The sequence below is a fragment of the Mytilus edulis genome, chromosome 9 (assembly GCF_963676685.1).
Source record: "Mytilus edulis chromosome 9, xbMytEdul2.2, whole genome shotgun sequence".
Taxonomy (NCBI): domain Eukaryota; kingdom Metazoa; phylum Mollusca; class Bivalvia; order Mytilida; family Mytilidae; genus Mytilus; species Mytilus edulis.
In genome coordinates, this window is record NC_092352.1 from 66,454,073 (window position 1) to 66,523,596 (window position 69,524).

The following is a 69,524-nucleotide window of genomic DNA, read 5'->3' on the forward strand; positions in this document are numbered from 1 at the left end:
TATAATCAGTAAACTGTCTCTATTTTAATGAGTTGTTTCCCTTAAAAAGAGATATTTTAACATCCTCTTTTGTGTTTTGAGCATAAATTAAATAACTGAAAAGATATAGAGAAACTACAAATTATAAATGATCATCAAAACAAGATCAACAAAACACAGATTTAGGTCATGAATTCTATTCTCATCTACAATGTCAGAGAGTGTCTTTTGTTGAATATGCACATTAACAAATATGACCGACACAGGGTCTGAAGAGTCTCAAGTTTTTGTTTTTGTCTTTGCCCTTGACAATTATATACTAACTGATAGAACCTTTAAGTGACATAATTGATTAGCAAAAAATGATCTATAGATACGTCACCAATGCTAATTATAGATGTCTTTATTATTTAATAACGATTGTTTTATTAACAGTATTGCCTATAATTTTGAAAAAAAACTTTGAAAAGTTTAAACCATCAACAAACTCTATCTGCAAGTCAGTCAAACTGCGAACCATACGCATTGGTCGATCTTTTACCTATGTGTTTATTAAGGGGAACTTTGGTTAACAAAGACAATTGTACACAATAAAAGAGAGTATTAAATCCTAAAATGTACACTAGACTTCAAAATTAGACAGGGTCAATAAGATCCACATGTATTCAGGTGATCGATACAGGCTCTTTCTAGGCTCTTCTCGTGTAAGACAACCTGGAATAAAGCAAATTCAAGGTGATCTACCCTATATCTTTTTATTCTATATACTTCTATTTTGCACTGGTATATATGCTTTTTTGCGTTTGTGTTTAATAAAGCAGAAATTGTAGCAGGCTTTTGTAGACTAATTGTTCATATCTTTACATTTTAAGTCGTATATCTGTTATACGAATTTGAAAGAAGGCCTTCTTGTTTGTCTTTTGATATAGCAGAAACCTATTTATATTTTTGTTTCGATTTTTTTTTAGTCAGTTGCTTTCTCTGTATAAATTTATTCCATGTTATTCTGTTTGTATATTAGAACAGTATTATTTAAAAAAAAACTGTACATACCGATTGATTATAAATTAATGGAACGTTTGATTATTGTTTTATTAGTGAAGAATCAAATATCTAGAATCGCTATGTTAAGTAGTGATTAGATCCACTTAAAGAAGGTAAAAAGTTGGTTCATCTGAAGCTTTCAAACTAAATTTTAGACCCCCTTAACACAGAATTGTCAATATTTTGAGTTGGTAGAAGTTTCTATTATTTTGATATTATTTGTCCAAATAGTAGTATAAATAAAGGCAACAGTAGTATACCGCTGTTCAAAACTCATAAATCCATGGACAAAAAACAAAATCGGGATAACAAACTAAAACCGAGGGAAACGCATTAAATATAAGAGGAGAACAACGACATAACACTAAAATGTAACACATATAGACAAAATCCCACGAGAATGACAAATATAACATATATATATAACATCAAAACCAAATACATGAATTTTGGATAGACAAGTACCGTGACACGTCTTATCGCAATGTGAATTTACACTCAAAAATAAGAGAAAACAAACTACACTGTAAAAATCTGTTGATAGAGCAGGCGCGATAAGTTTAATTTGAATTTATTGTCTAAAAGAAATGCCCTACAAAATAACTGTGTTCTTGTGCCAGTAAAGTATAAGGACACTTTACATCTTTTTAAAATTTTAGGTCCTCAAAGCTCTTCACTGATGAGTATTTTGTAGACAAAATACATGTCTGGCGCAAAAACAAAATACCAATCCTGGTATCTATGATGAGTTTATCATCAACTTTATACTTGTTTGGCTTTCTAACTATTTTGATCTGAGCGTTATTGATAAGTCTTATGTAGACGAAACGTTAACCGGCCGTATCAAATATTGAGCTTCGTACCCTTTGGTCATTATTTACACCACTGGATCAATGCCACTGCTTGTATGACGTTTCGTCGCCGTTCAGCTTTTGCATGGTTCCGCAATTCTCTTCAACCTGATGCTTGCTTAGATTTCTAAGTTTTATTTATCTAAGCGTCATTGATGAGTATTATGTAGACGAACCGGACGTCTAGGATATCAAAATTTAAGCCTGTTACTTTTGATCAATATTTACACTTTACTTATATTGTATGTCAACTTTAAACGGTAATTGCTTTGACAGACGTGAATTCATAACTAGTTTATAGATAGATATCAGCAAAGTAAAACGTACTGAAATACATATCATTGCATTTTTTTTAAATTGTTTTTTTTTTAACATGTTTAAGTTTTCATAAAATAGTTTGACTAACTTTCAAATCCATCAACGCATTTTTTGAAATTCTACTTTTAATTCAATATGTTATCAAAAGACAACATAATAGTTTGAAATTATTTTGACTTGAGATTTGTATAAAACAGTTATTAGATTCACACATTTGTTATATCTGACAACTTTTGAATTCGAAAAGGAAATTCGTACTTAAAGCTATATATATTTCAAAAATCAATTTAAGTTTACTGAAATCTTTGTTTGTTTATAGATCAAACTGAAGTTCGTGTATGATTAACTGAATCTATTTTTGACCTAAGAAAGCAAATAAATATTCCCGTACCAACACCAATAGCAATACCATTTGAAGCCAATCTATACTGTGTAATGAAATCAATTTGCAAACTTTAAATTTTGCAGTAAATCTTAAAATCGAAATGTATGTGATGTAATCGTTAACTTACTGGCCTATATATTTAGGTACATGTAATTAAAATCAACTCAAATACTTTATTTCTCATTTTTTTTATCATAATTAATATTTATAGAAACGTTATCATTTGCATGCTCTTGTATGTATTATGCACGAATGAGTGTGGTGTTATACATGTTATAACTAAATCATTGCATGCAGTCATGTATTGCATCATCAATAACAAATATTCTACAAAAATGCCAATATAAACGAAACCATTGCACAGGCACTTGTCTCAGAAAAAAATCCTATATATCTTACTTAACTCGCATTTTTGAATTTTATTTTTTTTTACAAAATGTTGTAAAACACGCCTACTTTTGTTGTCTAAAACATCCGGAATTTCGCGACTGGCTGACATTTTTTTTCAAAGATGCGTGTTAAGTACCTTGTGTTATAGTAAGGTATATAGGATTTTTTTTCTGAGACAAATAAAAGGGAACCATCGGATGACTTCATTACTGCTATAAGTAACGAATGGTCGGCTTTAAATGACGATTTTTGAAAAAAAATATCAGAAATATTAAATTTGGTTGAATGATCATTGGAGCATATACTTTCCCCAGGCAGTCATCAACATGGATGTCATTGCTGAAATAGAGCATACCATTCAATGCATTTATATATTGTCTTCTCTCCTCTGTAAAAACAGTTAAAAGTAAAAAGATTAAACCTGGTTTTTAGCTAGCTTAATCTCTCATTTGTATGACAGTCGCACTAAATTCCATTATGTTGACAACAATATATATGTTAACAAAACAAAACAAAAATATAACCAAAAAGGCATCGAAATTGCCCCTACTTCTTATTTTCACCACTCGTATCAGATTACTTTTACAGGTATATCGCCATTTAATGACTATTTGTGAAAACTTATTATTTTTAATCATTATCCCGAAAAAAAGAATAAGTAGGAAAAATATTCAGCGCAAAAATGATCAGCAATACAACATTTGAAAAATGGCAATATGACCAGAGCAATTTGATAACGTAATAAGGAGTTATTTCACCAAAATGAAGACCTTGACTTATTTGCATGATTTTGTCAATTATATGAGAAACTATAATATGTAGATAAACAGCAATAAAAAGCAAAAACTTATCAGCTATTCAAGAGCTACAAACATTTTGAAATGATTTTAATTTACAGAATATATCTTACTCATGAAAAGCTCTGATTTCTTGCCAGGCTTTTGTCAGAATTTTGGTACTGCATTGGATATAAGTCCTCTGTGGTTTTAAAAAAAATACAATATACCTTTTTAGAATTTAGATATTTTGGTCTTGAGTATTACTGATTAAAAAATAATTATCGAAAGCGCCCCTTTAGGCAGAAACATTGGTCCCAAACTGCGCATTGTTAAAATGATCAACAAAACATGATATACAAATATAAAATAACCATGATAACAGATTGCAAAACCAATAGAAATTGATATCAAAATGGCATATGTTTCCATTTAATGAACACTTGAGACTCTTTTGAGCCACGATTAGTTTTGATAAAAAAGAAACTCATGACCCATTAGATTAAATTCTTTTAAAAGTTTTGTTATGCGATCTTTAAGTCGTTGTGCATTTGATATTACAATGCTATTTTTCTTCTTTTCATATTGAATAACGTAGCAATTACTTCTGCTCCAGGAATTTTGTCGAATGCATCCATCAACACTTTGACATTTCAAAAATCTTGTAGTATGAGCTAAGGCGTTAAAAACGTCAGTACATCACGTAATTCAACGGATAAGGTGAATATGGATAAAACAGAAACCGATATATCTAGTAAAATATAATATAGTGTTAACACCTAACAAATAAGTTAATGATATTACTAAGGGAAAGAAAGTAACAGCATTGTGTTAACAGTAAATTTTCCTAAAACATGTCTATTAAATTACCGGAAAACATTAAATATAATCAAATTGAACAATTTATTTTTCAAAGGTCATCGTATAATTTTGCATTGACATTTTGACTCGAGTCTCACTTGGAAGTCTTTAATAAACAAAACATGTGTCAGGCGTAAAAGTACACGCCTAGTATTTTGTTTTACATGTTTTGTTATAAATTCACTACAAAAGTAGTCAATATATATAAAATGTTTGACAGGATTCTAGAAAATTCGAAGTTATCAGGTATCTTCCATAATGAATAAATTTAAAAACATAATACTTAAAAATGTCTCCAAACAACAATAACTTGAACAACTGAGGACTATAAGTCAGGAGTATGACAGTTGTTATCCATTCATTTGCTGTCTTTGAGCTTTTGATTTCGCTATTTAATCAGGGACTTTCCGTTTTGAATTTTCCTCGGAGTTCAGTATTATTTTTAGTATTTTCCTTTCCAGTCACGTTACAACAATTAACAGTGTCAATCAACGAATCTATAATTTAGCATACCCAATATTAATAGGACATGCCTACAGATTTATGTATCACAAAGATTCATATTTGAATTTAAATGTAAATATCAACGATTCACAAAACTAAAATCGGGACAATTAAAATATTTCAATCGTGAGCGAAAACTGACAAAAAAACTTATTATATTATTGTTATTGTATAAACCTCCTAACTCAAAGTCCATATATATAATTGTACTCAAAATTTGATGGAAACTGTCCTTTACCAACACACAAAAAATACAAACAAATTTTCTTTGTATGATATTTGAATATCATTTTGTTCTGAAAAATCTTAGTGTGGAGTAACAAAAATAAATTAAAAGAAAACATCAATAAGAAAAAACCACTTCAAATTTTAGTTTTGTAATTGAAAAAGTAGAATAGAATGCGCTCTTGAGACTTTACCAACAAATAGTGTTATAAGAAATTTCACAATCATGCAACAGTAACGTCATACACAATAATTGTGATTACTCTTGCAATATTTTTTCATGATTATTTTTAAAATACAACAAATTACTTTAAATCCATATATTGGCTAAAACACAGAAATAATGATTGAATGAGTGCATTCATACTGCGATTTATTCGGTCGAATAAAACACGTCGGGGTTTAATACGATTGATTTAATATGTTTTGTAAGCTGTATTGCATGATGACAAAACTAATTACAAATTATTTGCTGTTTTGATTTATTGAGACTTTGCAAAACTTAACGTCTTTTTTCATTTAATAGATTACAGATTCGATTGCTGCATATGTAAGACAGTCAATGATGATTAATGAGTATGTGTCAATGATTAAATGCTACTTCTATTTGAAATTAATAATCATTTACCAATTATCTGGTGTTATTGATATGTCAAAAATAAATAGCAGTTGTTATGAATTTGTTGTATGTATGTTTTATTTATTTGTTTTGTTTGTCACAAGCTTTATTTTATATGCTTCGAAAAAATAAAAATTATTGTTATTAATGTTTACAAAATTTTTAACAAATGCTTCGAATAATAAAAAATAAAATAATTAAAGGGTGCCAGATATGGGGTTTCGGTCAAACCAATCAGAACTAGGAGTTAAACAACTATGCTGGGGACTTCAAATCCAGTACTATGATTTGTTGAACTTAAAACTCATTATTTGAAAAACCTTAAGCAGAAATTGCAAGATTGTTTTATTTTTATTTTCAAATAATATTCCTTGAGCAAAATGTGCTTAACATGACATTTGAAGACATAAGTCTGTCTGTATTTTATCCACTGCATTTAACGAAGGCGTTGCCAAGTAGAACAATAATCTAACAATATCTTCTGTTGGTGCATTTCGGATAAATCATAACAAATTATTGGTTAATTTATTTTTGTCTGTCTAAAACGTTATTGTGTAGTGTCACTGGTTTTCTTTTCTTTTTTTAATGAAAATATGCTGCATTCAATGGATTATATGATGTTTGAACTTGTTATGAAAGAGATTGAAATTAAAATGGTAAAAAATATTGGTTTTTTTTTAATTTCTTTCGACTAATAATATTCTATCAAAGTGATTATTGTGATTACCTTGAACAAAATAAATGCAGTTTAAAGGACAATCATGGATGGGTTCGTGTGACTTAGTCTTTAGTTTTCTATTTTGTGTCTTGTGTAACAGTATTTGTCTTTTTATATTCTTGTTTTTTAGCCATGGCGTTTCCAGTTTTTTTTTTCGATCTATGCATTTGATTGTTCCTCTGGCATCTTTCGCCATTCTTTTGCACCATATTTTGTTTTACTGTTGGATTTGTCACAGTACATCATTTGTAAAAATTTCAGAGGAAGACAATACGTAGTTGAAAGGACCGGATTAGAGTATTCGACTTATCTTTGGTTCGTTCCATCGGAGATCTTGTGTGTCGTCATAAATTTAGAATGTATGAATTACTGTATGAGATAATTGTAAATTAGATACTTTGAACAGTGTGCCTTTTTCGGTATTACATTTTATGATTGCGTGTTCAATCTCCTTAATTTTTAGTCGTTTCTGATAAATATACACACAAAAACAGATGCACATCATGCACTTGCTTTATTTAAACGTGTTGGTTCTATGTTCCGGTTCTTTTTACTAAAATGCTTTGCAGTTACTTGCACATGAACCCCTATATGGTCATATGTTTTAATTTTGTCTTGGTCTTACCTAAAGTAAAATCCTGCGCAAGGTGGGTCGGGATACACCGAAGCAACAATGTCCTTTCAGAATGTTAACGGTAATTTCATTTTACCTCGTGAAAAGAGAATGCATGGCACGAAAAAAATATAGACTAATAATTATGAACGTAAAACGCTCATTTTGTCTACAACAGACTCACCAGTGATGCTCTAATCCGAAACGAAAAAGTCAAATAAAGTACGAATAGCAGTAAAAAACCTAAATTCCTAGGTGTTTGCCAATATTTCTCTTCCTATCTAATACACCCTCATCTCCAGTGGCAGACGAAAATTTCACCCGTCATCACTGATTAACCGGTACTTGATAGCTTTAAACATGTATAACAGAATAAAAATTGTGTACTGCAGACGCGCGTTTTGTCGATAAAAGAGTCATCAGTGACACCAAATAAATAAGTCCAAATGCTCAAACGAAGTTCAAAGTTGAAGAGCATTTAGGTCCACCAATTCAGCTCTGGTAATATATTTATAAGGTAGAATATTCAAATGTTTAAACAGTTAATTTATTATAATGACCATAGCATTGATAATTTAACAACTGAAGTGTTGACTTCTGGGATGGTAATGTTCTCTGGGAGAAACCTCAATAATAAATGTCAGACGACTGTATTGATAGCAAAGAAGAATAGTACCAGTTTTTGATTTGGAACACATATATAATTAAAACAGCCAGTTTTATTTAGGTTTAGTTTGATTTTAAATGCAAATGAACCGTCATTCATGAGGAGATACTTGTGATTTTCCCGTTACTTTAAGATTTCTACTTAAATTTATAATAGCTAAAGTTTTATTGGAAGAGTTATTTTATTCATCAGCTTGAATACTTCACGAGTTTAAAAAATAATGCAGTACTATTTTAGTATGGACTTGTGGGTAAAGAGGTTTGTGAATTGATAATTAAGAGAGTGAAAGTGATTACAGTTGTGTTAGAATGTCATGAATTATAAATCACTTCTTAAAGGGGCACTAGCTGTCAAATGTACCTAAATGTCAAGATGTAGCTTCGTTTCGTGTGAATTTTAGCCGAGACGCCATCTAAATATCTATCGAGTTGACCTTCCATATAAGCGATGTAAAGATAAACATAGATATGAATAGATTAAGCAACTCTTGCAATTAGATATTTATAGGTCTGTTAAATTTTGTATTATAGATTAAAAATTTATGTTTATCGTTGTTTTTACCTTTATAAGAATGATTTTTTTGTGGATCGAATCAGTCAATCAAATTATTTACCTTTGTTTCAATTTCAATGTTGACATTTCCTTTAAATAACCATACACGGACACTGCGTGCCCTATTCTATCTCTTTCTACGGGGTTAAATTGGAGTTCACATGAATACGGATTTAATGAGGTCGAATTATTCACTTGCAAGTGAATAATTCATTATCAATGTTTATTAGCTTAGTTTGACAAAATTGAACCATTTTAGCTGATAAAAGCAAATTATTATTTCACTATTTCACTTTCATTAATGGTTGAACAAAAAGAAATCATACTTTGTATATATCGCATAGCTAGTGCCCCAGAACGCTATAAATAGAGATGGTATGTCAAAGAGGGACAGAAAAATTATATAGAAGGGTGCTCTAAATAATATTTTTATTACAATCGAGAAACTACAACATGGTGATATGGTGTTTTTATGTTAAGTTATGGCCACATAATAAAACAAAAGTTGATGTTATTTTATTTAATGTAAGGGGCAATCTGGATTTTCCGAGTAAGAAATTGCCCTTCAAATTCAAACTAAGTTTACATATAATATATTATAAATTGAAGCCTTGACAATCATCTTGAACATATGTTGCTTTAAAATCATTTATGAGCATATCGACGGATGTATTTTTATGTATTAGTTGGTTGTTTGAGGTATGTTAAACTACGGAATTTATTCGCGAATCTGATTATTGATTTTTATGTTTTATCTGTAAAAAAAAGACAAACAATCCCAAAGGTATATTCAGACTCATTAATTCAAAACAAGTAGACAATTTTACATAATGTATGACAAAAAAGGAAAAATATCAAAAGCCGCTCAAGGGTATACATAACATAACATAATAAACTACAGACTGATCAGCATATTAAATGGTTCAAACTAAAACATAGATCACATCATATGACAAACTCTGTATTGCACTTTGACTGGATCCAGTCAGATTAACTAAGACAACTTTGTCAAATAACGAGATTCGTGACATGAAACAGGCACAAAAAGTCTGATTCGATATATTTATGGAACAAATACACCAGACGCTGTTCCTTTGGATGATGGCAAGAAATAATCTTGAAATATATTGATAATCAACTTAATACAACTTCTATAATTCATATCTTACGGACTATTACTGAATTCTAAAAAGCGGGCAAAAGGGATAAAATATTTTGAATAGGTGCGCTGAATTCTTGTGTTAAGACATTATGACATTGTGAAACACAGTTAATTTTCGATGCAATATTCACAATACTGTTTTTTTTTGGTCAGTGCACATATCTATTAGTTATGGAGACTTTCCATGTCAAACAAATATTATGTAAGGAAACCTTGTACATGTATACTTCTCATATACATATCTGAACGTATACCGGTATTTGTATTTTTTGTAGAATAAACCGAACACCAGTCAGATTTGTCGATATCATTTTTTAAATTACTTATTCATTTTTTGAAAATTGTATCATAAATTCTATTGTGTAAACAAGCTTTGAAAACCTTATATCGTTCACTATTTTAGTTGGAGTTCGAATTCGTATTGCCTGAAGTTCAAATGTTTAGATCCTTTCTTTCGTGTACTCCTGTGATAATGACTGCACTCAGTTCAAGCCTGCTAGGGAGAAGCGTATAATGAGGTTTTCCATATCATATTTATAGCTATTTCATTCTATTCAGTTTCGAATAATAAAATAATAAGATAGACATCTGCTACTTGTTGGTTGTTATGTGGTCTGAAGTAGTCTAGTATTTTCTCGTTCTGGTTTATTGTTGATGAGAAAATGATTTGAACCTACAACATAATCTTTTCAAATCCAAGACCATAGTAAGTAACTGGCTTTTTCCGAATTTAACAAATTTGAGGAATAGGAATGATACGATAGTATACGATTGAGGTTTGCAACAGGATACCTACCATTACAGAATAATTTCAATGGTTCTTAATGTGCACGGAGCGTGGCACTCTTTTTAAACAAGGCATCAGTTTTCGCTCCCCTCATTCTGACAATCATAGACTTGGCTGCGAATTTGAACATCCCGCACAGCTAAAAAGACAACTTACTTCTGGAAGTGTTATATTACCGGTCAGAAAAATACCAAGGGATGACAATATTTCTATACCGCTGAAGTTACATAGTTTTCTATAGAAATTTTATTTTGTTTCACTGAAAAATTGTGATACCTTTTGAATATCCACTTCCTAAATCCTGGTTATAAATTTGCATTTTAAATAAGGATTAGATGTGGTAAAAACTAAGTTTGTTTAAGAAGGCATCAATGTTTCGTAATGCTTTGTTATGCTAGGATTTACAAAATAGTTGAAATAAGTTATTTCAACGGGACTAATCGTCCTAAAAATAAGTAAAAATTGGAATAAACTTTAATGCGTTTGTAAAAAAAACTATTTGTGACGAATGAGTCTAGAATGTTCCCTCGAAAATAACTTAATAATAATTTCCAAAGTCGGGAAATATCATTAAAAGTTCCAGGATAACATGTGCATAGCTTCAACATTTTAACTATCTTCTAATGAAGTTATAGGGATCTGGTTTGAAATTGCAAGAAGAGGTGAATACGAAAATTAGGTTCCCGATTCCCTTACCCGCTTGCCAATCATCGCAATATTACCATACTACATGTATAAGCAGGTTTTAAATTTCACCAAATCCGGCAAAATTTCGAAATGTTGTGAATTACGTATATTTATCGTGTTTCACTACAGAAATCTACCAGTCAATATATGTAACATGTATAACAAGATATACGTGGTCAGGTTTCATTTCTTGGGAGCTCAGGAGTGTTTAGTTATAAAATCGTTTTCAGTAAGCTGTTATGCAACACATTATTGATTATTTACTTTGTGTGCTTTGAGCTGTAAAAATAAAAATATCACAACTAATTATTATGAATTTATTGGGTCAGAGAGTTCATTTTCATTTGTTGTTTTTTCATCTGCTGTTTTTTCATCTTTCTTTCTAAATCCTTTTTCATCTTTTATTCATCGTTTTCATCCAGCATATATTTATTTCTCAAATATTCTCTTACCACCCCCTATATAATCTGAACAGGTTCATAAATAACGTATTGACCTCATCAAAATTGCATAATTGATAAGTATTACACATCTATGTTTTGAATATTATACACCTTAATGCAACTTGTAAAATTTCAGAATCCTCAATAAGTTTAAAGTGTTTTTTTGGTATAACAAGATGTGAATTTTAAAAGGAAACATAATCTGGTTACATTTTGTTTACTGCAATTGAAAATTATCCGATCCAGTTGTAGGTGTTGGATTTTTGTGACAGGAAATGTAAAAACAAAACGAAATATCTGCATTTCCTTAAACTCGACTGGTGATTCCCTCTCGGACGTATCGTCCACTAGCAGAAATATGTTACTAGTGGAAGTGATTTAACTTACCAAGATGCATATTTAACATTGTTGTCTTTTGGTGATGTGATGTTCTATGCTAAACTATTTGTGAAGTGATTTACAAGTGAACTCATGATAGACTTATTTATTTAACTACGAACGTTATACAGTCGAGCAAGAGTTAAAGTTATACCTTTTGACTTTTGACTATTTTTTCTTCGAAATTTTGGATGATGGCAAAATGAAAAGCACAATCTTGTTCCCTTTCAAATGTAAGGTTATTTATTTGGCATATGTCAAAAATGAAATACAGTATGGAAGATCATTTTAACTAAAAAAATGACATAAACATGTCAAATTTCATAGGTTAGACAACTATTTCATGGAAATGAAAATTGCTTTTTTAATTGTAAAACGTTTTTAGAAAATTTAATCTAAAAAATTAACTTTAAACATTACTTGCGAATTGGTTTGAAAAATAATGTATGTTGTTTTGCCGTGTTAATAACTAGATCGTTAACCAGTCAACAATTTTCATGAATACAAAACGTTTCCTGTGTTTATTTTCAATCCAGACTTATATTCAGCACAGAAATTAGTTTACAAAAAATTGTCAATAGAAGGTTAAACCCTTGTGATTTTTTTAAATGGTAACACGTATTATGATGGTAATGTCCACAGGAAAGGAATTAAGTAAGAAAGCTCATTACATGTATGTAAGATGTGTATACTCATGGTTATGGAAGTCCGTGACCTAAAGTGCTAATTTTTGTGTTATTTGATCTTTTGTGGGGATTTGTCTCATTGAAAATCATACCATCCTTTCCTATTGTCATGTCAATTGTTAATTCATTGACATTCTTTTTTATACTGATGAAACATTTGAGAAAAATGTCTGAGCAGAAAGTTGAGCAAAGAAAAGGCTCATCGGTACCCAGCAGGCACTCAACGTTTAATAAACGTTGAAATGAGGTTGAAATGTGATCAACGTATATTCAACGTTGAAACAACGTAACATTTTCAACGTTGAGGAATAAACCAACATTCAACGTTGAATTAACGTTGATCATTTCAACGTTGTAATTGGAACGTTGATTCAACATTGAATCAATGTTGACTTATTTACTCATAGTAGACTAGGCCTATATAAAAAAAATCATTATCAGAAGGCAATATATGCATAACTGTAGAAGTATATATTTATAAAGAAAAGAATGAAAAAGAGTTTTGGATTTCACAAAACAGTATAGTACTAACTATTGGTCACTATTTCAACTTCAGTTTTGCGTCACCGTGACGGTATGAGAAAAGGGGGGGGGGAGGTAAGTCGTTTGATACTAAATATCCAGGAAATAAGAAATATAATTAATTAATTTCATTTCACATAACTTTAATTTGAACATTAAGATAACATGTAATGAAATTTAAAATAGTTGATTATCAACAATGATTGCGATTTCTGTTATTCATATTTTCGCGGGATTTGAACAGGAAGTTAGATTGCCCATGCGCATTATTCAAACACGCACCTTTCCTGTACAGTTTGAAAAAGAACAACAAAGGACAAAGACGAAAGAGAACTTCCCGTTTGTATGTAGATGTTTGCATGTGGCTATGACGGTTTGTTATATTTATGAATTGTGTTTAGAAACTCTGAATTGGTATCATATTGCACAATTATAGAAAATTATAACGTCAACATTGTATTCCAGAAAACAGATCAGAACACATGGAAGGGCCATCAAATATAATTTCCTCCAATTATACTATTTCTAAGAGCATTTAATGGGGTATATAGTTTCATTTTAAAGTTTAGGTAAAGATTGTTACAATTATTATGCTTAAAGATTCATATAAGAAAAAGGGGGGATATTTTGCTCAGGTAAATTTCCCAACATGTTTCAATACTTTATACTATATATATGCGATTCTTTTAGTTTACCTTTAAGGCTTGGTAAACCACATACTTTTTGACGATCATATTGAACAATGAATTTCAACTGGACAACAAGTATTGAATTTGAGCGATCATGGAAAATTGATACTTTTATTGTTTTATTTTTACAAAAACAAGTCAGTCTGAGCATTTACTGATCTTCAGGTGATCTCTAACTCTGTGTAATATGAGAAATGCATGTTTACATTAATGTGTACGTAACCTGGTTTTGAATGTTATAGCAGTCCATTATCTGATATCATGAACATGTATTATTTATTTTACAGAAGCTTGTCAAACAGATCAATGGCTAAAAGGCATCAAATGGAGCAAAATTAAAATTCAGTTTTGTGAATTCCAGTCTTTAAACATGTTAAAATCATCAAAGGTAGGTTTTTTGTCTGTATAGCTATCATGGCTATATACCATTTGTGTTCAAAGATTAATCTTTTGTTTATTCTAATTTTGTTTACTTTACATACAATATTATGTTTGTCTTTATATCTAAGCTATTCTAGTAAAGCTCTTTATTTTATGTTAATGGAATTGTGCAGTCATCAATAAAAAAAAAACCGTCTTACTTAGGTAAAGTGTTTTCATTGTTATCAATAACATAGTGGAACCAGCAGTCTTACAAAACTCAGGTTGAAGCTTCTTCATTAACAAAAAACTACTAATAGTAAACATTAATGTATACATTTTTATTAATGATTATCTTGTTACAATATGTGCTTCGTCATTATGGTTTTATTTATTTTCAATGCTTCTAGAAACAAATTGAAAGTGGCTCAAATTTAAAATATCTTTTCAGGACATACAATTTATATTTATTATATATATATAATCTGATTTTTTTCAGATTTTAAATATACTGCAAGAGTAAAAAGATGTCACTTGAAAATACATATCTGATAAAGACCTCTCCTGCTTAAAATTTACCGCAGAAAGATCCCGAGGTGGTGGACGAATGATGACATGCAATAAGGACAAAAAGAGACAAATATAACAAATGAATTTATAAAATAAATCTTGTATCAAAGGAAATATCATTGTATTATTAATTATTACTATTTTTGATATTATTGTTCCTGAGTAAATAAGTATTAATGTAATGGTTTATGAGGGTAATATATACATGTATATAACATATATGTATATATAATCAAGGACCTTTGTTTTTTGTGGATAGTTGTCTGGTTAGCAGTCATGCTGCATCTTCTTATTTTCGTAAATATTGCGATCATCCGGAACACACATTGGATCTAATAATGTCTTCACTGTTCCTAGATATATATACTACTATCAAGAAGGGTTTAACATTAGTTGGTCGTTTAATAAAAACTACTTTGAACTTGTGAGAATTGTTTAGAACTATTCAACATCTTCTTTCCTTTCTGTGGTCTCAGGGAATAAAGTGCATGTCTTAGTTTTTATGCAAACTGTGCAAATTCATTGAATGATTTGTCTTTTTATAGCTATTCACAACAAGAAAAACTACAAGTAAGAATATATCAAAAATGATAGGTGTCCACTTATAAATTAAATAGATAATTATGTCTATAGTTATTGTAAAATACAAGTGGACACACACAATCATTTCAGCTATTCCTTCTGCGAACAGGATTTTAAGATGTGACATTTATGGTCTAGATTTTTGACTTTGTACAAGCACCAAATGTTGTTTAAAGTAACAGTTGATGTATTTATTTAGATGTCTTCCATTTAACTTATCTATTTTGTACATATGTGTATTGGTGAGAGGGAAAAACATAAAAAAAAACACCATGTACACCCACACTGCCTGTTTACCATCTACATGATCTAACAACAGCAAAACTTTTGAAAGCAGGTAAAAATGTGGTGTTTGTAGCTTTATAATAAATTTCATTATTATACTTTCAACTACTGTTCAACCTTGAATCAACGTTGAATGGATGTTGAAACTTCAACGTTGAAATGACAACGTTAATTCAAATTTTCAAAATCAAACATAAATTTGACATTGTTTCAACGTTGAGAAACAACCTTGTTTCAACGTTGAATCAACGTTGAGTGCCTGCTGGGTAAGTACAAATACCTTGATGATAAATATTCAGTATCAAATTCATAAATAATGCACGATGGTCTTAAAGGAAAGATTCTGAGTAATGACGTTGTTTATCATCTTAATGCCGTTGCTACTGTACCCCAATTTATGACCTTTTTACCTATAATGTCCGTTTGTTTTGTTCACACATCGTTGTCAATATAATGTAATTTCATACGAGTATATAAGTGAGATATTTAACTTGCTATGAAACAAGATTTAATTCACCATTTTCTACATAAGAAAAAGTCTGCACCAAGTCAGAAATGTTACAGTTGTTGTCCTATCGCTTGGTGAGTTTGTTGCTTTTGGTTTTGCCCTTTGATTAGGAACTTTACATTTGAATTTTTCTCGGAGTTCAGTATTATTGTGATTTTACTTTTTATAGTACTTTTATTGTATAGTAATATCTTCAACTGGCTTATATCGACATGTTTTGTCAGAATAAAATACACCTAGACGGTTTAACACACTACAAAAGAATAGATGTCAGTGTTGACCGATATTACCAAGGTCATTGGAAAGGAACATCAAATGTCAGACAATAATTGAAATAACTGTTGTTCATACATGAGAAATGTCACAATAAAGTAATTGATTCTTGGTCAAACTATTATTTATCGAAGACTGTGTCGTTATTTTATTGTAAATGGCAGAATATTACGAAGTCCCTGGATTTTCTGTCACTTCTTTAAGTAATATATCACTGTATGATATATTGCGTTGTTTTAGTTTTGGGTAGAGGAATTTTCGGATAACACGTAATAGATGTAATAGCCAAAAAAACATTATTTCATGAAGTTTTCGTTTTATATTTTATATCTTAATATTTTGTAAACCTTTTATTTTTTTCCCGATCTTATAACAGGTTACATGTATGAAAAGTTTACAGTGTGTACTTTAAATGGCCCACTTACTTTCAATTCGTTAGTTCTCGTCTATAAGAAATATTAGAATACTTTCTTTGTCAGGGTTTTGGTGTTTGGTGTACTCCATTTGGATCTAATTGATAGTTTAAACATATTTAATGCTCAAACTGTTAAATGAATTAAACAAACGTTTTATACACGTTAAAGCACAGCCGTCGGTAATCAACCTTTATTCTCATAAATAACCGAGTTGCCTTTTATTCCAATATAAACTGTGTACTGAATAAAATGTTCACGTCGAGCATCTTTTATAATCTATATAAATCAACTCAAGATAGACATTTATATCGTATATAATAATAGTTATCAAAGGTACCAGAATTATAATTTAGTACGCCAGACGCGCGTTTCGTCTACACAAGACTCATCAGTGACGCTCATATCAAAATATTTATAATGCCAAACCAATACAAAATTGAAGAGCATTGAGGATCCAAAATTTCAAAAAGTTGTGCCAAATACGGCTAAGGTTATCTATGCCTGGGATAAGAAAATCCTTAGTTTTTCGAAAATATCAAGGTTTTGTATACAGGAAATTTATTAAAATGACCATAATATTGATATTCATGTCAACACCGAAATGTTGACTACTGGGCTGGTGATACCCTCGGGACGAAACGTCCACCAGCAGTAGCATCGACCCAGTGGTGTAAATAGTTATCAAAGGTACCAGGATTATAATTTAGTACGCCAGACGCGCGTTTCGTCTACACAAGACTCATCAGTGACGCTCATATCAAAATATCTTGTACTTCAACAAACCCGATTTATTATGAGGTCACACTTATCTGCAATTCACGTGGCAGTATTTAAACTTGGTATTAATCTGGTTTTGAAATATTTTGTTTTCGTTTCAACACAAATTCTCCTTGCAGCCTCGATCGCTTAAATGGCCATTTTCGCATTAATTTGTAGCTTTCTTATAATCAATTGTATTTATTCAGGGGCGTGTCCAGTATATTTGAAAGGGGGGGGGGGCGTAGAATAAAAAAAATTTTGGACTTTTTTTGGCTTAAAAACATAAAATAATAGAGAATTGCACTAATGTAACGGTTCCTGACTTGGAGCATGTATATTTTATAGTTAAAGTGTCAGGGTGTGACATTTTTTATGCCGAGTTTTCTCCATTAATTGTCTATGGTACATTAAAATGATTGGATGGATCTTAACAGCAGTAGACCAATAACGAGAAATTCCAAACTCAAGGGTATAAGAAGTAACTTAACATTTCAATACCTAGGCCAGGATTTTATGAACGAGAGGCGTGATTACGGTTGAGGGTCCATGGGGAAGCTCAAAAGCTCCTGAATTTCAACAATTTAGCATCAAATTATGAAGTAATTCCTCTATTTTTGATTAAGTTCGGGTTTCGTTGAACGACACACATGATACAAGACAAATAAACACTGAAGAATAAAGTTCTTTCGTTCTGAGTATTGCTTTAATGTGGAAATATACATATTTCTAGTATACATGTACCTTGACGCAAAACCTAAAATGAACACAGAAAAATACTGACGGACTATCATTTTCAATTACTAGAGTGGATTCATAAGAACCATTTTACGTGGATTTCTCATGGCGTAATCGTCAATAATTTTATCAAAATTAAGTTTAATGTCTCTGTGAATATATAAAAGAAGCAGAGCATTCAGGCGATCCTCCTTCATGGTGCTTCTCAAATCATTCTTGATCAACTTAAGGGATGAGTTAGCTCTTTCGGTGGAGCTTGACGTGACGCTCGTCAAAGCAAGTAAGAAGAGAACTTTCATGATGTTTGGGAATAAAGTCGAGCATGCCCTTACATCAGTTAAGGTTGATGTTATTGACTCTGGTTTGTCCGATTGATTTTCCCAAAACGACTTCCAGAGTCTCATCTCTTGCCTGAATGTTTCAGGCGAAGGCATATCAGAATTGTAATAATCATAAACATCCTTCTCCATCTCTTCGGAGATGAGGTGAACTCGGAAAGGCAAAATTGACAAGGCACGAACAACAGAGACAGCCTCTTGACCAAAACGCATATCAAGTTGCTGAATTAGCTCATCAAGATAAGGTAAGTAGATTGCCCGTTTAAAGTATTCTTTATCTGATGAAGCGGGAACATTGTTACGATGTGTCTGTCTAGCACAACGACGGGGCATTTTAAGCTCATCAAGTCCGGCCTTTACTGCCATGTCAGACGCATTACTGTAAACCAAGTCAAACTCTTGTTCATTTTTACGGGTTTCTTCGATGATCTGTTTCACAGCTCCGATCATTTTATAACCTTCAACAATGTCTAAAGATGAGCCTTGAAGCTTAGAACTTACTCCACGTACATAACCAAAAAAGTTGTGTACTGTTTGGAAGCAAATAATAAATGTACTATCTGTTATCTTGGACAGAAGGCCATGAGCATCCGTAATAGCCTTTCGGTCCCACGAACGTCCCTCATTGGAGCTTATGCCTTCTAAACATGCTACCAATGCCTCATACATTGTCGCGAATGTGTCGAGTGTGGCGTGTTTCTCTGTCCACCTAGTTTCACAGAAGATTTTGAATTTTGATTTAGAAATTTTGTTATTTTCTTGTCGATTGTTGTTAATATCTTCTACCGCCGTTTCTAGTATAATATTGTAGATCTTTATCTGCTGATAATAGTCTTTGAAATAATAGTCATAAACATAGCAAATAGCTTAAACTCGTCATTAAGGACATCATTATTTGCATCGTCATCTTGTATTTTAGGTGAATTCAGAAACAAGATAGATTTGCCATTTTGATCATTTTGTCTATTCATATTTTTTCTATCTATTATACTTCTCATGATATAGATATAAGATAACGGTGCCTTTAAATCGTGTGTTCTACTTTAAGCCATGTTGGTTATGTTTCTTGACGGACAAAAATGAAAACCACAAGATGTATACTCGATTCAATATGCAATCTACATGCAATAATGACTTTAAAGAAAAATATTCAATGTACATGTATATGGGTAAAATACATTTAAAATTATTCGAGAAATCTGTGATCAAAGTTCGAAGAGAAGTGTGTCAAACTATTTTTAGGGTAATTATCAATGTAAAAGTGTTTAAGTAAACTACAGCCATAATTGCTATCACAGTTCCACAAATACGTCTGAGCACTTTGGATAGATCAAATTAAAAACGTTATTATATTGTGTATGATGGTTGTATAATTGTTAACGTTGTCTAAATCAATCAATTTTACATCCTGTGTTACACGAAAATATGATATATCACGCTTTGTGGCATGACCGCTGAACACTATTTATTCTGAGCAACGGAAGAATCATTACAAAATGCAGTGGTGTTTTTTTTTAAGTAATATATGGCCTTGCTATTTTCTAAGATTAGATATTGCCTCACAGCTAGCATTATCACTGGTCTTTAAAAAAGCATAAAAGATGTTAACGAATAGACATCCTATCTTACATTGAGAAACGTATAATGTTCTAAACGATTACTTCAAAAAATGATTGCAGCATTATTGGTTGTCATTTTCATTTAACGTCAATTCATAGCATTTTAAAAAGGCTGAAACTATGTATTACTACCATCAAATATAAACTTTCCTTAATACTTTGTAGGTAGTTAAACGGAGTGTTAACGAGTAGTTTTAAAACCTCCTTCACAAAAGTGTTATGTATACGTCTTCATAGTCATTATCAAGAATTTGAATAGCAGTGTTGATTTATTTAACACAGACATTTATGTGCATAATATTTCATCATGCATACATGATGTCCAAGTAAGAAGTTTGCACTTGAGAGTTCAGGATCACTAACGGTTGTTCAACTGTCTTCAAATTTGACAAAGTAAAATAGTTTTGTTGCTTTCAGAGTATTACAAAAAACTACCCGAAATGTCTTTTAGGTAAAATATTAATAGCTGGCATAATCTGGCAAACTTATGTTCATACAAACATTCTTTTATTAAAAATGGTGGTAAAACAATGAGACATTAAATTAACTATAGAAAAGTCCAAATGATGTGTTGTGTTGTCATTGCACAAATCCAAAAAAACATTTGAAAGAAACTCTCTCGTCGATGTCCTCTGTTGAAAGAACAAAATCCTCGGATTTCACGACGTTTTGAATTTTTTTGTTAAACGAATATTTACAAAATCTTGAAATACGAAAAATATGTTATCTTAAAATTTCAAACTCTGACTGTGCAGTAAGTTTAAGATTCAAATGAATAAAACTTAATTATAAAAAAGGAAATTTTAGTTAAAAAAAACCCCAACACGTTCTTAATTTCATTCGTCTGAAGGGCTTTTCTAGATTTATCTTCATAAGAATCGCCCATAGCTGAAATTTTGAAAGCCGTTAATGTTTAAGAACCCAAACAGTAAAAGAGCTATATGATCATAAAGGACCTATCAAAGTCGCCAAATCTAATGTTAACTTTCCCTGAAACGTTAGTGCATGTCTGTCATTGTGTTGTCTTCAATTGTTTTGTTATCGATAAGACCGCTAATTTTCTATTTTGAATAATTTCATGTTATCCATTCATTTGATGTGTTTAAGCTTTTGATTTTGTCATTTGATTAGGACTTTAGTTTTGGATTTACCTCTGAGTGTGGTATCTTTGTTATTAACTTTCTTATCATGTTGGACCATTTTAAAGCCGACTATACAATAAATATGGTGTTTTCTCCAGTATTAAAAGTAATAAGGTGGTATACAATTGTTACCTACCACTCCATTTAACTGTGGAAGTTAGTTGTTCCATTTACAATCATAAAAAATATCTCCATGTTTATATCATGTGTCTTTCCCCAAGTCAGTAACCTCGTCACAGGTCTTTTGTTTTTTTGATTTTTTGTTTTGTTGTTTGTTTAATTTGTAGTTTATTTTACAGATCTGTTTTATTATTGGCAATTGCTATATTTATAGAATGTAATGATTGCTCCAGTGGCATATATTGTATCTATGTTAAGGACAATACTAAGTTGATTATCAATACTATACCGTCGTGATGTAGGACAAGAACTTTAGAATGTCACTAAAAACCGAGGGTATATTAAATACTATACGTTGACATCTAGATAATGTGATTTTCATATCTGTCTATCTAGGAAAAGTATCATACATATTTCCAAAACCGTCAGACATATGTGGCAACACAATATATCCTATTAACATAAAGTTTTCATAAAAGTTGTATTTACAATGCGTTGATAAATATCTCATCTATAAATTTTTATATCTAGGGCCAATTGAAGTTGCATTCTCATTTCTCTTCAGGCACTAATGTGACATTATAGCATAAGGGTCGACTGCATGTCGATTGTAAGTCCCTGGAAACTAATAAATCTGCTGAATAGAAAAAAAACTATTAGTTATACTAGTATAAGAAATCTGATTTTGCTACAATAATGTGTAGCACCCTAGAGAATGAATCCTGACATCATTAACATTCATCTTACAATAGACTGAGGGATAATGATATCTACCGAAACAAATAACTTTGAAATCAATGACTGTTGAACACAGAATAATAAAGTGTGCAATTTATAAACTTTATTGTTTTTCATAATGGTTTAGATACGGTTCAGAATCAGGACTGTTGTAAAATTAATACATAGGAATTGTCCAAAATCAATACCATTTTTTTTCTAATTACAATCATACAGTTTTTTCTAAAGATAAGTAAGACAAAACCGTTCTACGTCAAGTATCGGACGCCATTTTAGTTTCAGACATTGTTACAATTTGTTTTAACCAATTTGAAAATTCTGCACGGGGTCTAGTAAGTATAAAAGGATACTTCCTTATTGGAAGAGCTATGTCAACGTCCTAACACGGAAATGTATTTGTAGATGGTGTAATACCACCATAGATTTTCCTTATTAGCCTTTGTTAAATTTACACTTTTCAAAAAAAAATTGTGCAGAATTTATCTTTGTTTCAAATAAAGAAATTCTTGGCACGAGTAATGTATTATCCTGCCCAGTACTATCGACGAAATTTTGTGTTATATTGCGTTGCGTATCAGAAAATAACTTTAACTGGACGTAAACCAATCTAGTGTTTATCCCTATTTTAAAGCTGTTTTCAAGCTTTATTTACCATATAACCTCAAGTTTACAAAATATTCTATAGAACATCAAACAAACAAAAGATGGTGTTGACAATATACATGATATATGATTACACAATCGATCGGTACAATCGCATACATGTAAAGAGGTGACCAAGTATTTATGTTAAGTGAGGCGTATGATGAATATGTTCGTGCAGATTTCCATTGAAAGATGCTTTTCAACTCTACTTTAATTAGAAATCCAAATAAATAACAAGTTTTGAGAGTATTTAAAGCCAAATATAACATACACAGATGTCAGAATTGTCGTAAGGAACTCTGCATGTTGGTGGTTCAACTGAAAAGGCGAAGCAATTGTTTAAATCCTGCAAGTACCAACTCATTGGCAACGATCTGAAGGAATTATAATGGACTTAAAGTCCTGCAGCAGTGGTTATTAGTTACATATGGTTGTGTAAAATAAATATTTGATTAATTTCCCAGCCTTCAAATGTTTTTATTTCCGCCCAAGATTGGCTGAACCAAAGCTTTAGAAAACCAAACAATAAACATCATGATCCTATTATTAATGCAATTAGTAGGTTTTACAAGGTAAGGTTGTTTGATTGATTCTGGTTTATTCTAACATCAAAGGATAAAAAGTTCATGCATGTGCACGAATATTGTTTCTGAAAAGTAGGGGTGATTGGTCATTGATTGACGTTTGATTTACATCCAAAGGAACAAACATCATGCATGAACGAAAACACATTACATATTTAGACAATAGGTAGGTTTTAAACGGTTGGGAGCCAGCGTGATGAAGGGTTGGCATTTGGACAGTCGCTTGAAATTACGAGATAGATGAGTGCAGTTCTAACCTTTATAGCAAGTTAACTTCAAGTTGATAACCAGTCATTTGAAATTGTCAAAGTTAACCTGTGACTGGATTTAGGACTGCTCAGACTAATCCTAGGACAACGATCTAGTTAACTTTAAAAGCGGTCCTGGTCCTAGTAGTGTTTTTATGTCTGCCGAAAAAGTTTACTTGGAAACAGGTCCGCTACTGATATAAGTTAACTTCGAAACCAATCCTGCCATAAGTTAACATAAGTACATCAGACTGAATTTCAAGTTAACTTTTAGCTTGTCTGCTCAACACTTAGTTAACTTGTAACCAGGACCGCTCTACATCGATTTTTTTTTAAAGATCTTTCAATGTCTTTGTTTCTTGGTATAAACATAGAAAGAAAAAAAAATACTTCCGTGCTATACACACGATCAAATACATGTATTTGTAAATAAAGTACTTTGATTTTATATAAATTTATCCGTGATCTGCCTTTCGAAAAATTAAAAAAAAAGCAGTGTCTGTGCGTACCTGCATGCGGGGATGCGTAGCCAATTTGGCCTTGTATTCTACGCGTACCAACAACCGATTTAATAATAAACTGTGATATGATCGGTAAAGAAACGTTAAAGATATACGAACATTATCGATTGTTTCCTAAATTTTTGAATTTAGTGAAGAGAATGGAAAAAAATAAATAATAATTTGCATTTTTTTTAGTTAGAAAAACAGAAATTAAACGTAAATTCACATTAAAAAAAAATTATACTGAATTTGAATAAATATATGTTAAAAAAATCCAGTGTGAAAGTGTTAACATAAACCAAAAAAATTTAAATAACTTAAACGACAAAAAAATAAAGTTTGAGTGAATGCACAATTTTGAGTAATAAGAGAAAATTCCATATGATATATAACTAGATGCATTTGATATGTATATATTAATGATCGTTTATTTTAAGAAATTAAACTGTTTTTATTTTGCATTGTTTTTGTATATAATGCCTTTATTTATTTAATTATCATCTAAAAAATATCGTATACTCCATTATATCAATAATTATAATTAATATTTAAATCTGTTTCTCAAATGTTTTTTTCCTTCCCGTTCCAAGATTTGCAGAAAATAGTGTTCTGTATACATGTATGAGACGTCATCAGGCATGGTCGCCTTTTTCACGAACGTCACAAAAGGAAATTCAGAAGAAATCAAGAAAACTTGACGTCATAATTAAATCTCGACCAACCCCTTGCTGAGAACAGAAATTTCACTAGTGAGGAGATATATTTTTCTCACATGTTTTTCGTTTACTCATGAAATGTGAAAATAGTACAAAAATTAGAGCAATAAAAGTACAATGTTACATGCATACAAAAATTGTACAATTATGTCTGCTTTCATTTATGATCATTGACCTTGAACGTTTAAAGGATCGTTATCACTTATTCTAATAACAGTGTTTGCGTTCATCTGAAAATTTCAACTAAATAGTGTAAGTGTTGTGTCTTAGAATCTTCATCAGTTTGTAGAAAAAAATATTTGATCGAACAGTTATATGATATTAAACAAATAAGTTCGAAGTTTTGTATTTGGACATATTTATTCGCTCGAATCGAAAAGATCCGCCACAAATATTTGTATCGTCTTTTCCACTATTCAATATGTATGACAATGTAAATTACATGCGAGCATGCATTATGATAGAAACAGCACAAATACACTATACTTGAATAAGGAAAGGGGATAAAGAAAGAATGACCAGAAACTAGGATGACGATGCTGACACAGGTTGATGAGAGTTTTACCTATGTTGATATCATACCACTAGGAATCTATTGTTTTTTTCTCTTGATCAAAATATTGGGACTTGCTTTTTTAAAATTGCACATGTTGATCATAGGAAAGAGTATCTAGTATTATGCTCAAATCGCATTAGGTTGCGGAGGCCATTAATTAGAATAGCCTGTAGATTTGAATAAAAAGGACAATGAAAAGAAAAAAATTATTTCAACTACTGTATATGGGTTTTAGTAAGCCTTCCGATTTAGTTTGTACCACGTGCACAGACCAATCAATGCATACTGACAGAAATTGATATAACTATCGTAGTGTTACCTTAGTTTTAATACATCATTATAAATTTATAAACTAGAAACTAAACAATTACATTAATCATTTACACCAGGACGGTAAAATGGTATAGCATTTAATCCCCATTAGTGAATAGAGATGAGCGTTTTTTGTGAATTACTTGATTAGTGTTCAATGCATTTTCAATAATATAAACAATATGAAGTCTCTAGATAAGTTACAACACAAATGTCAATTTATCTATACTAATATAAATGAAGTTGTAACAACATCATAAAATTTTATTGTTACAATTATTCAAGATAAGAAACTCTATAACATTCAATGTCAATTCTGACAAAATTATACACAGTTTCATAAACTGTCTGGCAGCGATATCAAAATGCCCAATGTTTCTTTGAATTACATAATACATAAAGTTGTCATTTTCTTTTTAGATACATCGTAGTAATTGATGCGTTTGGTCTATGTATATAAATACGGTTTAGTGAAGGAAAAAATATTACAGAAACTCCGCAGTTAAAATAAAGAACAAGTACAAGGTCAAAAGCTTGATAAAACGATTTGTTTGTTCGTATAATTATTTGTATGTTTTTCATTGATTTCAATGGTATCACGAACCACTCTCAAAATTCCTGAACTAAGACATGCATACGAATATGTGATGCGATTACTCTAGTGGTGTCTTTTTCCATTATATCAACCCCCTTATTTTTGAAATACTTAGGCTTTTCTACCTTAGAAATAGATTACCTTAGCTGTATTTAACAAAACTTTCGGAAATGTTGTCCTCGTTGCCCCTCAACTTCGTACTTTATTTGGCCTTTTTAACTTTTTTTGGATTCGAGCGTCACTGATGAGTCTTTTGTAGACGAATCGCGCGTCTGGCGTAAATACAAAATTTAATCCTGGTTTCTATAATGAGATTATTTCTACGTGTCTTACGAGGATAACAAAAGCTACATAATAAAACACTTATTAACCAGTATAGTGAATTATGTCTGAGGTGTAATACCACCATTGATTTTCCCCTATTAGTCTTTGTTAAATTTGCACTATCAAAAAAAAATGTGCAGAATTTATCTTTGTTTCAAATAAAGAAATACTTGGCATGAGTAAAGTTTTATCCTGTCCAGTTATATAGAAAAAATTTCACATACATTTCATAATGCATATAAGAAAATAACCATCATTGGAAGTTAACCAATCTAATTTCTCCTCTTATTTTATCTGTGTACAAGGTTTAGTCACCATATAACCTCAAGATTACAAAATTTTCCATAGAAATCCCAAATAAAAAATATTGGTGTTGTGAAATACCCAAGACATACGTTTATGACACAGAAATGGTTTTATTGCAATACAATGTAGGATTAATTACCTACCAATGTCAAATTCAAGGGAATATCTTTTTCCGACCTACTTTCGTATACACTGAACCGGATGTGACGTACCATTATTTGGTGGTATTACACCTCTGAAACTGTCCCTTTATTAATAAAAACAAAATTATTATGTTACAGACGTAGAGGCCATTTATACAGGGCTATTACGAAAAATCAGGGATGAATATGAAGGGTCATTATGAAAACACAAGGCCATTATGGAAAAACCGTGCCCTTATGAATAAACAGGGTGATTATGGATTTTGAGTTATCATCAATTCAGATAAGTTTCTGGGGAAAGAATCATGATTACCATCTCATTAAACCCAGTTGTTAAATGTATGATTGCATAATATTTTCCATGAAGTGTATCATTTAATTCAATTCTGAGCTTTAGAATCCTAAACGAAATCTTGTATTTGGTATGCTAACTTAAAACTATGAATCATTAAAGAAAAACTGATCGTATATACGCGAGTTTTAAATGCGCAATAAACCAAACAAAATAAAATCGTTTGAAATTTCACAGTTAACTTAGTACTTGGTGAAAAAAAGCATATCAAAAGATATGGAAGGGCTTCATACATCAACTTGAAAATACATGAATCAACAGGGTTTCCTGTAATCCACTTTAAATTACAAGAAGTCATACAAGTCAAAATAAGAGGAAACAAAACTCTTTGTAAGGTGATTGTTTACTATACAAGATGTAATGAATCTAATAAAATTGATCTTAAGCACATCACACATAATTAGAAAAACAGCATACATATATTGCTTCATGACAATTTATGGTTTCCTTGTCTGATACAAAGACGAAAATCCCAACTACATAAAAAAAAATCTCAATTGCCGCTACAACCGCTTTATTCGACTTGTATTTCCTTTTTTATTTGGTGTTGATCCAGTGAAATGTCAACGTCAGCAGTGTTATTTGATTTTATAAATTCTCCAAACTGAATATTATGAATTTATGCGCTTAAGTCAATGAAATCACTTAGAATAGATAATATAGATCAATAAAGGTCTGGATAATGTTTAATGTGGGTGTTAATGTAGATTGTTTTTGTAATTCAGTACTTGTCTTTTTAAAATTACTGTTGAATTGTATAAACATCAAACAAAAACGACGGAAATAGCTTAGTAAATATTGCAATGCATTGTTCAATCAGTGGACGAAAATACAGAAAAGTACATTTTTTTTGTGAAACTCAGTTAATTTATTCTCAGAACAACAATCATAATTGCTAACTGTTGTCTTTGATTTAATTATTTAACATTCCAAATTAAAACACATGTTTAGGTTCAGAATTTGTAGCTATTGCATAAAACATAGTAATGCATTCCTTTTCCGTTTTCTCCTGTTCTTGATAGGTATACCGAATGGGATTTTTGTTTAAGAAAAAATGATAGATAAAGCTAAGTGTTAAACCAGAAAGTAAAGTATAACACCAACGATACAGGAAACAAGAAATTTGTTTTTATTTTTGTAAATTTACAAATTAAATCGAGCTTTTGTATACAGTTAAAAACTACCTGTTACATCACCAGAATAACAAAAATATCTTGATGAGGCCACTAGCACTTATTTGATTTCAATCTTTTAGATGATGATTATACTATATGCATTGAGTTACACATATGTAAAAATCGTATTTAGTGGTTCTTTAAGCTTTAGCACCAAACTATTAACGCTAATGCTATTTATGAGAAAATCGGATGGTATTTCATAATAAATACTTCGGCATTGAGTTACTCATAAATTTTTATGTCAAAATCGTATTTAGTGGTTCTTTAAGCTTCAGCACCTAACTATTAGCGCTAATGTTATTTATGAGAAAATCGGAAGATATTTCATAATAAATACTTCGGCTTCAAAATAAGATTTTTCTTGTCAACAGAAATGCTTAAATCAATGAATTGGTGCAAGAACATTTTCTTGTACTCATGGTAAATGGCAAAAAAGATAAAAGTTGTAAATGAAAATAGAAGTTTCTTTTTTAGTGCAATTTATTTTAAAAGACAAACTATTAAGTACAATATGTTCATACCAAATTTAGATATCACAAAAATAGTTTGGAAAACAAAGTATAATAAACAGCTGCACAAGAGCTAATAACATGCCTTTATTGCTCAACTTATAATTGAATTATCAATCGATTCGGTTATGTCAAAGATATTTAATTGTAAGAAAATAAGCAAATGAAATGGCTCTGTTAAAAATCATGTCATAAAGTCCCGTATTGTAACCAAAGAGCGTGACAACTATTGCACCTATTCCAACTACAGTCAAACCTGTTTTAAGAGACCACTTAAGGGAGGTCTCTTAATACAGGTTCAATTTATATGAAATGCACTACAAAGGTATCTAACATTGATTGTCTTTTAACACAGGATTTTGCTTAATACAGGTGCGTTTTGAAAACTCAAGGTTTGGGTACAGTATATTCAAAAATACTAATTGATGCCAATAAAACTCCCAGAAATCTAGAGCGCCTGACTAAAGCCCTGATCACAACGAACCCACGACACATCTATGCAGCGCCCTAACATGAAATTTAGTCAAATCGCAGGTCATCTGTGATCGTCGTACAACAATCGCACGATACTTTAAGCATCGTGGCGCTGTCGCGTGTCGTGGGACGAAAATTGGACATGGACCTTTTTTGCTCTACGATTTGTCGTGTCACTGTCTTATGGCGGTTGTGAGAGTGTCTTACCACAGTCGTGCGACTGTCGTGCGATAAACACATTGTCGCGGGTACCAGCATATACCATTTTAATAAAAACAAGCGTACGACTGTCGCACGACTGTCTTTTGACAATCTCAGAACTGTTGTGAGACACTCGTGATACAGTCGCACGATTGTCTCACGAATACCAAATTTCGTACGTTTGCTCACACAATATTGTTTGTCTGTCATACGACAGGGGTACACAACCTATATTCGTTATATTAAGAATAATACAATTCGGCGGGAATGAATGTTTGGAAAAAAACCGTCTGCCGTTTAAAGAGGATGACTATATACCACCAGAACGATTACGCTTGGCCCTGCTGAATAGGCGCCTTGTCGGACTCAAACAAGAGCAAATTTGGCCCTGTTAGCGTTGATTCTTATAATATAAAATAATACGAAAAAATCGTTTATATGGACCGAATTTATAATGACACTGAACAATATTGAAAGCAAATGGCAAATTGCACCCAATAAATCGGGCCTTCTTTATATAGAACTAGTTTGGAGTCAAACGTGCGAGTGACCCTCGACTGTTGTGCGACAGTCTTACGACAATCGGACGACAACTGCACGACAGTGACACGACAGTAACACGCGCATCCCATGACATGAACACATGAAAAAAACCCAAAACAACTGACGATTGTCGAACGTCTATCGCACGACCGACTTCCGACAAACTCACGACAATATAAGTACAATTTTTTTTCTGTCGTGTATCCATCATGGAAACATCGTGGACATGTCGTAACTGATGTAACCACTTGAAATATTTTTTTGATATTTTGAACGACAGTATCACAACAACTATTTTATAGATCTTCCACGACTAAAAATCATACGATCTGTTGTGATCGGAGCTTAAGCGGAAAACCACAGTGATATAAATGGAGCTTTTGTTCAACAATTACTGCAATATTCTAGGTTTGAAAGGAAAAGATTGAGGACTACTGCAGTTAATTTGCGGTTTTTGAAAAATTCTGTAACGACAAACTGAAAATTTAAAAAACAATAACAAGAGAGCTCAGAATATTGTACATTGTGAGTGATACTGGAGTTCGATTTTTGAAAATGTAAAAGTCAAAATTCCGTTTTTTAAAATGTAATAAATAGTAAACGAGAGCTTTCGTCAGTCAATTGGAATGTTGTGTTTAATTTTTATGAGAATTTTTAAAGCGAGTTATTTTGCAATGTAGCTGTTCAAAAAAAAACCTGATTGGTGTCTTTTTCGTTTTAAGACGTATTCAGTTAGGTTTTTTTTACCTTCAGGCATACACAGCATTAGCTAATTTCTAGAGTTTTTATCATTCCCGGTTTGCAATGTTCCTTTCAATTCCTTGCTAGTCTGGCCTTCCTACTACGTCGAGTCATATGTAGACAAAAAGCACGTCTGCTGTACCAACATTTATTTATAAGCCTGGTTTCTTTGATGAGTGTATATATCTTTGTATTGAACGGCTAGTGGTTTCTTTCAACTATGCCTATCATAAATCGATTGTGTTACATTCATTATAACGCACCCCAAGGTATCTGCTTATCTATTGTAAAGGCATGTATAATATATCGACAGGTACCGTCATGATGAGGAAAATATAGCCGACTCGCAAATTAACAAAGAATTAATAATCTTGCCATTTAAAGATAAACTTTTGAACACTATCATATATGTTTTGTATATACAACTGCGACAGTTGAAATCATAGTGAAAATCAAAACATTCTAAGTGAAACAGATTCTTGAATAGAAAAAACAAGAAGTCAAACAAGTTAAAAAGAAGAGACAAAATTCTTTGCTAGTTGATTGTTTTCTTTACTAGATTATGTGATCAAATACAAATTATCTTAAGCACATCACATATAATAAGAAAAAAAACTTATTAATATGTATTACTCCATAAAAAGGGTTTGATTGTCTGATTTGAAGAGGAATAAAAACTACTTCATTGTGAAAAAGGCTACTACTTCAGATCAATCCGATTTTAATTTCTTTTTTAAAAGTGGTGATCCAGATCAATGTCGACGTCACCATTCTTACTTTATTGGATTTTACAAATTCTCCAAACAAATTTCTTTTACATTATATGCTGTGGATACTGAAGTCACTTGGAAAACCAATTTGGAACAGAAATGGTCTAAATTAGTGTTTATGTGGGAGTAAATCTGGTTTTTATAATACGATACTTATCTATAATTCAATACTATTGCAGAAGTGTATGGACATCTACAAGAAACGACGGAAATGGATTTGTATATATTTGAGTTATTTCTTAAGATTGCTCAATGAATTGTTCATTTAGTGCGACCGAAATACGATATTCAACCAATGCGACCGAAATACTGTAAAGTACAATTTTTTTTTAAACGAACTGAGGAACGCATTTTACGGTCGAGATTTTGGTCCAAGTGCATATACCAACGGAAAATCACACACTAAATATTTCGTTAAATATTAATAAGGTTAATTCTATTTGTCAATTCGAAGTATCGACGGTCAATCGTTAGCTGTTCAACATTTGAGTCAATCAAAAAGATAAGCCAGACACAGTTTGGTGATGATATAAATCAACATAAATATCTATTGCAATTGTATAAACATGTTTTATCTTAATGATGCAATCATTAGTATTTCTTGATAAAGAAAACACATTTGAATTGTATACTACAGTGAAAACATTGTTGCATACAAGACATATCAAATTAAGGAATAATAGTTCTTTCGTTAAAGAAGAGTTATAACCGTCATTTGTCGATTCAATTGCAGTATACTGACGACACTTTAACTACAGTACTGTTACTCTTACTGTATACTAAAGAAAGGAGATATGATATTATTGCCAATGAGACAACTATCAAGCAACAGTCCGAATAGAGTAGATGTTTAAGCAATTATACGGCCTTTAACAATGTGACATATATCATATAGTTGGCTACAAATGCCTCCAACATGTCATGTGTAAAACATTTCAATAGTCGACTTTCATATTATATTTGATGTAAGCGGTTATGCGTAACGTAAGCGGCCTACGTCACGTGATACCCGACAAGTTTTTTTCCGCGAAAATATAAACAAAGTAAAAAAGAATGGTAAAACGTTGTGTTTGGGGAACCTGCAACAGCGATGACAGATATAAGCATAAACCTCATATGTCAGGAGTGGAATTCTTTCCTATACCTAAGCCTAAAACAAGATTGGAAGAAACTTTACAGTGGGTAAAAGCTTGTGGCAGGAAAGATTACGCCGTATCCAATGTAAACAAACATGCCTATGTGTGCAGCAAGCACTTTGTTGATGGGAGACCTACCACCCAACATCCATACCCAATCATGGCTACCCCTTTAAAGCAAACTGTGCACAAATCCAGGAAACTTCCGTTTGACAGAGCCACTGTACATATCAAAGCCAGCATAACCACGCCCACTACCAGTAAAATTGTCGATCAAGTATGGAGGGATGTTGGGGCGTATGTAACTTTAAATGGATCCAACACATCAAAAGACCAACCTCTTCAGGCAACACCACATTTCTGTGAAGAACTTAAAGGTAATGACTGGTATAATATATATATGAAATGACAAGGCATTGACCGATAATAAGTAATCAAACTCCGAAAAAGGGGGGGGGGTGAATTCCAAGTATCATGCGCCTCTAAATTGATGTATGTGTATGCTGTCCACTTGCTCTGTTTCTTAATAATGTCTGATGACTTATTATGTCTGTGAATCATTTAATCAATGTTGTATACCTGCTGTGCCTTACAGATGCTGCATTGGACTACCCTATCAGTAATCATCTAATGTTTTATGTGCATATATCCACCTATATAGTATATGTCCATATTTTTTACAAAATATATGTCATCAGTACATTCTAAGTCTTTTGCTCAATATTAGTTGGTTTACAAATAATTTTGAAAATTGAAAATCAACCAAGTCATTCAATATATATTGAATCTTGATGTTTCAGTGGATGCAGACCATACTTACTATGCTGTAAAGAGGGGATTTAATGTACAAACTACAAGTATATCTACACAAACAGACATTACCATGGCAGAAATGGATTCTCTGACCGATAATATGATGGACACTGGTAGCATGAAGAGAAAGAATCTCATGAATGACATTATGAAAGACAACAAATCCTGCAAATTCTATACAGGTACATGTAACTTAAATTTTTAAAGATTTAAAAATGTATGGAAGCTTGATGGTATTTTATGCACATTTATAAATGGGTAATAAATTACAAATGACATTTATTCTGTATATTAACCATGAAAATAAATTATCACCCGACCACAAAAGGCTGAATTCATTTTGCCTATGGGTCAAATTGTCTAGACTAAGTGTGCTTGACACAGTACATGCAGGTGGTATTGTTTCAATTTCTTTAAAGTTTGAGATTAAATCCTATCTGGAGACAAAAAATATAATTTGATCGCTCAAATTTGCCTTTTTTAAATTGTTGTGTCAATATTTAGACGCTTTACCATGAGAAATAAGTATATACATTTTGTTTTCTTCATTCAAGGTGTATCACTGGCAGTATTTTGTTTCATCCTAAATTTCCTGAGGAAAAAGGCTTCATCCATGGTGTACTGGAACAGTGCAGATACATCCGAAAGGGAAAATTCTGAGGTAAAAGATATATTAAGAGGTTTATACTTTTTATTGTGTCCTTTATTTAGCATGTTTAGTATACCAGAAAAAGCAGACGACAAAATTTTTGTACACTTGTGTACATGTACATGTATTTATAATGTAATGTCAGTACCTTAAATCTGTTATCCAAATACATAAAACAAAATTAATATAAGAACAGTGTAAATGGTGAAAGTATTAGGACAGTTTCTGCTTGATATTCTGGAGCATCTAGCTACATTTGTTGTAATGTCATTTGAGTTTTTAAATTTTCTCCATGGAAAAACTTCTAAGTCAATGAACCAATTTTTGCATGACTCGAGGTGCAGGTACAATGTGTAATGTTTTTCAGTCTGTGCGTATGTTTGTTCAATATTGAATTGTTTGCCAAATTGATGTTTTGACCCGGATTTCGTGTTCCACCTATTTAACATTGAAAAATGACAGCACAAGTCTCAATAACAATTGATGGTAACTGAAAACATGACTCTAGAATCAATATAGGTTTCAGATTATATGAGGAATATGCATCATCATTTATTTATTTCAGACACCTCGCAAAGGACCGAGAAGAATATTAGACATAAAGGAGGAATTAGCACTCACTTTGTTAAGACTAAGAAGAGGATTCGATACCAAAACTCTTGGGGACATGTTTGCTATATCAGAAAGCTCTGTGTGTAGAATATTTACTACTTGGCTAAATCTAATGTATCATGATTTGAAGTTTTTGGTCAGATGGCCTTCAAGAGAACAAGTTCTTAAAAAAATGCCAAAATGTTTCAAACACTTTAAGAAAACAAAATGTATTATTGATTGCACAGAATTTTTTGTACAAAAACCTAGTCTGCCATCAGCTCAGCGAATTACATATTCTAGTTACAAACATCACAACACTTTTAAGTGTCTTGTTGGAATCACACCCAGAGGTTCATTTAGTTTTATATCCGACTTATTTACTGGTAGCATATCTGATCGTAAAATTGTACAAGATTCTGGCTTCCTACAGAAAGTTGAGTATGGTGATGATATAATGGCAGATAGAGGCTTCCTTATTCGAGGTGACTTAGCGCTTAAAGGGGCAACTTTAAATATCCCCCCTTTCTCGATGGGAAAGCAGATGTGTGCAAATGCAACTACAAAGACACGCAGAATTGCACGTGCAAGAATTCATGTGGAAAGGGCAATAGGAAGACTGAAGAACTTTACACTTTTACAGAGAACTATTCCACTGAGAATGAAACATTCATTTAATCAAGTTGTAAAAGTGTGTGCCATTTTGTGCAATCTGGACAGTCAGTTGGTTAAATAATATATAACTTATTGTTGACTTTTTATTCCATTTCTTTAAATTACATGTATAAACAAATACATGTACATACATAGACATGATAAATAAGATGTTGACCAAAAACAAAATTGAGGTCAAGTTTAAAAACAAAGATGATATGGTATGATGAATACCAATGAACTCTCCACAAGAGACCAAAATGACACAGAAAATAACAACTATATGTCACATAACAGACTTTAACATTGAGCAAAGTCTAAACCGCATAGTCGGCTATAAAAGATTCTGAAATGACAATGTAAAAAATTAAATGAGAAAACTAAAACCCTATTTATGTTAAAGTTAAATCCATTCAAAATTGAATATAAAATAGAAGATGTGGTATGACTGCCATTGAATCACAACATTCAGACAAGTATCCATACAAGAGACATTTTATTGTAGTTAAAGTACTAAGCAATTATTATTATAGGAGACAGTACAACCTTCAACACAGAGCTTAGGCTCACCTTTATTAACAATCTATAAAGGGCCCAAAAGATAACCAGTGTAAAACAAATAATAAACTGGAATACAAAATGAAAGAGACACACTGTAAAACCTGTTTAAAAAAGATTTACTCATCAAATTGATATGATGTTAATTATTAATAAGTAACATGTACATTTTTGACAAAATTCATTGACAAGATATAATTGCATTAGCCAAATGATTTCGGAAGAAAAGCTGAAACTTTTTACACATTCTTTCAAAAAACAGAGGATCAAATGTAGCACTAGCAACAGCAAATCCTTTCTTTGTGAATACAACCAAGTCTGATTTGTGGATTCCATATATACCCATTTGTCCTTGAATTTGATGGTAATATTCGCATTTGTCAGTTACTTGAAGTTCACCACTTGAATCTAGCACACATCCCTTTTTAATGGCAACTTCCTTAGGATTCAAGTTCTTGTCAGCAAACGGACATTTAACTTCCACTAGATTCTCACCATGACACTTACATGAGAACAGACCATCGACAGAACATCCAACATAAGGCAACCTTGTGTAGATACGAAGTCCCTTTTTCTCTAACATACAGCCTTTGTGTTTATGTCTGTTTACACGTATGTAAAGGTCTAATACAGCTTTCTCTTTCCTCTTCCCCCATTCAAGAGATGGTACTTCAGAATGAGATAAATCATATTCCCCTAGTAGACTTTTCATTAACGAAGGAGGGCATTTCAAATTGTCAACAGCTCTACAGACTTTAAAAAAATTTGACGCAGTTATTCTACCTTTCCTCAACTTAAACCAAGTATCGTTATCTGACTGATCAACAGTACAACGTTCAACGTGCAACACTTCATCTCGTTCTATCAGAATAGTTGACAGGGTTTCTGGAGTAGCATTAGCATTAACAGCTGCTGACATCATCGACCAACTTTCACATCTATCACATGCTACGAAATCCACCTCTTCATCCAATTCTGATGGGTCCTCTAACAAATCTAATGCCTGCAGTTCTGATGATATCTTGAAAAAGAAAAGATGAAAATGTTAATTATGCAACTGCAAATGCACCATGGCAATTCACTATATATACATATATACTAAGTTTAGTTGGTGTAGACTTACCTATTTTAAAAATTGCATGGTCATAAAAGTATTGTCTGTAACACAGATACTGTTTATATAATTTTTCCAGCTTTATAGAAATTATTGCAATATTTTTTTTTTTAAATTTATACTGAAATATGTTTGTGCCTGTCCAAATGAGGATCCTCTGCCCTTTACTCGTCTTGTATTGTTTTTTAATAAATTTTGGAGATAAGTATGACATCCAATATCACTAAACTAGTATATATTATTGTTTAGGGGCCTGCTGAAGGACGTCTGTGAGTACAGCATTTTCTCAATGCATTGAAGACCCATTGGTGTCCTTTGGTTGTTATTTGCTTTTTGATCAGGTCGTTTTCTTTTTGACACATTCCCCATTTCCATTCTCACTTTTATACTCTCTAACTTATTACAGGAGACATCTCATTAGGGTCTAGGTAATCTATTATTTACATTATGAAAATTTTTATGTAAATTTAATCACATACATGTAGTATTATAATAATTACTGAAATAAATTGGGTAATCAATTATTAATCAGAAACATATTCTAAGATAATTAAATATCTATGAAATATGTGTTATGTTTGAATTAAAGTAATCAAATAATCACTGAAAAATTGTAAAGTTATCAAATATTATATAAATGAAATTGTTTGTTTCTATCTTATAAGCAGTTAAATTAAGATGCTCCCAATACCATGTGAAATATGGTAAATATATTACAGTTTAGAAAATCTAAATCAAACTTACTGCTTTTAACTGTCTAGCAATGTTTAACATTTGTTCAGCTCCATAATCATCTCTGTTGTCTGAAGACCGCGGGTCAAAATCATGGGCACCATCTTGCATTCCATTGTCAGCTTGATCAGCAGTTGAATACCTGAAAAAAAAGACAATACTTAAAATGCTTTGTTTTTATTTCATGCTTTTAGCTCAAATTTACAGAAAGATAAAATCTTGTGACACACAAATTCTGTTGTGTGCCTATTCCAAGCCATCAGTTGTTTCTAATGATGCCAAAGTAAACTAATTTATTTTTTTTATTTCTCAATTTCAGTTTAATATGAATATATATTCTTGTAAGGTTGTATAAGAGTTTCTCAATGCAAGTGGTGTTGCTTTCACTCAAATGAAATTGATCGTTATTTTGTCATCAATCAGGCAATTTTCTGGGCCTGTGATAGCTGACTGTTAGGAATTAGCTTTGCTCATTGTTGAAGGTGGTTCAGTGACCTATAGTTGTCAATAATACTTTATTCCGAAAGCAACACAGCTTATAGGATACATATACATAATTTTACACCAATATAAGAATTTCACAAGAGATATATAATATATATAAATATAAGGTGTGCATGAAAGAACATATAATACATAATACAAAATACGAGCGGAGAAGGATATAATACTTAAATAAAGTGAGAACAAAAATATTATTTACTCCAATTAAATTCTAAGTTTTTCTGCAGATTTTAGAAATATACCCAAGTTATTCAATTCTTTAATATTTCTGACAGATAACAACTAGCTCAGTTTGAATGTAGAAGGATTTCTACAATAATACTTTTTTATATACTTTTCTCGAATCTGACTATATTTTGTAAATGTCTGTGTTAGTTGGTTGCTTGTGCCACAGTGGAGATATGTCTCAATGGCTATTATACCACATCTTCTTTATTATAATTACATGTAATAAAACATTTACTGTTGTAATGAACAAAATCTTTTTTAAAAATATGAAATGTTAATAAATTTATACTGTTAATTATATTTACATGTAGCTAGTATACCTTGCTTTCATAATTTTCAACTTTCATTGACGCGCAATCCATATTGTTTACTTAGTTGTCTTGGTGCTGATGTCGGGTATCACGTGACTTAAGATAATAAAAGACGGAACCGACTACGGAAGGGAAATGTATATGAAAATGGACTATTGATAAATTTTACGGACGATTATTTAACGAAACAGTATACGATAAACATATCAGACGGACATGAACCAACGACAATGACTGAATCACAGTGACTCCTTACATTGGACGGCAAATACATAATGAGGATATGTTAAACATGTCTGTAAGCGCTTATCTCTCCAACCATCATAAGACAGTGGCATTACAGCACAACATTAGAATAGACTGTAAAAATCAGTTGTAATTCGCTGTACTTATAATTTTGGTACGTTGTACACAAACAAATAAAATTAAGTCAAAAGAAACAAAACAAAAGCTCCGAAATATAAGAACTAATGTTACTGAAAGGTAGTACAAAGGCAGTTACAACTAATAAATAAATCAAGTTTTTCTATACTAAAGCATCAGTCATTACACATCAAACGAATCTAGTATAAAGGCTAGTATGAGACTTAATACAAGTGCCAATGTAAATTATAACTCGTAAAGATGTATAAACGAAATAAACAGTTTGGCCATTTGTGGATTTGACGATACATAATATCATAGATTAAAGATATCAATAGAATAAAGAGTAACGATTGTACAATCATTTATCAATTGCCTCACTTTCTTTGCAAAAAATGTGAAAAACTTTTGCACCATATGGAGTAGTATTTTCATTTGATTTCTTTTTTTTTTTAAATGACTATGCGGTATGGGCTTTCCATTTGTCTCTTTATGGAGAGTTGTCTCATTGGCAATCATACCAGATCTTCTTTTTATAGATATAGATGACATATGAGTGTATACGAGTGGTATATATTTTTATAGCCATGCTGGACTGTATGCAACCACAATAAGTAGTTCTGTCATATATCCTACTATTATTTATAACTTAAATGCGCACAAAATATATGTTCCTAACGGTATCCAAACAGCGATTGATCAAGGAAAACTTTTTACAATATGAAAAATCTAATTTGATGTTTCTTTACCCAGTTAAGACTCTTGTTATCGTAATGCACTGAATTGATGTATTCTATGCATTTATTTTTTTGGCAAATGTTTACTATGCTTGTATATCCAAGCAAGGTCATTTAGGCAGCATAACAAAAAAAAGACCGATGGCACAATTTGTTATTGTTTGTTTTATTGAAAAGACATGACGCTAGATTATAGAAGTAAGAAACTTCAAAACAATTTCCACAAACAATCTTAACTCTTCATACAATGTTAAGGAACTCATTCAGAGATGTTTTCATTCTAGAATAATATTTATGGTTATTGACTTAAACGAAAGAATGATCCATTGAATACTTTTCTCCATTAGTATGCTCTTACGTTGGATTTAAGAACCGTTGAAAGCATAACTAATGTCTTAAAGGTGTAATTCTGTAAACATCATTACTACTCAATGACGTTGTTACAAACTATAAACACTTGAAACAAAATTATATTTTGTTATTTTGTATATAACATGTACGAATTAGTTTAAAAACAGACAGACAAAACATAATGGCTACGAGTTTCAAATTTTGTTAGAATTGAATAAAGAAGTAACCATTATTTAAAAGTTGTAATACCAAACGTACAGTAATTCTATCAACACTTTTAAGTCGTGTTTACATTCACTATCATGGTATTACTTCGACGTCTTCGAAAGATAAATCCGATGCCACAAGTGACGGTCTTTGCAATTTAAGAAACCGCGCAAGAACTCTTAGTAGGATTCGTTAGTGGCATGTTGCAAGGCTTCATTTAAGTCCCTATCGCATCTACTCAGTAGGCATTTTTATTTTGTTATCGTCCTGAAAATGCCCGAAATATTAGTCACTAGACGTTACACAACAAGGAATGAGTCAACCAAATACTCGGTTTCGAGCAGCACTGACCAAAAATAAAATTTGGAAATGCGTATGCGATGCTTTAGATCAGTTTTGATATCTTGTATTAATTTCACATTCAATAGATCGTATAGCAATGAATGGGTCAAGATAACTAGAAAGGTGAGGTTAATAACTTATTACGAACATATCCATCGATACACTGTTCCCAGAACATATAACTGTAATTACTATAAAAGTTATTATTTAACTTTAAATACAATCTGCATTTAATCAAATCAAATCAAACCAAATCAAATATTTTATTGTTGTATAAAATTTACAGTTTGTGACCAACATATATTTACACAATAAACATATATACATACATATCAAACATACACAATAAAAACAGTATCAAAATTTATAACAACTAACAAGCTGTTACATTTGTAAGAGTCCACTGCCCTCAGTTCTAATGATTTTTTTCAAGAAAGATCCTAAATTATTTGTTTGTAGAGGCGTTGATGGATTTAGTGAATAATGAATTTTTTCTCCTTCAGTTAAATTATTAAAGTTATTATTTTCAGTACATATGTGCTGAAAAAAGTCTTTACATTTATGGCACAGTCGTTCCTCTCTTTGGATTTTAAAATACATGTATCTTCCCTTTTCAAGATCCAGAGGGAGTGATCACTTATTCTAAATAAATTGATTAATCTCCTTACCTGAAAATTAGATGTATTTAGATAAGATTCTAGTTTGTAATCTTTTTTAAGTTTTTTTATAAAGATAAAATTTACTTTTATCGTCAATGTTTTCTAATTTAGTTTGAATTAGATCTTCATATATATTTTTCATTTTTAATTTTATATCGTTTTTTTTATTTTATTTACATCCTTTATGTCCTTACAAATAGAAAGAATATTAAGGTCAACATTAGTTGTTCTTTCTTTTTCTGTTGCGTTTGATTTATATTTAATTTTTTTATTTAATATATTAATAAATGTGTGTTGTGTGTTGTTTGTTGTTTGTTGTTTTCATTGGTTTACTTTTACCCTAACCTCGACAAAACGTTTTCTACGCAGTTCAGTTTCATTACCTTTTTGTAGTTATGGTACTATTACACATAATAACAAAGTTTTAATAAATGAAGCTTTATTGATCTCTTTAATGAATTTAAACTTATTTAGAATATCTAGGACTAAAATCTAATGCAATTTGCCATCGCTTTTAAAATTTAATTAAATTTGATATTATGAAAGTCGTGAAATGATTTGGACGCCTCTGCCAATAACAGGATATTAAAGAACAAGAGTAAGTTTTTAATAAAGAATACATCTGTAATTTTCCAGTCACATCGCGGCACAAAAAGCAATGAAGTGTTCTTTACGGATCTGAAATTTCAAATGTCATTACATATGCATTTCCATCTCCATGAAAGAAAACAATTCTCTGTGAAGTTATTAAAATAATCTTGTTATTCTGAAACTCTATTGTCATATCAGTTTTATGTTCCTAATCTTGTTGACTTTTTTTTTCTTAATGTAAAAATTGAATTCTATATTTGGAAGTTTTGACGTAGATAAAAAGGAAATGGCTCAATGATCCAAACTTTAGTATTGAGTTGAAGGGGAAATGAGAACACGAGCCCAGCTTTCATGTAAAGCCATCCGGATATGTTCAAAATAAGCGTAAACAATTTCGAAGGTTTTGTGTTGTTAAAAAAAGAGGAACGAAAGATAGTCAAACTCATAAATCTAAAATAAACTGACAACGCCATGGTTAAAAATGAAACAGACAAACAGAAAAACAATAGTACACACAACACAACATAGAAAACTAAAGAATAAACAAAACGAACCCCACCAAAAACTAGGGGTGATCTCAGGTGCTCCGGAAGGGTAAGCAGATCCTGCTCCACATGTGGCACCCGTTTTTAGTTATGACACAATCTCACACGTTTTTAGTTATGACATTCCAAATTATTGAAGCAAAGGAAAAGGCCATTGTGGGGTGAAACAATCACTAGGCGCTTTTTTTTCTGTATTCTGTTATTTTGCTTTTCTTGCAAGTCATTTTATCAAGGTTTAGAGGATATCATTATCATAGAAAAAACTTTTTTTTCTGAAATTAGAAATGCATTAACTGCACTGATACGACTATAACCGTCTGCCAGACCATATTCGAACTACAAGTTTTATCAGTCTGCGTGTCTGTTATTCTCGTATGAGGAGAAATGTTTGGTTCTGTGACCTCAAAAACAAATGTTCATAAGTTCGTATGTTTATGACAAAATGTATGCAAAATAATAGGTTTTTTTCACATAAATTCACAGCACAGTGAACATGGAAATGTGATAGGGAGAGGTCTCGCTTTATTGAGTGTACAGCTGATAATTGCTGTTCTATCTTTTGATTCGAAACGCTTAAATGACATTGAATACTCAATCACAAGAAAAACCGCGCTGAAGTACGTCCATTATTCATTTTTCATTATTCAAAATTCAATAATGAATAATGAAAAATAGTTCACTATTCACTATTCATTGTTAGGTGATGAATAATGAATGATGAAATAGATTATATTTCATTATTCAAAGTGGAGCGGTGGTTAGTGAAACAAAAATTAACAGATTGACTGACACTATATCTATATCCTGTATTTCTAAATTCGTCATTTGGAAATTCGTGTTATCTAACAAATATTCAAATTAATATCAGATTGTTATGGCCCTGCAACGAAGTTGTCGGTGCCATATAGTTTTACCCTTGTCCGAAATTCCGTAATTCCGTAATTCCGTCATTCCGTCATTCCGTCATTCCGCAACAAACCATTATACGGAGTTTTTTTCTAAACGCCTTCAGATATTGGTTTGATTTTTGGTATGTGAGTTAACCATGATGAGTTATAGATCAAGTTTAAGTTTTGTTCCGCTCCACTAATTGTTGACGAAATTTCGGGCTTTGGACTTTAATAAATTGTTGAAAATCACAGTTATACCGATTTTTTTCTAAACGCCTACAGATATTGGGCTGATTTTTGGTATGTGAGTTAACCATGATGAGTTACAGATCAAGTTTAAGTTTTGTTCTGCTTGTCTAAATTATGCCAAAATTGGGGGCTATGGACTTTGATGAATTGTTGAAAATCACAGTTATACAAATTTTTTTCATAACGCTTTTAACTATAGGACTGATTTATGTTATCTGATTTACCCATGATGAGTTACAGATCAAGTTTAAGTTTCCTTCAACTCAGAATTTTTTTGGTGTAATTTCGGGCTTTGGACTATGATACATTTTTAAAAATCACAGTTATACAGACTTTTTTTCTAAATGCTTTCAGATATTGGGCTGATTTTTAGTATGTGAGCAAACCATGACTAGTTACAGATCAAGTTTAAGTTTCGTTTCGCTCTGCTAATTTTGGCCAAAATTTTGGACTTTGAAAATTGTTGAAAATCACAGTTGTACTGATAGTTATCAAAGGTACCAGGATTATAATTTAGTACGCCAGTCGCGCGTTTCGTCTACATAAGACTCATCAGTGACGCTCATATCAAAATATTTATAAAGTCAGACTAGTACAAAGTTGAAGAGCATTGAGGATCCAAAATTTCAAAAAGTTGTGCTAAATACGGCTAAGGTAATCTATGCCTGGGATAAGAAAGTCCTTAGTTTTTCGAAAAATTCAAAGTTTTGTAAACAGGAAATTTAAAAAAATGACCGCATTATTGATATTCATGTCAACACCGAAGTGTTGACTACTGGGCTGGAGATACCCTCAGGGACGAAACGTCCACCAGCAGTGGCATCGATCCAGTGGTGTAAATAGTTATCAAAGGTACCAGGATTATAATTTAGTATGCCAGACGCGCGTTTCGTCTACATAAGACTCATCAGTGACGCTCATATCAAAATATTTATAAAGCCAGACTAGTACAAAGTTGAAGAGCATTGAGGATCCAAAATTTCAAAAAGTTGTGCTAAATACGGCTAAGGTAATCTATGCCTGGGATAAGAAAATCCTTAGTTTTTCGAAAAATTCAAAGTTTTGTAAACAGGAAATTTAAAAAAATGACCACATAATGGATATTCATGTCAACACCGAAGTGTACTGAGTCTTTTTCTATATGTCTCCAGATTTTGACCTGATTCTTGATATGTGAGACTACCATCATGTTTGTGTCCATATGTGTTATTGAAATTGCACATTTTTCAACCTTTTGAGACGGGGTCATTCGTGTCTCTATGACACATCTAGGTTTTTTTTTATAAAAACACTCCTACTTAAGAAAAAATGATACACCAAATTAAAGCTTATTGATATAAGAATAAACTAAGAATAAACAGTATGTGCCATAATGCCTGTAAGAGGCGCTACGGAGGGCCTACATCTAAAAACCCAAAATACGCGTAAAAATTAAGAAATAGCAGCAGTCCATTCAATTATTCAAAATAGGCTATTTCTTAATGTTCACGCGTATTTTGATGTTAAGCTTTTTCGTCACTCCTTTAATATAAACTGCAGAACATATTGACTTGAAACCTTTTGTTCCTCTCTTAAAAAGCTTTCGAATGAGGTAAAAGGTATGTCTATAATTATGGGCTGAAGGGTCGCAGCAGTCCATTCCATTATTCAAATCTCCATTTCATTATTCAAAATTGGCTATTTCTTAATTTTCACGCGTATTTTGGCATTTAGGTCCTCCGTAAACCCTATAATGGTCATAGCTGGACATATCGAATTGTTATATTTATAACTAGAGGATGAAGAATAGCGAAGGTCCAGTGAAAATAAACAAAAAACTTAATTTTTATATAGATGTTTTGGTATTCAGGTCGTCCATACATTGAACCAATGTATTTCTGTTAAAAATAGTTAGGAAAAACTACTTGTTTATCCTCCAAAACTAGGAACCAGATAAATAAATCAAATTAAAATTTAAAGAGTGTTTTTATTTATTTTTATGAAATTAATTTGAATATTTGTTAGATAACACCAACAAGGCGAATTTAGAAATACGGGATATAGCTATAGCGTCACAGTCATATTTTTTTTTAATTTTTATTTCACTATTCACTGCTTCAACTTGAATAATGATTTTTAATCTTCAACATAAACTATTTCATTATTCCTTATTCATCACTAAACAGTGAATAGTGAACTATTTCATAAATCATTATTGAATTTCGAATAATGAATAATGAATAATGGACGTACTTCAGCGCGGTTACTCAATCGGAGGTGCAGGATTCAAAAAATCGTTTAAACTTGCCAAACTATTTTTGTGTGAATAATGAATGGCAGTTCCATTTTGCAAGCAATATTTTTAAAGCGTTCCATTCATAATTGTAATTCAAATGCCATGAACCAAACATGTCATACGGAATTATAAATAAAGTCATTCCCTGCTGAAGGACATGCAGTTGGTGCATTTGAATTTCAATCTTCTATTTGAACTAACTTAAGTACTCAGGATCTTGATTTTTTAAACCAATCCTGTAAATTAAAGATAGCTGAAAAGCTTTATGCCTTCTGTAAAGTCAGGTTCCAAGTATAGACTTGATTAAAATTTAATGCATTTTTAGTTTTTCTAAACAAGATTGAGGAACTTCAAAAGATAGGGAATTGAATAGTCTATAGTGTTTTACACGACTGGGATCTTACATGGTTGGATAATTGAATGTTTAGTAATATAAGTTCGTGCTATTGTCGTTGCTTCATTATTCTTTCAAGATATTTTGACAAATTCCATAAAATATTTATAGATGATATGAAGAAAATTACATATCACGTCATTTAATTTAATAGATACAAAGGCATTTTAAAAACGATTAGAACTGTTGTTAGAAGGATATGCATATGATAATAATCAGAAATTACAAAACATCAAAGAGAGTAAATATGAAGCAACACACTGGTTATACAGACTTTAATGTTTAATAAAACGAAAAGACAATGTAAAAACCAATTAGACAAAATCGATATGCTAAGGCTGACACTTATTTTTATCATCGTAATTGTCCAAAACACAAGATTGATTATAATCAAATGAAGAAACGTTACGACTGCATACAACAGAGACAAAACATCTGCCATCTATTTCAAATTCCTGATGTTTAGAATTCATCTGAAGACACGACTCTATTACTGTTAATGAAAACTGTATTGCGATTTAAAAATTATTACTTCTCCACCATGACAAACTAAAATGAACATGATAAGCAAACAAGGGAAAAACCAGATATTAATCACAAAAAAGCTTCATGAAACAATATACTTTGTTAAAAAAGAGGGACATACGCATTAAAGACACAAACACCGACATGACATTTAATTATGCCTCCTCATTTGAATAAACAATAATAGAATAATTCAACGTTGTTCAATAACACTAATAGAGAACTATGATCTACTATGAGCGCAATGTACATTTGAACAGAACATTAAGAAACATATGTTGGTATAACTTATGAAGTAGGGTTGCAGTATGCCATATTGATATTTGAACTAAACAATAACTTATGTTGCTTTTGGTGGCTGATAAAGATGAAGAATTATAAATAAAATATACACATTTTTTAAAAAGTTTTGATAATTGATAATTGATTATTGCTTTATTATGATTTATTATTGTTTTCTTAACATAAAGTAACACACTTAGAACGAGAACAAATTAACAATATATCCAAGAGATAGTTTTAGCAAAGGGGATTGACCTCGGTAAATGAAAATACCCAATACTGCCAATCATTAAAAATGATATGATGGATATGAGAAAAATAAGTTAAAATAAGCCTTGTAACACACAATCCATGGCTTATTCATTTAGTTGTTTCTTTACATGTAGACAGCGTGGCAGCCTCTCAACTTAGAATAAGGTCTTCAAATCCGATGCCATAATTATGGCGAGTCTCATTATAATGTACATTTTTGCCAGTGTTTCAAAATTTAGTTTCATGTATTGCTGATGAAGAATTGGTTACGACAGATATGTTCTTTCAGTTATTTAACCTACAAATTATTGAACGAATTGTGCCAAGTTTAAACTCAATTTGTTTTTAATTAGTTATGAATAATCCTCGATATTTTAAAATCAAATCACATCCTACAACTATTAGTTCTACAAATGAATGACATGTAGACAGCGTGGCAGCCTCTCAACTTAGAATAAGGTCTTCAAATCCGATGCCATAAGTATGACGAGTCTAATTATAATGTACATTTTTCCCAGTGTTTCAAAATTTAGTTCCATGTATTGCTGATGAAGAATTAGTTACGACAGATATGTTCTTTCAGTTATTTGACCTAAAAATTATTGAACGAATTGTGACAAGTTTAAACTCAATTTGTTTTTAATAAGTTATGAATAATCCTCGATATTTTAAAATCAAATCACATCCTACAACTATTAGTTCTACAAATCTATAATACTAAAATTACGAGGTCCAATTTGTCAGCCGTCATCACGTAAAAACGACGAATCACAGAATTCAACTTTATATATAACTAATATAGTACAAAGGTGTAGATTAAAAATTACACCACTCCAGGCCCTTTTGTTTTCCACGTAATTAATATTGCCAATAATTAAGAAGTTCCGGGTCGAGTCCGCTACCGATACCAATAGTATATTCACCTGTTACCTATTACCTTATCTGTACGTTCCGCATCTGACAGGCGCACCACCAAACGTTGTATTCAGGATTAATATACACGGGTCATAACCACAGGGTTGACACTACTAAATTGTCAAATTGTTACCTATTGTAGTATTTTAATCAATAAGACTTTCTAAGATAACAATACGAATACTAACAAGAATGTGTCCTCAGTACACGAATGCCAGTTTTCAATTTGTTAGTGGGCATGACGTAAAACACCGAAGCAAATAATTCAACTTTATTTATAACTTATATAGGACAATGCTGTTGATTAAATAATACTCCATTCCAGGACCTTTTGTTTTCCAAATAATTAATATTATTGTTTCAGTTCGACGGGTTCAAACAGAAAGACTTGAAAGCAGAGAAAAACTGTGTATCTTATAATCGGCATGACTTTATCAGATGACAATACTAATACTAAAATAAGGCTTGCGCATAGTTATATACTTTAATTCAGTCACGGACCCGTGATATCACGGGTGTGTTCTAGTGAATGATAAAAACTGCATTTATGACAACTATTGCATTGAATGAGAAATGCCGATAGAAGGCAAGGATCAAGGAAACATTTATAAGAAAATATGTCAAAAAAAGAGATGTTGTTCCAAAAAAACAAGCAATTAGATACAAATAGTTTCAACTGAAATCTATATTATATTTGAGGGCCTAAAAGATAGAAAAAATCGACCTAAAGTAAAAAAAAATTCTATCTGAAATCGAAAAAGTGGTTTCTCTGGCGTTGGAATATAATTCACTGGGACACTATTTATTTTGAACGACATTTATTGAATTGTAGTGGTCATCTTTCATAACATATACGCTAAGAATAGATATGAATTAAAAACTTGTATTATATGCTTAAATTTTCAAATTTAAGGGATAATTGTGTAAAACTCAATTTTGTTTATGTCATTACCTCCCTTGATGCTCCCCCACTTTGTTCGATTTCCGACAGGTTAATCGGTGAAATTAGATGTGCATAAAAAAAAATTATTCTCTTCCCAAACATTTTGATTCGAAAGTGGTTATTGAAGTCGTAGGCGATCTTTTAATTTATGACGAAGGATTGAAATGTAAAGCGTAGAGAAATGTCAACGCACTAGTTACCAAAACTTTATGTCACGACTTATTTTAATTTGTATGTTGTAATTTAAGATGCAATCGAAATCTAGACTCGAGGGATCCTGTATAGCTCACATGCCAATTTTGTATAAGACTGATAGATAATGAAACAAGAACTTTAACTTTGGTGTTAAAAACATAATATGTATGCCAAATCGTGTCTTACTGATCATTTTTGCTAAACAAATGTGTTTTTATGTTTCATTTATACATAATAGCTGTAAAAACGATAAAATAAAAAAGGTCAAATCTGTGTGCTGCTATTAATGGTCAATTGACAATGTCCATCATTCTGATTTGTTTGTTGACTTTTGACTAATTTTGTAAATCAATTTTGCTTTTGCTTTTTATATTTTCTGTTGGCAAACATACATTTGTAGCAATGATAGTAAATTACTCATATATAGAGTTAACTGGCTATTTTGGCATTGTTATATTATATAAGTAGCTTACATTTCGTTTATTTAATCCTGCTTACCAGTTATATCTTCTATAATTTTTAGAAAAGGAGGTTACTTCTGGTTTCCCCCTTTGTTTTATTTAAAGCCATGAATAGTGAGTCAAAATCATGCGGCAAATTGTTTATACTAAATACTCCAAGGATGATTGTTGCTTATTTGTGTTCAAATTGTTCAATCAGTTTCAGAGAAAACGAGTTTTGTAGAAGCTGCAGAAAAACTGACACAATGTGATGATAATGTCTTACACTATTCGTCATGTTCGTGTGTGTTGGTTGAGTCTGAACCGGAAGATTTTGTGCAATAGACAAATTTCTTATAATACCGTCTTTTGACTTCGTAGTTGTTTTTTTTTTTACATATTACCTAGTAATATGTGTCAAGGAAGAGCAACTTAAACAAGTGAAATCAAGCTTAGAATAGTTTTATTTCCGATCGGTACAGTTTTATGGGACATTTATTGTTTTGTGTTTTCTATTGATGACAAACTCATCGGAAAACAACAATCTGTCCTCTTAAAGGGGCACTAGCTACGTAACGAGATATATAAAAAATCTAAAGTTTGATTTTTTTCTGTTCAATCAATAATGAAAGTGAAATAGTGAAATAACAATTCGCCTTTTGCAGCCAAAAAGGTTCAATTTTGTCAAATTACGCTAAGAAACATTGATAATTAGTAATTCACTTGCAAGTGAATGAGTCGACCTCATTAAATCCGTATTCATGTGAACTTCGATTTAACCCTTAGCTAGAGATTGACAACGCATGCATTGTACGTGTACTGGTTATTTAAAGAAAAAGAATGTCAACAATGAAAGTGAAACTACGGTAAATCATTTGATTACTAATTCGATGCATATAAAATCATTCTTATACGGTTAAAACAATGAGAAACATCTATTTTTAATCTATAAAATAAAATCAAACAGACCTATAAAAATCCAATTGCACGTGTTGGTTTTAACTATTCATATCTTTATTTATGTTTACATCGCTTATATGGTCATCTGAGGTCAAATCGATAGTTAATTAGATGGTGTCTGGACTAAAATACACACGAAACGAATCTATATATCATCTACCCCATGCTCTGTAAATTGTTTATTTTAGACTTTTGATAGTTTGGATAAATGTTTTACATAGTTATAAATCAAATATGAAAATTTGAGTCAAATCGGTGACCATGAATTTGACAGCTAGTGCCCCTTAAAATTGCACCGATAATATGTTTGATTTTACTTCTTTTGATTGCTCTTATATTATATTTTTAAAACATTTAAATGCAGCTCTATATTATTGAAAACAGATATATTTTATATCATATTGAAGGAGAGACAACCCAAGTATACTTCTGGTATATACATGATGTACGAAGTTAATATAATTCTGTTTATCAGAAACCTAAATGTATGTCATTTGCAAAGCTTGCTTTCATAAAAACAGGTTAACAAATTAAAAATCAATCAAATAGAAGTGGTCTGCAATAAAGGGTCCGACGGGATATTTCGACTGCGATTGGAAATAAATTCATCATATATAGATAACAGGATGAAAATTGGGTACGCCAAACCAACGCGTCGTCTACAATAGATTCATCAGTGATGCTAAAATAATAAAGTTTCTAAGGCAAAATAAAGTAATCCAGTGGTAGTTCAAAAGAAGTTATTTTGAACGGCCACTGGAAAAAGGTTACGTTTGATAGGGGCAAAACTTCTTTATGCAACATACCATGTACAGGTTCCTTACACGAGAGGTTTCCTATGGTTCCTTTAAGAATTAAGGACATTGCATTATCTCTATACGATCATAAAATTTATAGTCCTCATTTGGACAGACCTTTCTGGGTACCGTTATATGCGCTTATTGCAACCAAATGGACGCCCCTTGTGTGCAATTGTGTTTATTGAAAATATACCCCTCTTAGACATTGTGGTTTTATACCAATGCGAAATGCGCTCTACGAATATGACTGTCATTACATTGGATGTTTCGTCTTAAATTCAGACCAATAATTTTTAAATTGCATTTATGGGATTCAAACTATCATCACATCAACGATAGTAGATCTATAAAACAAAAACTAGTCGGCTCGTCACATCGTAATATACATGTATCTATATTTGTCTCTAATGCCGATTGTGTGTTGCCAAAGGGTCAACTGGGGTATAAAGATACAATTCAATTGGTTAGAGGTATAGGGGGAGGGTTGAGATCTCACAAACATGTTTAACCCCGCCGCATTTTCGCGCCTGTCCCAAATCAGGAGCCTCTGGCCTTTGTTAGTCTTGTATTATTTCAATTTTAGTTTCTTGTGTACAATTTGGAAATTAGTATGGCGTTCATTATCACTGGACTAGTATATATTTGTTTAGGGGCCAGCTGAAGGACGCCTCCGGGTGCGGGAATTTCTCGCTACATTGAAGACCTGTTGGTGACCCTCTGTTGTTGTTTTTTTTTTGGTCGGGTTATTGTCTCTTTGACACATTCCCCATTTCCATTCTCAATTTTAGTTCAATCACTACATCACGTCTCCAATCTTACATAAAAAACATCAATGCTAAAGCAGGGCGTATAAGGATGAACAAAATACTTAGCCACGTATGGTTTGAATGGTACGTAAAAACCAAATCAAAGCCTCGTGATAAAAAATAGTATAGTGCTCTTGGCAATTTACATAATCCGTGCAATAACTCCTTTAAGTGACCTGGTGCAAGGTCCATGCTCTGCCCTTTTCCGACTCTTTCACTTCAATTTGCAGTCTTAATTTTCAAACGGTTGACCTCGGATAAAAAACCTACCATTTATTGTAAAAGTGATGTGTTTTTATGGAATGAATATGAGTAAAATATATTGCACTGGACGTTATAATCATTGCTTTTTTTATTTACAAATCTTTAATGCATACTGAAAACAGCAAAGTAGGAAGATGTACTTTATGAATGTAAGAATAGTTATCCTGCTTTATGGTACTATAGACTTTTCAATTGCTGCAAATATTTCACTCATTGAAAGTATAAAGACCATATACTCTAATCGGTCTTATTTTATTCGGTCTTCATACATTTTTATAGTAACCATCTGGAACCAGTAATCAAAGGAAACACGAGATTAATATTATGCATCACTATATTTGGACCAAACGATTTCAAGACAATATAGTTTAATTTGAGTATACGCTAATAGTAGTTTAAGTTGTCTTTCTTGCACTTAAATAAACATTTAAAGAAAGCAATTAGATGATTTGTATATATGTTGAATAGCGTCTGATAGCAAATCAAAATTAGCTAATTTTTATGCACGTAAGGTGTGTGTTCTAAATATGCTCAGTCTATATATTACGCCTTCGAGATAATATGATTGCAAAATCAAAAATTTTAAATGCATATTCAGTCCACAACCAATTGGAGATTTACTTAATTTTATTATTTTAATTTTCTTAACTGATCGACCTTAATGGTTGATGGAAGGAGTAACATCATGACCTAAGCTTGAATTTAGAGGTATGTAGCGTAGGATAGAAACGTTGAAAAGGGATTGACCCATCAGATCGATACAAAACACAGTAAAAATAACTGGCATATAACTGTTAACACATAGTACCGATCTGCGAGTACTCGCAGTGACTTAAAGTTATTTCAAAAACAACAATTGACAAAATCTTTGCTTATTTGGTAGTATAATATTCAAATTTTAAAAGTTTAAATTATAGTTGATAACAACAAATAATGAAATTCTAGTTACAAAAATACCAAACTCCTAGGAAAATTCTAAACGGAAAGTCCGTAATCAAACGTCAAAACCAAAAGCTCTAACGAATGGACAAAAACTATCATATTCCCGACTTGGTACAGGCATTTATTTATGTAGAGAATGGTAGACTAAACTATAGTTAGTTAAACCTCTCAATTGTATGACAATCGCATGAATTCAATTATACTGGCAGCGATATGTGAACAAAACAAACAGTCATAATAGGTAAACATGTCAAAACTTGGGATACAGCAGTCAACATTGTGTATAATCTTATTCACTGTAAAAACAAACACATATGTAACAACTAACACAAATAGGCATATAGAAAAAGCATATTAGCAAAAATGAAAGACAAGAATACACAAATTGGTACCGTTCAATGAACTTTTTTCTAGGAAAATAAGACGAGACGTTCTTTAACATACCCCTGGTTGATTAACTTTCTTCTCAGACACTTGTGACGTTTTACAAAGTCTGAGTCCAATCTTTACGCAATTGCTTCATACATATTTACTTTTAAAAATATAGTTAGTATTTCAACAGAAATTACTTAACTTAACCTTATTTAAATATGTCCTGAAAAGTTATATTGTTGAGGTTAATTGATTTTGTTGTAGAACAAATGAAGTAAGATTACGTTTACCACTAAGTCTAGACAGATTCCTGTTTCTTTGTTCAGAAATAGTAACACCACCAATAAAGATGATGAATTGAAGTCGACGTGCTATGTTATCGTTATCATTTCTCACAACGGATTGTTGTCTTGTGATGGTCAAGTATTTAGGCCAATCTATTTGTCTAATTTCATAAAATAAATAAGTAGACAAGTGGACTGTTTACAACTGAAAATTAGTTCCTGTGCAACATTTTGTACAAGTTGTGAGTTCATTTCTTTCAATTTCATACATTTATATTTCAACCAATAAAAATAATAATTATTAATTAATAAAACAAAATATCTAGGAGAGAGAGAGCACGTTAAATGTTATACAAAAAGTAAAATAACTACCGAAATCTAAGGAAAGTTTAAATCGAACAGTGTCTTATCAAATGAAAAAGGAGAATCTGAAAGCTCAAACATATCAAACGAATGACAAACAACAATCATATTCCTGATTTAAGGGAGTTCGCTTCTCAGTTTCAAAGTAATTAACTTTTCAAAACACTAGTTTATATAGATAGGGGATTAATAAAGGAATCCAAAGAGCAAAAAAGATATATAGGTCACCGTGCTTGTTTTCGAGATATTAGCCATTGAAATTTTGGCGGGAAAATATTCTCTCTTGACTTTTCATAGCTTTATCATTGACAAGTTGAAGTTCTCAAAAACTGTTAAAAAGTAATTAAAATTTTATAAGACTTTAACAGATGGCTTATCACTATACATGTAAAAGATTAACAAAAAGAAAAATGGGGGTCACCGGGCAAATTTTTTCAAGGCATTCAAATGGATAAATCCAGAGGATTCCAAAAATCTGACAAAAAATCTAAAACATGACAAGCCAGCTTCCTTAATACAGGCATTAATGATTACAGATTGTTAAGTAACCAGATGTTCTATGAGCTATGCTAACTGCTTACTAAGTATATTCATGCTAACATTTAAAAACACGAATACTTCTCGGGGTAAGTCATGATATATCAAAACAGTAAATCGTGTAGTTGTTCAGACAATATCCGTAGCAGACCAGACAGATGACAGATGGCAAGAGATAAATTATCTTTAGACTATGTCTCCAATAACCAGATCTCCATAATTCTGTCACACGTATTAAATGTTCGTATTTGCAAAAATCCCATAGCTGCTATGTTTTGGAACCGATAAAAAATAATCGTATCTGGCATTGTGCCTTCCTAACTATATTTCATTTCTGCCAATTTTGTTTCTGATTATTTGTTTACTTTCTTTAAAAATATGATTTTGCAGATGTGTCCATACAATATTTGACACAAGTTTTAAATGATAAATCTATGTGAAGCTTCTAAACTTATCAGTCTTATTAAATTGAACAGATCAAGCCGTTTGCCAGAGATAAGAATTAAATTATTCAATTATTGTCATATTAACCTATTATGTCTGTTTCGATTGCTCACCCAATTTTGTAAATTGAACTAAACTTTAAACATTTAACAATTAGGAGTTTATGGTAGCTATACAATCAGGTTTAACTAATCGTTTCATCGGAGAATACCTGTCCCAAACCAGGAATTTGAAAGTTGTTTTGTATTCCTCGTAATAGTTTATAAAGTCTAACATTTGATTTTGTCAATTTTAATGATCTTCCTGTTTTTTTAATTAACCTTGCAGTTCGTTATTTGTGGTAATATTTCTTTTACAGATATATATTCGATAGTAGTTCATCGTTTGAAAAATTAGTAGTTGGCCTAGTATGATATTTTTACTTCTTCTTTTATTTATTCTTCACTTTATTGCAGAGTAAAGTTTTGAATTGGGATATTCAAGCATAAAGTTAATGGTTTTAACTGTATAATTTAAATTAATAATTAAATGACCTTCGACTATTTAATTCAAAAGAATATCTCTTTTCAGAGAGGCGATCGATACCAAGGAGACATTCAAACTCATAGATCAAATATAAAATGACAACGCCATGGCTAAAAAATAGGACTAACAGAAAAACAATAGTTCACAAGACACAACATATAAAATTAAGGACTTAGCAACACGAACCCCACCAAAAAAGGGTGATCTTAGATTCTTCGAAAGGGTCAACAGATCATGCTCAAGATGGGGCACCCGTTGTGGTTCTCATGTTATTACAAACCCGGTAAATAGTCTAATTCGGTATTAAATGAAAGTTCATCATCAATGTTATTTTGACAAAATTGAACCATACTGGCTGCTAAAAGCTTATTATTATTTTTCTTTCATATCTTTCAGTTTTTTTTATATAACTCGAAGCTAGTGCCCCTTTAAGTAAAGCTAAAATTTGTGCGACCACTCATTGGTCTAAATCCTTCTTTAGGTAAATTCCTATTTATGACTTACATGAATCAAATGACCTAAAAATAATTATATATTTGCGACATTGCAAAAAATGAATATTCTGTGTTTTTTTGTCAAAAGACACCCATCCTACATCCCAGGAATTGGCCTTAGGAAAACTTCTTAACGAGAAAACTAAATTTTCTTATTTCTATCTTAGTTCGTTGAAGGTTAAAGCTTAAATGGTTAGATATCTATCTGTCTATTGTACTATGAAATCCTATGATAGCTATATGTAACCCTATGCCTTTCTTGTCTCTAGGCTACTATATCGCATTCAAATGTATATTCCAACTAGAATACATATAGTTTTGTTTGAGTATTTTTGCAATCTGTGACGTTTTATGTATCTTCATTCCACATCAATTTTTCGTCCATACTTTTTTTTAAATTAAATGCCGAAGAAATAAGTTAATAAGTTCGATCTATATTGCTGTACACTAAAGAAACGATGATATATCGAATGTTTTTTATCACCAAATAAATATTTACCCTATTTCCTTTTCATTGAAATGGTAAGTGATAACCTCGTAAATGTGATTTAATTCTTCTCACGAGATTCTAGGGACATTGCTATCATCATTCTAGGGACATTGCCATCATCATTAATTCCTTTCAAGACAGGAAACGCATAACCAAATGAATAGGTCACTTGACATTGTAAAGCAACGCAATCATATAAATATAAATGTATCGGACGTCATCTGCTGTTGATTACAATTTGCTGGTTACTCTGAATTGACTTTTATCTAACAAGTTTGTTTGTAACATAATATTTGTCAAGATGAAGACCACTTGTGACTTCACTAATTCTACTCAGCGAAAATAGGAAAAATAATTATAACAAAAATAACGTATGGAATACTTGTTTTCGATGCATTTTCAATTGTAAATTGAATACGTATCTGATTTTTATAAATGGCAGATGCATACATTAGCAGTTATCATACTGTATTTAAACATGTCTTGTTTAGTCACACCAAATTCATTTGAAGAAGCCGAATTTAGATACAATTTAAAGACAACTAACTCGTCAAGAGAATCAGTAGATTGTTTTTAGATTTGGGTAAACTAGGTTCAAGTATGCCAACTCCGCACAAAAATACAAAAAAACTGATTTGTCTCTTGTGAAACTTATTAAATCTTTTTGCAATTTAACAATGAAAAAACGGCATAGAGACCTATACAAGGCAAACAAAAATCTAAAACGCATGATTACCTCGAGACAATAGAACATGTCCAACTTGTAAAACCTTCGAAGATGAAAATCACTTTCTCCTCTACTGTCAAATTAATAATGTTTTACGTATAAAACTTTTTAATGACATGGCAATAGATAATCCTATGTTTCCAAATCTATCTGATACTAAAAAAAAAGTAGTCCTACTAAATCCTTCTAATATAAACCAAGTGAAAAAAACAGGTTCCTTTATAAAACAGTCTTTAGAGCTGAGGACAGGGGACTCTTAGTTAGTTTTACTTGTATATATATATAGATATGTGTGTGTTCAACTCAGTTATTTTATTGTTGTTGTTAATTTTGTTTATATCACAAGTATAATGTTACTTATATGAAAAATAAATATTATTATTATTATAATTTCATATTCAAAACAAATAAAATATGTAATTTATGATGTACATCAACAAATGACACTCCCTGAATGACAAGATCCTGATCTTTGACAGCACATATTAAGTGTTGCACGTTAAAGATGTTACGGTCGCAAATTTCACCCTTACGTTAAGACAGTGACGTAACCACAGTGGATGTAACAGCCCAACATATTACGAACAAACTATAAATATACCCATTATCGAAATCGACGCAAACATTATCAAACACATAACAGCATGTTTCATTTCAAAAGGCAGAAGTAGCTATGTTTGTGCTATTTTTGTATAAGATAATTCAGACAGTATAATAGTTATTCAATAATCAGCAAGCACCATGGTAATTGTTCTGAAAAACAGAAGGTAAAAACAAATCAACAATTCGTCGTAGCAGTTATCGTCGTTGTTTTATATAATGAAGATGAAAATGAAACAGCAATGCATTTCTTCAAAGGTGAAGAGTGATTGGATATTAATTTATTCTATAAGTATTGAATAATAATCTAAAATAGAGCCACATTTTCAAATAACTAGTTTTTTCATTTATTCATTTCCGCCGATAATAAGCCGAAGCGAAATACTCTTCCTGTATTAAGATCTGTTTAAACAGATATGACTTAATTGTTTTCATTTGGTTTTGAAAAAAATATTTTTCTGCAGAATAATGAATTGAACGGCTTTGTACAATTTCCCCTAAAATTTGATGATCGCTTCTTTATCATCGCATGTTTGTCACGTGGCTAGACCAATGCTGATAATACTTATAATCGATAATACAGGAAAACGCTTGTAAAAAGAGTAAAATGGTAAAATACCACTCTCGAAATTTCTTTTGAGATATACTCACGACACAATCTTGTCTTGAAGACGTGAAGATTCTTTTCTAAATGTTATTTTGTGTATTTTACAGCTTTTAATGCATACACAGTTCTACACGAGACATCATGCAGAAGGAATCATGGTTAATGATATCTCGATGTGTCAGAGATCGTTGCTTCCAAAGTATAAAGTTGTTCTTGAAAAATATAATCGTCATATGATCTGTTGTGTAATGTGCAATGTAAGTCCTCTTTAAAATAAATCTGTGAAAGTTCGTCTAGTATGTGAGGCTTTAAGTTCTTGGTACTTCATACGGAACGAAGGCAAATAGTCTACAAATCCCAACAAGTTTAATACAAAATGTACTATTGTATCGTATTTATTTATCATATCGTGTCAAATCGCCTTCAAATGTTGCCTACAAAATTGTTTTACGAGACGGGATATCAAGTAACAAGTATAGAAAGTACAATACAATTATGTATCAATACGGAACATCCTGTGACAAACATATAAAGTACAAAAAATATGTTACGAGACCTATATCCTGTACGAAGGATATAAAGTACTAAAAATAACTTTTGGTACAAACAATTCTACTCTTCAACCGTTGTTACCTAAAAAAGTAATGTAAAACTGCTTTATTCATAGTTTTGGTACCCGTTGAAGTAATTTAATGGTTAAACAAATTATTGTTCTAAACAACGAACCTTTGTAGGTGCAGTGTTCACAGCTTAAGAGCTGGTCTCTAAAGTCATAAAAGATTTTTTTCTTCATTAACATTCAATTTATAATTTTAAAAAAGAGGGTATATAATTTGAACTGTTTCTGAAATCCTTTCTGAATATGATGCAGACGTTGGTTACATATCACTTGATGTGCAGTATGGTACTCCTTGATTTTCTATATCAGCCTTTTCTTGCAATTGTACATTTACTGTATAGACCACAATCCTCCTTTTTTAGATAGTGATAGTGATAGTGATAACATGTTATTAATTGAATCACCTATTTTCATTGTTATGGTGCCAATCTGCTTACATTTTTTTCTACAACACTTCTGAACCACATTGATCGAGGTAATGATGAGCTCAAGCAGTCAGATTTGTTAACCGAATAATAGGTTATTTATTGTTTGTAGGTGGGTGATATCATCAGCAGCAATGTCTTTTGATGAATTTCTCTAATGTCGTTTGACTTGTTTCTATTTTATAACTTGGTAGGACCCATACTAATTCATTTGTGTTTTATTTCAGTGGCGATGGTGCAGCCTTTCTATTCAATATTCTGCACTAAACTGACTTCAATAACTAGGCCCATGTCTTTAAATGTGCTGTACCAATTTTTAAAACTTCAAGTTCCAAATACGAGTTAATTTCACAGTCTGCTGAACGTCAAGTTTAAATCAAGCCATTGATCATTTGAAGGGACAATTATACTCTCTGCAGTTGTATTTTTGCCAAGATGTCCTCTTTAAAGTCAAAAAACAAAAATAGCTCCTAGAAAAAATCAAATGGAAAGTCATATTTCTAATTTGATAAAGGCATTTCACTATGTAGAAAATTCTGAATTAAAACCGGGTTTTTATAACTAGACAAACCTATCACGTATATGACAGTCGCATAAAATCATCTCATATTAAACGTCTCAAAGGAATTTATTATAACGTTATGGATTGAAAACTACTCAATGTCCGCATTGATGCACGTAACTACCAACTTTTGGCATGTCCGGTCTCGTGAACCCATCTGACGTGCATAAGTATTGCCTAATTTCAAGAATGTCACGATTGAGTTCGAATATATATCAGTGCCAAATAAATATTTTAAGTGAATACATGACGCTTGAAACTTAAAAAAGAGTTGGCATTAAGGGACTCTTAAGTATGAAATTCCTGCGATAGTTTTATGAAGCAAAATTTAACAAAAGTTCATAAGAACTGGACAGATCATCTATTTTCATAGGAGTTATGCCTTAGGAAATATCAATGATCTGACAAATAGCAATGTAATCACTTTTATACATATATCTGCCTTTCTTGTAGGATTTTTGTGAGATTCATAACACAGTTATTTTAAAGTATAATTTATATTGAACATTGCATTCTCTCAGTTGCATTTCTTGTATGATTTTTATGAAGTTATATTAGAAGTTCGTCTCACCATAGCACTACACATTTTTTGTTGGAAGGAGTTGGAAAATAAAAATTATTTGATAAAATAACGGATTGTTAGCGATCTCATATCTATGAAAAGATTTTAAATGAACCCAAAACAATGTTTTAAAAAATTATTGCCCTGGAGCCGATCAAATACATGCATCTATTAGGGACATTGGAACGCTATTCTTTTATTTCAAATGTTGCATTTCCTCAACTTTAAAATCGACATTAACTGAAATTTGAATTATCGCGTTCGCGCTTTCCGTTAAAGTATGACCTGGGCTTTAATGATAGACATCTGACAGAAAAGATTTCCTGATCGAAGTAAGTTGATGTCAAGAAAACAAAACCGAATTGACAACAAGCATTTAACACTTATAGGTTATTGACTTTATCAAGCATTCTTAGTGCAGAAGGAGAGAGAAATGTTGAAACATGAACACTTGTTTGTTTATAATATGTATATATTTCCTGAAACTAAATCTCAGTCTGCAATTAAATTCCTTAAATTAAAATTGACAATCGTTTTAACTTGTCTGGTTCAATAAGTTCAGGATCTCTAATTACAAGTTTTGTTACTGGTATCTGATTTGACATCCCACGTCTAATCTTATACCAAACTTTAACTTTTCCAGAAACTTAGTCAATATCGTTAACTGAATCTACATATACCGCTTGGAAATTTCGTTATAGTTTGTTGTATATATTTATTTAGATTAACTGCTTTTCACCACTTCACTTCAAAGCGACCGCGTGGTAAGTTCTTCTTTTTTTCGAAATTAAATTAAACAACAAATAAATGTACAATACTGAGTATGGCGACAATAAAAAAAAATACGAAAAGTATTTTATAAAAAAGAAGATGTGGTATGATTGCCAATGAGACAACTGTCCACAAGAGACCAAAATGACACAGACAACTATAGGTCACCGTACGGCCTTCAACAATAAGCAAAGCCCATACCGCATAGTCAGCTATAAAAGGCCACGATAAGACAATGTAAAACAATTCAAACGAGAAAACTAACGGCCTTATTTATATAAAAAAAAATGAACGAAAAACAAATATGTAACACATAAACACACGTCAACCTCTGAATTACAGTCTCCTGACTTGGGATAGGCACATATATAAATAATGTGGCGGGGTTAAACGTGTTAGCGGGATCCCAACCCTCCCCCTAACCTGGGACAGTGGTATGACAGTACAACATAAGAACGAACTATTAAAATCAGTTGTAAAAGGCTTAACTCATCAGATGGACAACAATACAAGTGCACGTGGTCGGGCACCTATACATCCCGACACAAAAAGACACAAGGAACAGATCTGAGAGTATTCGCAGTTATCTGAGACAGCTAGTTCAAAGCCACTAACAACTAATAAAAAAAATCATGCATCTAAAACTAGTTTGTTGTATTTTGTCGTACTAATCTTTTTTCAAGGCTTTTTCCCCGTTCACATGTAAATTAATCATGAAAACTTACATTTTCTAAACATATCAGGCATCTTGATGATATTGACGATATTGGACTCTTCAACGCCATAACTAAAACCGATCAATGTGCACAAGATATGTTGAATAATGCCTCTTTGAAAGCTTTATCTTTCATATAATTATCAACAACGAAAAAACCAATGTCAAAGTAGAGTCTGGTTTCTTCTTCCACGAACACGTTGCCTACGCTAACCGACTTTTTAAAGGAGTACGACCTATAAAAGTCAGAAATCTGATGTTCGGTGGTTGTCGTCTGTTTATGTGGTTCATAAGTGTTTCTTCGTTTTTTATATATTTTTGACCGTTGGTTTTCACTAGTAATTGTTTGAGCCCTTTATAGGTTGCTGATCGGTGTGAGCCTAGGCTCCGTGTTGAAGACCGTACCTTGACCTATAATGGTTTACTTTTACAAATTGAGACTTGGATGGAGAGTTGTCTCATTGGCACCCATACCACATCTTCCTATATCTATTTTGTAGATAATAGTATATTACCCTGATTAATATCCCTCAGTGACAACTTACGTTATGTAATCGAGAAGCTTGTCTTGTCCTCTTTTTATTATTGCCATAAATTTATTTTCATCGTTTCACGATGAATATTATCGATAACTGCAACATGGTGTACTCATACAAAACAAAAAAGCTTTAATCAAAGTTTGCTTTTAATAGCATTAAGATAGGTTAATTTATAGTAATTATAATATTAAACCTAATGCTCTTTTGATGCAAAGTGCGTGATAACATACATTTAAACACAAATGCAGCTTCAGAGATAGATGGAAGGATGTTATCCAAATTAATGGTCAGAACCCGGATGATTTTATTAATTTGACATGTGTCTTCGTGTCGTGTTTAACATTTGCAAAATTCAATATAAATTTCCGTCACGATTTCCATCATTTTGCGTAAATTTTCAAATCTGTAAAATATTAAGGAAATATTCATGACACAGTACAGTTACTAGTGCTTGGTAGTGAATATCATTCATCAAGTTTGCTCGTTTTTAACAGTTTTAAAGGCAAAGAACCTAAACAGAATATCTCTATATAGATACAACATTACCTAAATAAAAATGGAAAATACTTGAGCAATAAAATGTTCCTTCCAAGTTTAATATTTGTCGTATTATTATGCATGGCAGACAGATGCAAATTGTATTTAGGATATATATAATTTCCAAAAGAAAAGTATACAGGCTCATGATAAATCTGAACTATTACCTGAGACACTAAAGCACAACTATTAACATTAAGTTTATAGCATTTGAAAGCAGGTGGACTCATATTGGTATTTTTATAAATCTTTTATTGCTGTTGACAGTGTGTGTAAATTCTATGATTGATTTTCATGATTTGCATAATAATGTAATCTATGACGCGGAATTAGGGTCATAAATATAGAATTTAGCATATGCATAAATCATTTTAGCATATGCTATATTATAATTAAACATATGCTAAAATTATTTCATTTAAGCATAAGCTGCATTCATTTCTGCATAAGCTAAATTCATTAAGTATATGCTAAAATAAACCTTAATTTTAATATTTATGACCTTGATTCCGCGCCAACATTTATGTATAAGCTATACAATTCAGCATATGCTAAATTGATTTTAGCTTATGAAAAAATGAATTCAGCTTATGCTTATTTTTAATTTCCTTTGATAAATCATCATATTATCTGTTAAAATATAACTATTCCGCAATATCACTGTCGTACACTAATGTAAAACTTCCAGGTGCTAGAGTCATTTAAGATATATATCTTGTAGCCATACTATCTGACTATTCTATGACAATAGTATTACTTCTTATTACGATGTACGTTAAATTAACAGTCATCGCTGTGGTGCCGTATTTATTTTGTTGTCTGTAGATACCCTGCAATACCTACCGAATACAGGATGAGAGAATAATATTATGTTTCTTGATATTGCATATTCTGATATAAAAACAAAACATAATTGTGTTTAAAGCCTTGCAATGATTCATTTACAACAAAAACGATTTCAGATAGCCGAAGTGCTATTTTTTTTCAAATGCATATGCATAATTATTGAAAGTACTTACAAAAACATGTAACTAATCTAGATCTATACTATTCAATTGGAATTGATATTTTTATTGTGTGTCTTTCTCTGTTACACTACTGTTCAATGTTATGGTGAAGGTTGGCACCTGTTAAAATGGCGTTGTCAGTTTGTTTTCGATTTATGAGTTTGACTGCTATGTTAAACCCATTGCGTTGTTTACATCTTTCCTAAGTCAGGAGCCTGTTGTTCAGTAGTTTATTTATATGGTTCGTGAGTGTTTAACGCTTCTTGTTATTTATATGGATTGGACCGTTGGTTTTTCTGTTTAAATTGTTTATCACTAGTCATTTTGAGCCCTTTAAATTTGATAGCTTGCTGTTTGGTGTGAGCCAAGGCTTCAACACGAAGCCTGTACTTTGAACTATAATTGTTTACCTGTTACAAATAGTGACTTGCTGTATTTAGCACAACTTCTAGGAATTTTGAACCTCAATGTTCTTCGACTTCGTACTTCATTTGGCCTTTTTAACTTTTTTCGATTCGACCGTCACTGATGAGTATTTTGTAGACGAAACGCGCGTCTTGCGTATATACAAAATTTAATCCTAGTATCTATGATATGTTTATTTACAACCACTTGGTCAATGTCACTGCTGGTGAAGTTTTAATTCCCCGAGGGTATCACCAGCCCAATAGTCAGCACTTCTGTGCTAACATGATTTTTTATTGATATGGTCATATTCATAAATTAACTGTTTACACAATTTAGAATTTTTGAAATACTAAGGCTTTTCTACCTCAGGAATAGATTACCGTAGCTGTATTTGACACAACATCTAGGAATTTTGGTCCTCAATGCTGTTTAACTTCGTACGTTATTTTGTAAAAAAAAATTCTCAATAATGTGATAATTATAAAAAACAAGATTTCCCGATGGGATTGATCATCCTGAAAATGGTTAAAAAAGGCACTAAAAAAAGTTGTTGACATTTGTAGTTTGGTTTGATATTTCTTAGGTAGATATTAAAGTTCAAAAAGGGTCAACATAACCTATAAATGGAAGTCATCAAAAAACTTTTGTTGCAATGCAATTGTTATGGAACATTCTAGGATATTTTTTAATTTCTTTCATGGTTTCAAAAAGTGTTCTCTTTCCTATCAGAAATGTATATGTGAGAAATAAAGCTGACTTGTAATTCACGTTACAATTTTCAAAAAACTTGCAATACTTGTACCCTCACATTGTTAAAAAAAATACATTTTGTGTGTAAAAATAAATAACTGAGTAATTGATAAAAAAGTTTTCTTTTATGCAGAATGCCATCAGCAAATCAAAACAGTGAGATATAAATAAAAACCTAAAATTATATAGTCAGGACTTCTGTGTTGGAATGAACTATCAATGATATGGTAATAATACATATAGATTACCTAAGCTGTTTTTGGCTCAGGATGATTACCTTAGCTGTATTTGGTAAAAAGCTCTTTAAATTCGTACCCTATTTAATCTTTTAAAGTTTTTTTTTCAATCAAAAGCAAAGATAAAACTTTTTTGTAGACGTCAGGCGTACACAATTTAATGAGTCTTATGTCCATGCATATCCATACACATGAACGCATTATGTTTTGGAATAACAGGTAATTATAAATTATAATAAAACAGTAACTACGAATAACTTGGTTTAATTAAGTACAAGTTCAATTTTATCAAATTAAATTAAACGGAATGTGTGAAATTAACTGAATGCTTTTGTGTTTCTTTCTTGACAGATAAATATAAAGTTGAACGTGTTGGTTTTTTCCAGTAAGATTTACATCCAGACGAAAACTGAGTTAGCATAGAAAAAAGCTTTCACAACCTTATATCTCTGAAAAAAGTGATTTATTTTTGCTGACTAGCAAACCATAAATTATAGTCCGTTACAAAAAAATAAAAAAATAACTATAGAAGATAAATGAGAAGTTTTATACTTACTTATTATTAAAATTATTGTGATGAATGATATGAGTGCTAGAAGAGACGAGATTGTAAATGAAGGCAAGTTAAAGAAAACAGAAATGCAACCTCAAATTACATATTTCTATTTACACGAAAAACCAGTTGACGTTAAAGTAATAAACATAAATCTAGCTTTTGGACATATTCATCTTGATTATAAATACCGAGTCTTGATAAAAGAAAACACCTTGAAACAATTTTAAAGTTAGTTTAAACTTTTTGTAGGAAAACGGGTGCACGAAGCCATAACATCAAACAGGAGAAGTAGTTAAATTCAACTGTTCTCAAAGGGTACCAATATTTTGAGTTTTTACTTTAAGACAATTTAAATATTAAAGCATCACATAACCATATCACTATCAGACAGGCATATTTCAACTTAAACTCCTTCTTTTACTCTAGATCTTGCTTTGAATCCAACTGTTTGCTCAATGTAGCTCATGCTTATGCTTCAATCATTTTTATTACTGAAGGTACTGTTTTAGCTTCTATAAACACACCAAGTTCTACTAAGGTGTCAATTATAGTATATTCTGCAGTTAAAGCATTTACGTCTTTCAGCTTTATATTCTAGATCTCTAATTCTATGTTAGGAGATATTGGTGGTGCAGATGTATTTTCTTAAAGTGTGAAATCTCGTGCGAGGGTACATATTAGTATGCCAGTTGACTTCAATGATAAGAGAACTGGAGTGGTAGATATATGAAGCTAGATGTACAAATAACCTTAACATTAGAAAATAACAAAACATTTACCCCTGATTAAAAATAGTTTTAGTCAAAGCACAACTATGATAGAAATAAAGAAATGTCCTAAAGTTGTGCCACATCCAGCATCTTAACCTTAAAGATATATCTAAAATCTACAGGAAATCAAATAATCCAAGTTTTTTCTCAGAAGTACAGGAGGTAATCTCAAATATTCAAAATTCTTCAATAATTATGGCAGGAGACTGGAATGTAGTTCAAGATTATGAAATTGATACACTTAATTATAAAACAAAAAATAATGTCAAAGCACACACTAAATTGATAGAAATAAAGAACTCATTAGACTTGGTAGATGTTTGGAGAGCAAATAACCCAGACAAGAAAAGATATACATGGAGAGGCCCAGAACATAAACAAAGTCGTTTAGACTATTTTTTGATATCCACTGATTTTGAATCATTAGTAAATAAATCTGATATAGATATTAGCTATCGATCTGACCATTCTCCTGTTTCTCTCAGTTTAAAATTTTATAACCAAGAAAGGGGGAGGGGTACTTGGAAATTCAATAATAGCTTACTACATGATACTTATTATGTGGCTGAGATTAAAAAGTGTATATCAGACACTGTTAATCAATATAACCTATCAAATACAAATACTGGGGAAGAAACAGAATTATCTGTAAACCCCCATATATTTTGGGAGTTATTAAAATGTACAATAAGAGGGAAAACTATCTCTTATACTTCATATCTAAAAAAAAAAAGTCAAAGGGAAGAATCTGAACTTGAACAACAATTAAACATTTCACAAAATAGATATGCCCTACACCCAGATCAGGAACTAAAAACTGAAATTCAAAACATAGAGGAGAGCCTAAAAACATTAAGAGAAAAAAAAATGGAATAATTGCAAGAGCAAAAGCAAAATGGGAAGCAGAAGGGGAAAAATGTACAAACTACTTTTGCAATTTAGAAAAAAGACATTATAATGAAAAAATTATTCCTAAAGTTATCAACGAAAATGGAGAGGAAATCTCTGATCAATTCAAAATATTGGAAGAACAGAGAAAATTTTATCAAAATTTATACTCATCTAAAAATGCATTTTGTAAAACGGAACATGAAAATATGTTTTTCAATAAAAATAACTCTTTTCTCAATTGTTTATCGGAAGAACAAATGTTAGAAGCTGAGGGAAAATTATCAACTCAAGAATGTCTGAATGCCTTAAAAAACATGAAAAATAATAAATCACCAGGGGTAGATGGGTATACAGCAGAGTTTTATAAATTTTTCTGGAATGACCTTAAGTTATATGAACTTAATTCCTTTAATTATAGCTTTGAAGAAGGCTCTTTATCAATTTCGCAAAGACAAGGCATTGTTACATGCATCCCAAAAGAAGGGAAATCTAAGTTTTATTTAAAAAACTGGCGA

The 69,524-nt window shown here is 31.4% G+C and overlaps 3 protein-coding genes across 3 annotated transcripts; 1 reads left to right on the top strand and 2 right to left on the bottom strand.

Moving 5' to 3' along the window:
• Positions 1-18,409: 18,409 nt before the first annotated feature.
• On the bottom strand, positions 18,410-19,351 carry LOC139490110 (52 kDa repressor of the inhibitor of the protein kinase-like). The gene has a single exon (XM_071276962.1). It carries the CDS (start codon positions 19,349-19,351, stop codon positions 18,410-18,412), a length of 942 nt encoding a protein of 313 aa, XP_071133063.1.
• A 13,592-nt stretch (positions 19,352-32,943) lies between these two features.
• Positions 32,944-36,360, top strand: LOC139488830 (uncharacterized). The gene is made up of 4 exons (XM_071274772.1): positions 32,944-33,514; positions 33,938-34,132; positions 34,505-34,611; positions 35,165-36,360. Exons 1-4 carry the CDS (start codon positions 33,055-33,057, stop codon positions 35,924-35,926), a joined length of 1,524 nt encoding a protein of 507 aa, XP_071130873.1. The 5' UTR covers positions 32,944-33,054; the 3' UTR covers positions 35,927-36,360.
• A 24-nt stretch (positions 36,361-36,384) lies between these two features.
• LOC139488831 (uncharacterized) lies at positions 36,385-39,318 on the bottom strand. The gene is made up of 3 exons (XM_071274773.1): positions 39,301-39,318; positions 38,261-38,390; positions 36,385-37,423 (listed from the first exon to the last, which is right to left on the bottom strand). Exons 1-3 carry the CDS (start codon positions 39,309-39,311, stop codon positions 36,584-36,586), a joined length of 981 nt encoding a protein of 326 aa, XP_071130874.1. The 5' UTR covers positions 39,312-39,318; the 3' UTR covers positions 36,385-36,583.
• Between the last annotated feature and the right edge of the window lie 30,206 nt (positions 39,319-69,524).

Coding starts and splice junctions, on each gene's coding strand:
- LOC139490110 (XM_071276962.1), bottom strand. CDS start 19,351: ATGTATGAGGCATTGGTAGCATGTTTAGAAGGCATAAGCTCCAATGAG.
- LOC139488830 (XM_071274772.1), top strand. CDS start 33,055: ATGGTAAAACGTTGTGTTTGGGGAACCTGCAACAGCGATGACAGATAT. Junction 33,515..33,937: donor TTTCTGTGAAGAACTTAAAG/GTAATGACTGGT, acceptor TTGATGTTTCAG/TGGATGCAGACCATACTTAC. Junction 34,133..34,504: donor ATCCTGCAAATTCTATACAG/GTACATGTAACT, acceptor TCTTCATTCAAG/GTGTATCACTGGCAGTATTT.
- LOC139488831 (XM_071274773.1), bottom strand. Junction 37,424..38,260: donor TTGCTAGACAGTTAAAAGCA/GTAAGTTTGATT, acceptor TTCTTTTTCAAG/ATATCATCAGAACTGCAGGC.